The sequence below is a fragment of the Ictalurus punctatus genome, chromosome 20 (genome assembly GCF_001660625.3).
Source record: "Ictalurus punctatus breed USDA103 chromosome 20, Coco_2.0, whole genome shotgun sequence".
Lineage (NCBI taxonomy): Eukaryota > Metazoa > Chordata > Actinopteri > Siluriformes > Ictaluridae > Ictalurus > Ictalurus punctatus.
Window position 1 is genome coordinate 7,687,761 of NC_030435.2, and position 72,089 is coordinate 7,759,849.

The 72,089-nt window shown below is 38.1% G+C and overlaps 4 protein-coding genes across 4 annotated transcripts; 1 reads left to right on the forward strand and 3 right to left on the reverse strand.

The window, feature by feature from the left end:
- Positions 1 to 2,726: 2,726 nt before the first annotated feature.
- Positions 2,727 to 18,255, reverse strand: cdyl (chromodomain protein, Y-like). Its single transcript, XM_017496411.3, has 7 exons — positions 17,980 to 18,255; positions 12,304 to 13,030; positions 10,830 to 11,101; positions 10,371 to 10,543; positions 7,823 to 8,033; positions 4,080 to 4,223; positions 2,727 to 3,685 (listed from the first exon to the last, which is right to left on the reverse strand). Exons 1-7 carry the CDS (start codon positions 18,004 to 18,006, stop codon positions 3,530 to 3,532), a joined length of 1,710 nt encoding a protein of 569 aa, XP_017351900.1. The 5' UTR covers positions 18,007 to 18,255; the 3' UTR covers positions 2,727 to 3,529.
- A 9,684-nt stretch (positions 18,256 to 27,939) lies between these two features.
- rpp40 (ribonuclease P/MRP 40 subunit) lies at positions 27,940 to 37,222 on the reverse strand. Its single transcript, XM_017495009.3, has 8 exons — positions 36,969 to 37,222; positions 35,639 to 35,780; positions 35,479 to 35,544; positions 33,346 to 33,441; positions 33,117 to 33,242; positions 28,737 to 28,929; positions 28,525 to 28,659; positions 27,940 to 28,394 (listed from the first exon to the last, which is right to left on the reverse strand). Exons 1-8 carry the CDS (start codon positions 37,083 to 37,085, stop codon positions 28,196 to 28,198), a joined length of 1,074 nt encoding a protein of 357 aa, XP_017350498.1. The 5' UTR covers positions 37,086 to 37,222; the 3' UTR covers positions 27,940 to 28,195.
- A 7,735-nt stretch (positions 37,223 to 44,957) lies between these two features.
- On the forward strand, positions 44,958 to 51,841 carry fitm1l (fat storage inducing transmembrane protein 1, like). Its single transcript, XM_017496407.3, has 2 exons — positions 44,958 to 45,387; positions 51,077 to 51,841. The coding sequence occupies exons 1-2, from the start codon at positions 45,209 to 45,211 to the stop codon at positions 51,714 to 51,716; spliced, it is 819 nt and encodes a 272-aa protein (XP_017351896.1). The 5' UTR covers positions 44,958 to 45,208; the 3' UTR covers positions 51,717 to 51,841.
- Positions 51,842 to 52,601: 760 nt separating this feature from the next.
- On the reverse strand, positions 52,602 to 55,394 carry mrpl34 (mitochondrial ribosomal protein L34). The gene is made up of 2 exons (XM_017496408.3): positions 55,221 to 55,394; positions 52,602 to 53,538 (listed from the first exon to the last, which is right to left on the reverse strand). Exons 1-2 carry the CDS (start codon positions 55,271 to 55,273, stop codon positions 53,244 to 53,246), a joined length of 348 nt encoding a protein of 115 aa, XP_017351897.1. The 5' UTR covers positions 55,274 to 55,394; the 3' UTR covers positions 52,602 to 53,243.
- Positions 55,395 to 72,089: the final 16,695 nt, after the last annotated feature.

A 72,089-nucleotide genomic window follows, 5' to 3' on the forward strand; every position in this document is an offset into this window, starting at 1 on the left:
AGGACTGATCTCAGAAGAAAGCTTTGGTTGACTGATGTATGTTTTTTGTTATTGTCTTGCTGAAAACTCCAATCATCACAAAGCTTCAATTTACCCACTAAAGGAATCTCATTCTACTTCTAAATAGTCTGATATTTCAAAGAATCCATGAGGCCAATCACACAATCAAAACTGCCAGTTCCTGCAGCAGCATAACATCTGCACAACAGGACTGACCCACCTCTGTGCTTGACCATGGGGATGTTCTTTTTGTCATAAACCCTGCCTTTCTTACACCAGACTTACTTACGTTCTTACACTGATCCATTGGTTCAGACAGTTCCCGTTTAATCTTCCAGAGTTCTACAGGCCTGTGCAAATTCCTTTTTGCATATTCAAGTAGACTTTTTATGTGCTTCTTGATCAAGAGTGGAGTGCGGTGAGGTGTCTGGGAATGAAGTCCTTGCTTTTGTACTGTTCTTGTTAGTGTGTTCATTGATAGTTTTATTCCTGCCTTCATTAGGACTTACTGCAAGGCTTTGGCCAAGGCTTTCTTTTTTCTTTCCTAGGGTGTTCTGTTCAAACGTCAGATTCCTCATGGTCCATGTCCAGGTAGGTTTGCTGCTGTACAACAAGATTTAAACTTATAATACCGTTGCATCTCAAATAATTTGAATATTGTGGAAAAGCTCATTTTTTCCATAATTTAATTCAAAAAGTGGAACTCATTCTAGATTCATTACACAAAGTGTAATTTTTTTTTCTGTTTGATCCCGATGATTACAGCTTACAGCTCATGGAAATCAAAAATCCAGTATCTCAAAATATTAGAATAAAGAATTTATAATACAGAAATGTCAACATGAGAAGACTCTAATCAGCTAATTAACTCAAACACCAGCAAAGGTTTCATGAGTCTTTAATCTCTCAGTCTGGTTCAGTACACACAACCTCAATCACGGGGAAGATGAAAGTAAATTTTGCATTTCATTTGGAAATCAAGGTCCCAGAGTCTGGAGGAAGAGTGGAGAGGAACAGAATCCAAGCTGCTTGAAGTCCAGTGTGAAGTTTCCACAGTCAGTGATGATTTGGGTTGCATGTCATCTGCTGGTGTTGGTCCATTGTGTTTTCTCAAGTCGAGATTCGATGCAGTGTCTACCAGGCGATTTTAGATCACTTCATGTTTCCATCTGCTGACAAGCTTTATGGAGATGCTGATTTCCTTTTCCAGCAGGACTTGGCACCTGCCCACAGTGCCAAAACTACTAGTAACTGGTTTGCTGACTGTGGTATTACTGTGCTTGAGTGGCCGGCGAACTCACCTGACCTGAACTCCATAGAGAATCTATGAGAGACACCAGACCCAACAATACAGATGAGCTGAAGGCCACTATCAAAGCAACCTGGGCTTTTGATACACCTCAGCAGTGCCACAGGCTGATCGCCTCCATGCCATGACGCATTGATGCAGTAATTCATGCAAAATGATTAAAGCCCTGACCAAGTATTGAGTACATAAATTAACATACGTTTCAGAAGATTGACATTTCCGTATTATAAATTCCTTATTCTAATATTTTGAGATACTGGATTTTTGATTTCCATGAGCTGTAAACCATAATCATCCAGATTAAAAAAAAAAAAAAAGGGTTGAAATATTTCACTTTGTGTAACAAAATGAAGTTCCACTTTTTGAATTAAATTATGGGGGGGAAAAAAAAGAGAACTTTTTCATAATATTAAATTTTTTTGCAATGCACTATATATAGATATGATATGATACTGGTGTAATAAAATAACTAATTCTCCTAGCTTCTGTGAAGGCTTTTTTTTTTCTTTGCCATGTTTGCTGCCGAGTTTGAACATGCATGGTGGGATTTACATATGTATCACAGTTGAAACAAATTGATTCATTATAGAGTTTCCAATGGCCTAATTGCATCTTAGCACAATTCTGTAGACTTGCAGACTAGCAAGTTATTCAAAACAGTACTGAAGAGGATTGAAAAATATGACACGACTAGATTAAGAAAATATCCTTTCAATAATCCCTCCAAGATTTTGCGATCACAGAAATTAACACAAAATGAAGCAAGCACTGCAATATTTGGAGGAGCTTGCAATTTTCAAAAATTACCACAGATTTCCTGCAGATTTGGGCCAAGACATTTGACGTCATCACAACACACATTCAGCCAAAGACCTCTTCAATTCACATGTTGAAGTTCAGGTGAAAGGTCTCATTTCATCACCGCAATTTCGCCAATGCAAGTAGTTTTCCACACAAAAAAAAAAAAAAAAAAAAAAAAAGCAAAGCACAAAAGCGCAGCAACTTTCATCACATATTTGGAAAAAAGCCACAGCAAAATCAAGCATTTTTGCCTGCAAAAAAAAAAAAAAAAAAAAAAAAAAAAAAAATCATGTACAGACAGTATTAGGATAGTATATCATAGGTTTTCACTATCAATTTGAATAGGTCAATCAACTAATACACAGGAAATTGTAAAACAGTCTAAGTCTTCAGAAAAGCTTAAATATATAAATTCTTCATCTCAGTGGAGGTTGAATAATTGTGAGTGCAACTGTCCCTATTTTCTGGGCAGAAAATTAGTTGAATTGATCACTGACATGACATGAAATTAAGCGCCACACAAATTAGTGTTAATATCAAATATATTGATGTGGCTTACACTAGACTTCTAAAACGAACACAAAAGTTTTAAACTCAGTAAAAAGATTGGACAAAGTAAAATCAGTGAAGTGTTTTATAGTAGAAAAATCTACAATAAGCTAAACGAATATTACCAGTCATGAGAAATTAAAGTGATTCTTAACATAATACACCACCTGGCGATTCAATTTACAATGAACCAACTGAAAGGGAAAACACACTGAAATTATTATCCAATTATTCAATAAATACTTAATACAGTTCATAAAGCATAAATAACTTTTTTTTAAACTAATTTTATAGTTGAAAGTTTAACACTGTTGGCTACCGGATTGAGATTCTCACATTGCTGGAAACGGGGTGCTGAAACAAGGATAATCGGTGAACATGATGGAATATAAGCACAGAACCTGCTAAAAAATTTTAAATATTTTCTCAAATCCAGCAGGAAGAAAACAAAAGTATTGTTTTCCTAAAGTTTCTTAAAGAAGATGAGTACTAAATGAACAAAAAATGGAGGGGGGGTGGGGGTGGAATCAGCTGCACAGAACCTGAACTGAGAGCCCTGTCTGGATGATTCAGCACATACTGCACATCAGTGTCATCAGAGGAAGTTGCTGTGTATTTATTTAAAAAAAAAAAAAAAAAAAAAACACAACCCCAGAACGAAGTACTCTGCAAAATTTACAGCCGAAATTGAAATCTTTTTCCTTAGAAAGGAAACATATTTCGACAGGTAAATGTATAAACATGGTCAATACTGAGATTTACAACTGCCATCATTTCAAATTCATGACTCCCGTCTTTCCCATCAGGCACTTGTGAACGACGTCCACTGTGTAATGGTGAGTGAATACATTTGTGTGTTCTTTTATTAACTCAGAAGTCATTCATCTTCTGCAGGTATTTCAGTATGGAGTCCATTCCCTGTGGGGAACCCCACACCCTCTTTAGTGCCTCACACTCCCTCTCGTTGGCCTGCTCCAGGGCGGCTCGGTTAACATTCCGCACCAGCGCTTTGGACTCCCGCAGAACCTCCAGAGTTGCCATGGTGGACAGCATCATCATGAAAATGAAGTAAAATAAAATACAAAAGGAAAAAAATATGACTTATGGATGTAGATGTACTGTGAAGGTTTACAAAAATATTCAGCAACTTTTAAAAAAAAGATACAAAGATTAAAATACTAAATACTCTTCTGGTTTAGGAAAAAAGCAGGGCAAAATAAAAATAAGTTTATTTTTCACACACATTATTTAGCAAAATTAAAAACTGAACGGAGAGAATGCGTCTTAATGCCAGTTATGCATGACTAATGGAATGCATTTAAAATGAAATATGAACTTGAGAGCATGCAGAATGTCACTGAAGAAAAAAAAAATTATAGAGAAAAAAAAAAAAAAGAAAAAAAAGAAAGTGATGACTTACAACTGAATTACAAGAGACTAGCTCTCTAATGCGAGCCATGACCTCCTGAGCGAAGGTCCCTGGCCATAGCACCTGGGATACCAGGCCTTTAGCACACGCCTCCTGGGCAGTCAGCTTTCTCCCACTCAGTAACATCTCATTAGCCTGAAAGAGAGAAGCAGTTTGTTTAACCTTAACTGAAAATGTATGATGGGTTTCTAAAGGAAGAAGAAAAAAGCAGAAAGACTGGTACAGGATAAAGTGGTGGCACAAGATTACTTTTTAATAGACTATACTTTTATGTGCAACTGTTTTAAGTGACTGGAAAGTAAAATCAGAATGACTTAATTCTGCTGTTTACCAACAAGGCAAACCATTAATTGGCTGTGTGGGGACTATTTACATCCATTACAAATATTTGTAAATACTGACATGCTACACTGAGTACTACAATTAAACTACAATTAAACAAGAAAGAACAATAGATAAAGTAAAAATGTAAGATAAAATCATTGCATTTATATTCAATAAACTAATTGATTAATTAATTAACCAATCAATCAATCAATTAGACTAACTTGCTTCTAAAATGCACTTAACGGGTAAATCCCATCAAATAAGTTTCTTAAAAGCTTTTATTAAAACAAACTATTATACGTAAAAAGAAATAAGCCCCTGGTGATTTTTAGGTTTCTAGATGTATACTGGGTTTGGAAAAGTATTCAGATCCTTTCTGTTTTTTTTGGAAACATCGTGTTATACTGTAGGTTTCATTTCAAATGGATTAAACTGACATGTTGTCCCCACTCTACACGCAATAAAATAACGAACAAAGCAAAAAAGTTTTTAGACACAAAAAAATAAATAAAGGCATATAAAAATTAAGAGTCTGTAAAAAGCATCTTTCCCAAACAGACTCAACAACATAAACATCTGTCCAAAACATTTACTACATTAAGTTTTTTATTATTATTGTTATTACCATCTCTTTTTACATCCCTGATTGTTCTAATTTTCTATAACTGACAGTATTCAGTCACTGTACTTCATTGTCTTTTCTTTTTTGGATAGCACACATTCTATATTTATTTTAAATATATGAGTATTAATATATCAACAAACGATATATCACAGTAGTATAAATAATGAAATGAGTTTTATTGTTTTAAAATAAATACGATTCTGAATAGTAAGAGAAAAGTAAAGATGCTTTAAATATTAAACTAAAACCATCAGAAGGTGGCTGGAAATAACTGTCTTCATGAATGGGTCATTGACTCACTTTCTCAAACAATTTGTTCAAAATAATAATTTCCAGGACAACACGATTTTTCCAGGACAATTTATGTTTTCTCTCATTTTCCATGTGTTTTCCAGGACTGGAAAATTGGTCATTAATTTTCCAGGATTTCCAGGACGTGTGAGAACCCGGATTCCTTCATCTGCGCAACTGTACGAGGTCTTTGTTGCCTTATTTTGCGCTTCACAACGTGCCACACATTCTGAATCGAAGACAGTTCAGGACTGCAGGCAGGCCATGTTAGCACCCGCACTCTGCTTACACAACCATGCGCTTGAAATCCAGGCAGAATGTGGTTTGGTGATGTCCTGCTCTTTATGGCAGCATATGTTGCTCTAAAATGTGTACATATCTTTCTGCATTAATGGTGCCCTCACAGAAGTGCAAGTTACCCATGCCATGGTCCTTTTCCTCTTTGTCCCGGGGAACACGACGGCTGTTTTGTCCAAAAACTATTTGAAATGTTGACTCGTTAGACAACAAAACATGATTCTACTGTGCTACTGTCCATCTCAGATGAGACCGAGCCCAGAGAAGTCGGCGGTGCTTCTGGACAGTGTTGATGTTTGGGTTCTGCTTTGCATAGTAAAGCCTTAACCTGTATCTGTGCATGCGGCAGAGAATGGTGTTGACTGAAAGGTTTACCAAAATATTCTCGAGCCCATGTCAGGATCTCCATTACAGACTCATGACGGTTTTTAAGACAGTGACGTCTGAGGGATCGGAGATCACATGCATTCAGAAGTGGTTTTCGGCCATGTCCTTTACGCACCGAGATTTGACCGGAATCCTTGAATCTTTTAATTATATTGTGCACTGTAAAAGGTGAAATGCCCAAAACCTATTGATTTGTCTTTGGGGAATGTTGTTCTCAAAGTTGGATTATTCGCTGATGCATCTGTTGGCAGATTGGCGAGCCTCGACCCATCCTTGCTCTTGAAGGACTAGGCCTTTTTGGAGGCTCCTTTTATACTAGGATTAGACAATTGCCTCACCTGCTTCACATCACCTTCTTATTTCAACTTGTCACATCGCTATTAGTCCTAAATTGCTCCTGTCCCAACTTTTTTGGAACATGTTACATGCATCAATTTCAAGATAAACATTAACCTTCAAAAAGACTATACAGTTGATTAGGTAAAACATCAAATACCTTGTCTTTATACGTTTTTTGTTTAAATACAAGTCAAAGTAGATTTACAAAATCACTCCTCTTTGTTTTTATTAGAATTTTCTATACTGTCCCAAGTTTTTCGGAATTGGGGTTGTACTTTAGACACAGCTGATGCTGACTGGGAACAACCAGCATCTTTTGTCCCACTCCATGTTTGATTTCCTTCTTGAAAGAAGTTTTATAATCCTTTCCATTGTTTCAACTGTCAACTCTCTTGTTGGCCATGTTTCCTTTCAAAAGTTCAAGGTTAAGGTCTGTAAGCACTCTCTTTTTACTGCAAACTAATTTGCATTTTTAGACTTGTGCTGATATTTGTTTTAGAAATGCAAATTACAAGGTGATTCAATACTTTTTTCTTCTACTTGAGCTGGAAAACAATATGCCATTCATTTATATAATTTAATTTAATTTGTTTGTTATGGTTCACAAAGCCAGAATGTTCAGCTGTTAAACAAAAGTTGTTTTGTATCATGTCTGTGATTTGCTTATTTGTTACGAAATAAAAAATCCGGGTGAACATCCTTCAAGTGTAGTGATCCCATAATTCTTGCTAGGGATTGTAGCCATAATGGCCTGACTGATGGGAGTATGTCTGAGATAGTTGTCCTTCTGGCAGGTTCTCACATCTCTGTAAAGGACTTCCAAAGCTCCGTTAGAATGGCCATTGGTGTCTTGGTCACTTCCCTGACCAAAACTCTTCTAGCCAAATCTACAGAGTGTTCCTTGGACTTCATGGTTTGGGTGCTGGTCTGACATGCACTGTGGATCCTTATACAGGTGCATCTCAAAAAAATGTGAAAAAATTAATTTCCCCCCAAATTTAATTAAAGGCTCAGGAAACCTTTGCAGGTGTTTTGAGTTAATTTGCTGATTAGAGCTCTTCTCAGGTTGACATTTCTCTATTATAAATTCTTTATTCTAATATTTTGAGATACTGGATTTATATATATATATATATATATATATATATATATATATATATATATATATATATATATATATATATATATATATATATATATATATATATATATTTCTCACTTTACAATTATGGATTATTGTACATACATTAACAGTAAAAAAAAAAACCTTAATTTAACCCATTAAATATAATCACAAAGAAAATGTGCCAAAGTTGAAGGGTCTGGATATGTTCCAAACCAAGTGCAGTTCTTTATACAGCAAGATATTTATATACACATACATCAAGTAAAGTGAAAGGGACAAGAATGAATTAATCAATCTTGCATTAATTATTATTTTTTTTCTTCAAAATGTATGCACACTCACCGATGCAACCCCCATGATGTGAGGAAACGTTACAGAGGAACACGCATCTGGTGTCTGGCCAAAGATGGCGTAAGGGGTTTGAAACCAGGCCTTCTCATTGGCCCAGATAACATCACAAAGGGGCAAGATGGAGGCTCCAATCCCAACAGCAGGTCCATTTACAGCAGCAATAATTGGTTTCTTGAATTGGAGAAATGTGTTCACAAATGCCCTGAGAATAGATCATTAACAATTAAATACTACAACTCAATTCAATTAACTAGTAACAATTCACTTAAGTAGTAATAGCTCTTGAAGACATTTGGGGGGTGATCACATACTTGTCTCAAACCACATTGTTTAGCTAATGACTCTAGGCTCAAAATACTTGTACTTTTGTTCCCTTTTTATAGACAAAGTCTAGACAGAGATTGTGGAAAATGTGTAATGATACTGACATGCGGTTTGGAGGCAACAAATATCCAAAAGTATTCACCTTACATCAGTGCAAAACCAAATAAGCAACAATTAGACCTTGGTTTCTTAAATACATTACAAGTATGTGGACACCTGACCACTGAACATTCTATTCCAAAATCAAGTGTGTTTATATTGAGTTTTCCCCCCTCTTTGCTGTTATAATAACCTCTTCTGGGAAGGCTTTCCACTCCATTTTGGAGCATGGCTATGGGGATTTATTGATTCAGCCACAAGAACACAAGAGGTTAGACAATGATGTCAGGTGAGGAGGCCCGTCACGAGTTACAATTGACCCCAAAGGTATTCAGTGGGGTTGAGGCCTGGGTTCAGTGTAGGACACTTGAGTTCTTCCACACAAACCTTGGCAAACCATGTCTTTATGGACCTCAATTTGTGCACAGGGGCATCATCATGCTGGAACATTTTTGGGCCACTTAGATCCGATGAAGGGATATTTTAATGTCTTCGTATGCTGTAGCTTTCTATACAATTGTGTTTTTTTGTGGCAACAGTTTAGGGAAGAACCACATATGGCTGTGCTGGTCAGCTGTCCACATACATTTGGCCCTATAATGAACATTACAACATTTTTAAATGCATCATGCTGTATTATTTCTTACGGCTGAAGACACTGTTTCCTTGTGAAATGGGTAGCAAAACAATGTTACATTGACAGTGTGCAAGATTTGTTAAAAAGGGAAAAATGGCATTGGGGCAAGGGAAGAAAAAAATAATAAAAATACTCAAACATGATGTTCCTGAGCTGCTGCAAATCCTGTAATAGTAATTCACAGTCAGAGCTGTCGGGTATGAATTAGTGAGAGTTCACGTCAAACACAAGCTCACATACATCCTACATCATCTCTCAACGCAGTTCAGCCAAAGACCTGCCCCCAAATTACTGGTAACAGCTTCACACAGGACCACAAGCATCGAGAGAGAGAGAGAGAGAGAGAGAGAGAGAGAGAGAGAGAGAGAGAGAGAGAGAGAGAGAGAGAGAGAGAGAGACTTTCTACAAGGCTTTGAGCTAGCAGCAAGCCAACTCATCATGACGGAGAGAAATCCTTCCTCTTCTGTCTAGACTATGTACATACCTGTTTCCACAAACATACAGTTAACCTCCTCTAGTGACTATAAGCAGTAGCGGTGGTGGACTATTGGCATAGTGAACTTAAATATCAGTTCTGTTTTCACTCTGTTCACATAATGCTTGAAATGCAGGTACTCCCATTCAGCCATTATTCCCTTGCTCTGCAGTGAATAAGACCAATTTATCAATCTTTGAAATGTATTTTCTAATACCTTAATGAAGACAACTAATCAATCTTTCAAAAAAATATTAAATAATATATTATTTAATTTTTTTTTGCTTGCATGCAGCAGTTACACTTCCGTTTGAACAAGCATTTTAATCTACACCAACTGCATTGAGGCATGTAAAACATGAGCCCTTGTATTGCTCTGCACTTGACCCCACAATCCCTGCACCCCTCTTTAGTCTTAAACCAATTTCTGCATTGCAAATTTCTTCGCCAGGGTGGAGCTAAATCAGGCATTTACGGGCAGTTTTGACGTGATGTGTTTCTGGTGGGAAATTACTGATTCAGTGAATAGCTAACTTTAGTCAACATGTTTCTTTACCTCACATACACCAAACTAGATAGATGGCTAATTTTTGCAGAACACTAAGTGCTGCTAGACTGTTACCTCATTAAATGGAATATTATTAGCAGGCTCATTTAGGTCATGTGTGATCCCTTGTTAGTGCCGCTAATCAATTGCTTTTATAAAAAAAAAAAAAAAAAAGAATGTGCCTGCATATATATATATTACTCAGTCCATACAGGATTTCATGGAGGTTTTTTGTGATTGTTGCAGCCAAAAATGCTACGTTTTTTTTCCCCAAAGTTTGCGATGAAACTTGCACTGTTTTGTTTTTTGTCGTTTTTTTTTTTTAAACAGAAAACTACTTGAATTGGTGAAATCGCAGTTGTACAAAATTGTCTTGTCTTTCGCAGTGATGTTTGTTGGTAAATGAGACCTTTTAGCTGTACTCTGTATTTCTGTTTTATGATAACGTAATTTTTACCTGATGGTTTCTGCCATTTTGATGCTTTCTCTTTTGCGATCATCCGTAAGTCGTCTGATTAAGTAGATGAAGTCCAAGCCAAAACAGAACACATTGCCAACTGCACTCAGTAAGACCAACTTGCTGTCGTCAGCTGACGCTGTTGCCATGGCACTCTGAACCTCCTTCATTACCTGCAGCATTCAGGTGTCAGAGAGCACTTAGCACTTGCTACCAAAACATGTTACAAACTCAATGTAGGCATGTGTGATAGAAATATGATGAAATAACAGCATACTGCATTAAATATGTAAACTATATTATCGTATATGTGACATCTCCAGATTGCCTGAAGGAATGCTAAATTTAAACAAACAGTTATACAATTTAACTTAGAAAATATAATTAAGGTTATACAGACACCCTGATTTGACACTTATGATGCAGTTCTCCAACTGTGTGTAACGTGTTTATACTCACATCAGGATTTAGTGAATTGTTCTCAGACGTCTTGGTAGAAAACAGAATGTGTGTGAAGCCATCCTGTTTCTTCACAACAATGTCTCTATAGCGATAAGCACTCTCCGTCTGACGAACGCTGAAGCGCAGGCGCTTGTCAATGGCAGAGCGTTCCTCAATCCTCCTTTTGCCTATTGCACCTGTTACACCCGAGCCAGCTGCCACTCCTGCTGTGCCATTCTGTACACTGGCTGATCCACTGGCTGATGAGGCCTCCATAAGTGTTGATGCACCTTTGACATAAATGATATTAATGCCAGTCTGTATTAACAGTAGCTCAACACACATTTACTTCGGTTAACATGCATTAGATATGTACATGGAGATGGATGGGGATTGATGGATGGTTAGATGGAAATGGAGATCGAAAGACATATCTGGAGATGGCTGATTGACATGTATAGGAATGGAAATGGATGAATGAGTATTGATGGAGGTTATTAAGCCCCAATGGGAAATATTCCCAGACTTGCCAACCCTGAAGAGGAACAATGCATTGTCCCCCCTAAAAGGAAGTGCATAACAGAACATTTTTACTAGCCCTTCTACATCGCTTGTATTATGTCCTTTACTGAAATGTGAGGTGGTTCCATTTTTCACTGTTGATCTGCTGCTGAAATTGTGATCGTTTAGTCAAAATGTTTCTTTTTCTTCCAGCTGAAATAGCACCTCTTAGTCATGCTACTGAAAATGGTCAAAAATGAATTTTTATATATATTATATTATATTATATTATATATATATATATATAAATATATATATATATATATATATATATATTATATTATATTATATTATATTATATATATATATATATATATATATATATATATATATATATATATATATATATATATATATATATATATATATATATATATATATATATATATATATATATATACACATACACACACACAATATATTTATTCATTTTATTTTTTATTCCACATGAATGAACTTAAAACTTACTTTGAAAGCAAGTCGAGATGAGCATACCAGTCAAAAGATTATTCATGTGAGACAGGGAGAAACGGGTGGGGCTTCCACAAGTATAACATAATGGACAACTCAAGTCTACTGATCTCAGAGTTCAAAACACCGGCACAGCTGTCATGTATTCCAGACAAACATGTCAATTGGCTCATCTGCCAGTTTTGTTGGGGCAAGAAGACGACTGCTGTTTTGGTGTATTATTGTATGATAACTTGTATTAGAGTAGTCTGATGTTAATATGCAGGTTGGCAGATCTGTATTTAGTCATGGCTTCTACATTTGAGATTGAAGAGTTCCCCAGAAAACAAAGCACAGTGGTGAACTTGCACTAGAGTGTTCAATGACTTGGCGAGTTAAATTTATGATGATTTCTATAATAAGCTGAACATCTTAAACACAAATACAGACAAAAACAGCTTTCACATCCAACATAACGTACCTTTACCGTTCAATGTGCGGACAGCAGCAGGTGTGATAGGAACTTGAGGTGGAGGCAGAGCTGCCTGTGTTCTGGGCCGTGTGCCCATGCGTGCCCGCTCCTGTCCAGGCACAAGGACATGTCCTGCAGACTTCTCCTGCACAGCCACTTCAGGGGGGACAGAGTCGGGCTCCTCTCCGCCCTGTTCCAGACTGTGTGCTGCCTCGCTGGGAGACTGTTCAGAGTCAGCTCGACTGTTCATCGGGCTTTTTGGCACTAAGATTTTGATTCCAGACTTCACCAGGTCCATACTACAGCGTAACGTGCTGGCGGTAGGAGTGGATAAAAAAGGCTGATGTTGTGTGTCTGCTTTAGCATCCAGGTCCCTGTTATCCAGTGCATTCTGTGGTGGCTGCAGTTGTTTTGTAACACTGGTGGAAGGCGTGCTCAGAGCAGACGCAGCAGTTGCACTGCTGTTGTGAGGCTGAGGCCTGTTCATCTGCTTGCGTGCATTGTTGATGGAGGTGTAACCCACAGCTGTGCTGGGAGACCTGCGTGTAGAGCGCACACTGGCCATGTCACCGGGCCGCTCACTGTGCTGACGATTAAACTCGTTTATAAACTCCATGCAGCTGATTAGATTAGATTCAGGCTCCCAAGTGTCTCCTTCAAAAGTATAGCCCCTCCAGCGAACCAAATACTCCATTTTACCTTTCTTGTTTTTACGTTTGCCAACAATTCTCTCAACCTACAGAGCATGAAAAAGGGAGGACACAAAGAATATTTTTATTCGTGCATAAATGTATACCTCTTGACAAAACAAGAGAATTATGAGAAGTGCATTTCCAAAAAACAGACATGAGCGTCAATATTTACCCAATTATAAGGTGTGTCTCTCCTCAGAAATGAACACAATACAAATGGTGGGCCAATGTCTTTTAAACACAAACACTAATGAATTTCCTTAGTGACAGTGTTTGAAAACTCATGCATCCCAAAGGTACGTTCTAAAGTACTAACCTGCTGGATTGTTAAGATTCTAGCTTGTCCGCACTTATGACTATTCATACCACTCTACAGAGACATACATGCATCACAGAATAGCTCACATCAGGCATTACTAGGCCATATTTCTGAGGCTTTTTTTCCCTGCTAAAATGTTCTCACCCTAAACAGGTGAACATTATTCGTTTGTACATTATTATTTAAAATCATCAGTAAATTTTATCATTCATTCTTCATTATTCAACTATGCCATAGTCTCTCCAAATTCAACCTTATACCGATTTAGCAGACAGATAGGAACCCTGAGGGATGCTGCTACTCTCTAATTCACTGTTGCCTTGGCTGTGCTACTCCATCTACATATCGAGAATAAAGACTATAATGATAGATGGAAACCACTGAAGTTGCTGGCTAAAAGAGTACCAAGATAAACATTAGGCCTTACTCAAAATACATCAGATACAGAGTGAAACAGTAAACAGCTAGGGTGAAAACGTCTCTCTACAATATGAACAGTAAGGACAGAAATTTATATGCTACTGCTATTCATGTGTGCTAAATAAGCTATTGCTTTTCACAATGAACAAACATGATGGGGCCATATAATAAAGTTTTCACTGAAAGCATTTCTTTAGTGTTTATTCAGTAGAGCAAATGGCTCTTATATTGACACACTTCAAGCTGACTAGTGTTCAAATCCACAATTCTATCAACTATGGAATGACAGATGCTTTAGTTTTTATTTGTACTGACTTGCTCGACTGGTGGTTTACACTTCACCTACACTGTGTGTTCACTGGGAATCTGGAGGAAAAAAAAAAAAAAAAAAGTGTACAATCCTGCAGGATTAAACAAGTCATTATAACGAACGACGGCTGTTTATAGAGCCTCACACTTTCTGTAATATATTTATATTAACACAATATTATGATTGTAGATTTCTGTACATAAAATCTATAGTAAATAAATCTATAGTAACGTGATCATTTTGCTGTGCGTGAAGTAAAAATTAAACATTGGAAAAACTTGCACAGAACAAATATCACCATGTCTCATCAAACCGATTCTGTCTACACAGACACCTCTCCACCATCCAATCAGCATCCGCCTGATGCATAGCACTGAAGAGACAACACATCGTTAGCTCGTGGGAGTGTGAGCTAGCATGTCTGTGTGCCACATTTACCCATGCATCACAATGCATTTTGAGCTGTATTGTTCGTTTAAGCTAGATGGAATTTTTGGCATACGTTATTCATGCTTTACTGTGAACTTATTTTGAAGATGGTACTAATGGTACAAAGGATGTGTCAAAATGTATTGGGTAAGTGGGGGGGGGGGGGGGGGGGGGGGGATGGTCTTGAGCTGCTCGCAGTCAAGTGATAATCCTGCATTAGCAAATTTAAATGCCTGCACCATAGGCCAAGCACAGAAACATCAAACATAATCATACCTGAAAATGCAGCAATCGACTAAAATGTATATAACTCAAGAAAAAGTTAAACCTCCATAACCTGGCATTCGTACTCAAACTCAGGACAGTCTCATCAACCAAGAGTTCAGCAAGTAACTTCAAATCAACATGGCTGCTCAGAACATCAACACTAAACGAAGTAGAACATTTTAACTTTAAATGAGTTATGCTTTATATACACAATTTTTTTGCTTTAGATCAATCAACATACAGACATAGTCGCTTATTACAGTGATTTTCAAAGTGGGGGCCGCCAGGGGGCGCCCGGGGGACCTCAACAATTTGGTGTGAAAAATAAATTCTCACTCTCAGACAACACACACACACACACACACACACACACACACACACACACAATCAATTCCTAATGTAATGTAATGCAAAGAAGTAAGATGTAATTATTAATAAAAAAAAAAAAAAAGAAGGGGGGATATATTCAGAAGTCTGTATTTTTAATGTGTTTTAAAGACATCTTGCAAAAGGGGGGCCTCGGTCAAATGTTAATGCCATTTGGGGGGCCTTGCCCTGGAAAAGTTTGGGAACCATTGGCTTATTAAATCTATAACACTGCCTATACAGATCAGTGTTGAGGAGGTAAATATACTTTAGGTCAAATGCACAATGATTGAATTTGACATAATTCCGAGGTCTGACTTTCCACTTTCGAAACGAATGCAGCACAAGACACGAAAGAAGTCCAGCTACGTAGTGACAGGCAGAAGCCACAGCCAATCAGAAGAGCGGGATAGCATGAGAATGAGAGTGTACCAAAGCAAACGATAGTAAGATTTTAGCTCTTCTCTTGGTGAACAGGAAAGGTATTGAATTGTTCTCTAATTCATTGTAAGAGAGTCAAAGTTAGATGGCAATGGCATCAACCTATTCATCCCTACTGATTTTTACTGTTACACAGTTATAACCAAATTCAGGTTCTTCCGCTTCTGAATATAAGCTTGAGCGAATAGGCTGCCGTTTACAGCAGAAAACAGGAAAGTGCAGGTTTAAACAAATAGTTGCTTAGAAATAAGCTTGACCAAACAGAATTCGATTCGACTTTACCTCAGGCAACAGCAGCCAAATGTGCATTTCTCATTTTCTGCAAAAGCAATGTTTCTCAAGCCTCCGCAACCAGGCCAAGTGCCTGGTAAAACATCGAACTAAAAAACAAAAAAAAGGACCACTAACACAGGTTATGAAAATAAAAATGGAGAGGAAATTTATCCCTACCTGGAGAGATGAATCATGTTCATGGCTCCATACACTTGCTGTAATGTTACCATAAACACTGTAGCTTGCTACATCACTACACAGTGGAAGTTTACTTTTCTGCCGCAGAGAATCGAGTTTATTGCATCTGAACTATTAAGTTCTCATTTGTAATTTTAGACAACATAGAAACAAACTCTGACATGTTACGTTAATGTAACTCTTAGTCAATTTAAAGCAACTTGTTATACAACTACAAAAGTAGCTACTGTAATATTTTTATTCTAAGAAAGTGAGAAGTATTCCTCTCTTACAGCTCATGTTCATTACTCAAGGGGACAAATGCCACTGATATTCACACAAGAGTGAGTCTCACAATTATGCCAAATCCCCAATGACATCCTAGTAACAATCTACAGTCACTAAAGAGAGTGGGTTTTTTGTGTGTGTTTTTTTGGCATTACAGCACCTATGTTGTCCAATATGTGTTCAACAGTAAGTACTGGGGATGCATGAAATTACCCGGATGTGTTCTTGATTTTGAGGCAGCATCGGATGCAGAACTGAGCGCACCAAACCTGCTTGAAGTCCCAGAAGTCATTGCGGCAATACAATAGTGGATGTCAGAAGCCTGACCCATACCTGTAGTTTTCACATCTATTTAACAACAATAATCTAAATAAATCAAAAGTATACATCTAAAAAGAATGATATATATATATATATATATATGATTCTTGAAGTGTCAAATTTATCCCAGAGAAGTATTTTAATTAAACTAAGCAAGCTTCCATCCTGAGGTAATGGTAAATTCATTTGCTTACTTTTTAGTCAATGTGAGGTCGCAGTTGCAAAGGGAGAGCTTACTACATTAAAACATGCTTAATTAACTTTTGGTTAATCAGCCATTTAACAGTAAATCTATTAACCAGCTGAAACAAACATATTACTTAGTGAGCACTGAAGAGATGAGGACCCTGTCCCACTACTAGAAATGTGCTGGGATGGTCCATTGCACAACAGGAAACTAACTATGTGCTCAACAGATTATCACTCAAGATGTACAGTTGTTTTTGTTGTTGTTTTTTAAACATGAGAATTAACTAATTACGTGTAGCCTAATATCACTTTTAGGACACATTTAGTTAGTTGATTTGTTTATTACTTTTTTTAATTTTTTTTTTTTTTTACATACATGATTTTAAAACGTGTTAAATCCAGATGTGTACAAATGATGTGGATTTATTTCTAGTCCTTTTTCTTACATCAAACAGCAGAAGAGTTACTTAGCTAAATGTTGTTGTTTTTTAGTATTTTTAGAAAGCCAGATTCAACCAGTACATAACCAAAAGCGAATCTTGAAAACTTATAAATATTTTGCTTGTTTCCATTCAAAGCCTTTTGTTTTCACAGCCTTAATGAGGACACAATCTAATTTATACATCATACTGTAAGCTATAGAAGTCAAAAACTATATGCATACAAACACTACCTCAAATACATCTCAGTAGACTTAAAAAAAAGTGTACTGGGATATAATTGGCTACGATACTGATATTACATAAAAATGTCCATTAGGAAGCAAAAAGTAGGAGAGCCATCCTGGTCAGAGAGAGAGAGAGAGAGAAAAGAAAACAAAGAGGGACGTACAGAGAAGTATTTTCGGTCACCAGGGAAACCTTCCACGTTAAGTGCTGTAGCTATCTTATTCCAACACATTTTTACTTGAAATTAAAAGCTAAGAGCATGCTTAATGACACATACATCTCAATCATAATACAACAACAGCAACAGCAACAATAATAATAAATAATACAGGTACTCAGGAAGCAACGTGTAGGAGCTACAAAACAACTAGCCACGGCTAGCAAGCCACCCATTTACTACAAGATCTATCGCTTGTTATACAGCTAGCTGCCCAGCTCACTACAACACAGTGCATTAACGGTGATAACGATAAAGACTGGCAGTGCATGAATCGCTACAGTGGCTGTTATTTGATCAGGACTTACTTCATACAGCTCCTCTGTGGCCATCATGGCCTGGTAACTCTCGATGCTGGAGTAATCCGATTGGAAGCCTTTCTCCAGTTCAGCTCTGTTTCTGGCCTTGTTCTTCAACTTTTTCCTTAGGACCGACTTAATACACGGCAACACGTCTTCTCACTAATTACCATACGAAAAGATTTGATCCAGACTAGTAGTGACAAACTTAAAATAGTGTTTCTAAACTTCGGAGGCAATGCTGTACGACAAAACGCTTCGAAGTCAAAGTGAGGCGGTCACGTGATTATGACGTTCCTACGTTTGGTCAACTGGCGTCTTACTTTAAATCAACTTTAATTGGTTTAAATTAATCACTTTCTTTTTGCTTAAACAATAAATACACTATTACATTAAGATTGTCAGTCCTTATATTATAAACTTATTAGGCTACCAAAAAAACGTAGCTTTGTTTTCGTTGTTAGCTCAGCGTGAGCTTGGGTGATCTGGAATTATTTTGGTAAAGTTTTATTTCTCCAAAATTTTCTGTCCTCGTGCCAATATTTAATAATGAGCGATTAAGCATTTTTTTTTGAAAAATATTTTGTTAAATGACATTTTATATATATATATATATATATATATATATATATATATATATATATATATATATATATATATATGTGTGTGTGTGTGTGTATATATATATATATATATATATATATATGTGTGTGTGTATATATATATATATATATATATATATATATATATATATGTGTGTATATATATATATATATATATATATATATATATATATATATATATATATATATATATATATAATTATTATTATTATTACATATGTGTTTTTGAGAATGTGGTCTGAAAGTGAAGTGAAGTAGGCCTATTGTAGTGTAGTCATATTTAGGCCTCGTCAGATGGCATATATATATAGGGCTGTAGAAAATGGGAGCAGTGGCAGAATGGTCATGTCCAACAAACCACACAGAGCTGGGATCACTTCTTGGTTTTACTAGCTATTACAGATGATCTGTAAATATTCTTTTTCAGGTTGCATCCCTATTGCATGCTTTGTCTGCCTCTGCCTCTCCAAAATAAAAATAAAAAATCTCAGAACCCATAAAGCATAAAAATTCAGAAGAATGGTGCCCCCCAAAGATACACACAAACCAGGGATTGCTTTGAGGCTGAAGTAAACTGCTGCCTATGTATAGTATATATTATGAGACAGAGTCAGACAACCACTCAGAGCATGCCAGTACTGGGTATGTGTTATGTGTCCTGATGTTTGACCACAGGAAATTGATGATGTGCTGGGAACAGATAACAGTCATTTCCCCGGTTGAATGGATGAATGGGCGCTGGAGCAAAGAAGTCACCCACAAGGTGCTTATCATCAAGCAAGAGAACTAATAGAGTATACAGCAGAACTTTAAAAAAAAAAATGCTGGACTATTGTAAATATCAATGCATTCAAGGGAGGCATAAAATATAATATCTTTGGATGTCTGGAGCAGCATGCAGAGAACAATAGGTGTTACAACAGCAGGGATGCTTCTGATGAGAAAGTGGAAACCCTATGGCTTGTACATCAATCCTTTAGTAGGAGGTTAGATGGGGGGGGGGGGGGGGGGTCAAAGCTAGTAAGGTATGTAAGGAGGATCTAACAATTAGTGTCATGCTTTTGGAAGAAGGAGATCTTTTGGGGCAGAGTGTCATTGTATCTCAAGATACATGCTATATCAAGTACAACCACACTGCTCTAGCAATCAGACATGAAGAAAGCACCAAATGTTTTTTTCATCTACTCAGATCAGCTGTTGATTAGAGGCAGAGAATTGAAGGTTGAACTGAGGCTTTAATAGTTGCCCACACTATTTATTTGTGTAAGTGGCTCTTAAATATATTGTGTCTGAGCTAGAAGCAAGTTTAAGTAGTTTAAGGAGTTAGATATCCTTCAGGCCACAAGTAATACAGTCCCCTCTGAAACTATTGGAACAGCAAGGCCAATAAATTTGTTTGTGCTATACACCAAATAAATTTGCATTTGAGTTCAAAAGATGGATATGAGACAAGAGTTTAGGATTTCAGCTTTTATTTCCTGGTATTTATCTACATGTGTTAAACGACAAAAAACATAGAACCTTTTGTATCAGACCACCCAATTTTTAGGCAAGCAAAAGTATAGTAACATATATGACTTGAAGTAAGTAAAAGCAAATAACACTTAATATTTGGTTGCATATACCTTGCTTGCAGTAACTGCGTCAAACCTGTGACTCACTGACATCCACAAACTGTTTATTTCTTATTTTTTTTATTCTTTTACAGGCGTTTACTGCAGCCTTTTTCAGTTATTGTTTGTTTCGGGTGGTTTCTCCCTTCACTCTCCAGGAGATGAAATGCATGCTCCATTGGGTTAAGGTTTGGTGATTGACTTGTCCAGTCTAAAATCTCCCACTGTTTCCCCTGATATAGTGCTATGCTGAGTTGGCAGTGTGTTTTGGATCATTATCTTGCTGCATGATAAAGTTCGTCTCAATTAATTTGCATGTATTCCTGTGTAAACTGGCAAACAAAATGTTCTAGTAGACTTCATTCTGTGAATGAATTATGCTGCTACCATCATGAGTTACATCATCAATAAAGATTAGTGAGACTGTTCCACCATGTTTCACAGATGAGGTTATATGTTTTAGATCATGAGCAGATCCTTTCTTTCTCCACACTTTGGCTTTTTCATCACTTTGGTAGAAGTTAATCTTGGTTCCAGAAATTTTGTTGCTCATCTCTGTATTTCTTTGCAAATTCCAATCTGGCTTTCAGATTCTTACTGCTGATGAGTGCTTTGCATCTTGTGGTTTGGCCTCTATATCTCTACTCTCAAAGTCTTCTTCAAACAATGGATTGTGATACATTCACTCTTGCCCTATGGATGTTGTTGGTGATGTCAATAAATGTTATTTTGGGGTCTTTCTTCACAGCTCTCACAATGCTTCTTTCATCAGCTGTTGTTGTTTTCCTTGCCTAACCCATTCAGTGTCACCTGTTTTTTTTATTTATTTATTTTTTTTTCAGGACATTGTTGTATTGGCTATGCCCAATGCCTCTGATTGATTTTCCCTCTTTTCTCAACTTCAAATTGGCTTGCTTTTCTAACATAGACAGCTCTCTGAACAACAAATGCAATATTCACAGGTAAAACTGAAGGCTAAAACCAAGAGTAGATGTTCAGAGCTATTTATTGTTTAAACAATCAATCTAACAGGACACACCTGGGTAACAAGAAACAGCTGTCAGTCACACGTTCCAATATTTGTACTCACTTACAAATTGGGTGGTCTGACATAAAAAAAGTGCTATGTTCTATGTCAATTAACAAATCTGCATGTAAATATTAGGAAATAAAAGCTAAAATTCTAAACTCTCTTCCCATATTCATATTTTGATCTCAAACCCAAATGTCTTCAGTCTACAGCAAAATTATTTGGCCTTGTCATTCCCATAGTTTCACTGGGGACTGTATATGATTTTATGGTGTTTGCCAGCAATTTTTTTCCTTCAGCTGTGTGAGGGAAGTTTTATGGTATGGTATTTGGCTATGGATGTATTTATGGTACCCAACTACAAACATTAATGGCAGTGCCCAGGCAATGGCATGAAATGTAGATTATTTATTTTGAACAGTCCAATGATTCAGAATAAACTCAGACAGTATGTGACTTGAAGCTGTTTCACTATGTGGAAGAAAGCCGTATTCCAGCCTTTTGCTGTTGATTGATTCAATTGTAGCTTGGTATATACATGCCTTTAACTTGAATCCTGATGCATCATTCTTGGATGTTGACATCATGCTTGCCTTAAGTGAGTGTGCTTAAACAGAATGAATGATTTGCGTTCATTTAATGTTCCCAATTAACATTGCCCAAAAAGTACTTTTCATGGTAAAATTATTTTTTATTGGATAAGTCTTGGGGTAAACTCCTTAGAGCATTGGAAGAAGAGAGATTTCAGCACAGTGCAGATGTCCTCTGCTTCCTTTTCTGGCTAACTTACCATATTAATGTGTAGTAAGTCAATATTTCCCCAGTGGTAGCCAAAACTCAAGCCTATCCAACATAGTTTAAAGGTGTTTCTGGGAAGGGCTGTAATTTATTTCACAGTACACGTCCACATTAATAAACTAGCTTTGGAGGTCTTATAGCAATAAATGGTATTCAGAGGTGTAAGTAAAACCTTTTAATCCAGATTTGCTCCTTATGTAGGTAAATCAAGATTCTCACTTCCACGTCCACACTTTCAACAGATTCAGGTAGCTAAATTTCTGAAGTACTTTTGCAAGAAGCAATCTCCCACTTATCATAACATCAAGATGAAAATTTATTTAATTGCAAGGATTCTTCCATGATTCTGGGTGTCCATGATGATATGCCAGCTGGGAATATCATCATGGAAATGTACTGCCCTCTATTGGCCCTGTATTTCTACAGCTCTTTTAAAAATATGACAACATGCACTTTGCATGATAGCATGGTGCTTTTTTGCATTTTCACTACGGTATAACATTTAATTAACAATGGATTAGCAGATTATTTGACCAAGTTTCCATTTACTTTTAAGTGGGTTCAGAAACTATATACAGATGGAATATCAAGATGAACATTTTCTACTAATGTATAGAGTTCTAAAAATTACAGGAGTTCCTGAACTGAAATATGTTCGTCTTTTGCACATATCCCAACCACAGTTAAAGTTATTCCTTCCTTATCCATGCTGAGGTGGTGTGATATAGCCAAAAGTGGATTAATTTCATATAACCACATGGTCTGAAGTGTTATTCCATTTATACCAAAGCAATTCGCCAATGATTGCAATGTTTCATTTATTAATGATAATAAACTCTCTCAAAATTTTTTAAAACTTGTGACTTTACTAAGAAACCAGAAAGTGTAAATTCCTCTATCCTGAAGACTTTCTGGTGCTGGGAAACTCTGAAAAACACTGTGACTGTTACAAAGTGCGAATACTTGAGACTCCTTCTATAAATGTTAAATATACATCTTCCAACAAAAACTGTCACCATGTCAACTATATATGTTTTTCTTTGTTAAGCAAAATGTTTATTTAATATGTTTTTTTTTTAAAATTAGTCTTAGACTATGTGGAACGTCCATCATACAAGTCTCTTTGTATGAGCGGTTACTAGAGAAACAATAACATTTTAGAATGATCTCATTAACTAATATAAACCTATTATTAAAGCCAGAACTACTGTATGAGCCATTAAGGTATACAAAAATAATGCACATCTTCTGATTCAAGAATGTAACCTGGTTATGGCATTTTAAAGTCTAGACATTTAAAGATTTAATTTTAGCATCACAGTGGTAGAGGTGCATGACAGATAGTATCAGATTACAAGATGAATTGATTAGGATTATGTCCGTTTTGCACATGCTTAAAACACCTGATAAAAAGTTACCCAACATGATCCTCGGAGGAAGACAGCAAAGACAAGGTTAAAATGTAAATACAAAGCATTTTCACATTGTCATAATATATATATCCATCCATCTTCTATACCACTTAATCCTTTTCAGGGTCATGGGGAAACCTGGAGCCTATCCCAGGGAGCATCGGGCACAAGGCGGGGTACACCTTGGACAGGGTGCCAATCCATCGCAGGGCACACAAACACATACACACCTTCACACACCCATTCATACACTACGGACACTTTGGACATGCCAATCAGCCTACCATGCATGTCTTTGGATTGGTGGAGGAAACTGGAGTACCCGGAGGAAACCCCTGCAGCACAGGGAGAACATGCAAACTCCACACACACAGGGCCACGACCCTGGAGGTGTGAGGCAAACGTGCTAACCACTAAGCCACCGTGTGCCCCATAATATATACATATATATATATATACATACATATACATATACACACACACACACACACATATATATATATATATATATATATGGTTTCTTAAAGTTGAGGACTCAAAATATATTAATTATAATATATTTTGAGTCGTCAACTTTAAGAAACCATATTAATATTATATTAATATTCCCAACTATTTTGGGAAAGGACACAATTTTTCAGCTTTTTTAAATTATTATTATTTTTTTAACGGTTTGACAGAATTCATCCACTGTAACACCCAAAGGGCTTTTTCCAGACCACTATACATATTGGTAATATTTTACAATAGTATGCCACAAAAACATACAGTGCATAAATACTTTAACTAATGCTTGTACAATAATGTACAGATGAAATTATAAAATGAAGTGTCTATTTTAACAGTCAGCTTAGTCATATATGAATATTGATTAATAATGGAAATCTTGGCATTTTGTTAATTATAACTGTGGATACCTTACTATCACACCTATATGTGGTTCTTCCCTAAAGGCAAAGTTTGAAGCACATAATCATATAGAATGTTTTTGTATTACAATTTCCCTCCACTGTAACTAAGCTTGGTCCATAAAGACATGGTTTGTCTAGGAAGAATGGAAGAACTTGAGTGGCCTTCATAGAGCCCTGACCTCAACCCCACTGAACACCTTTGGAATAAACTCAAAAGAACCTGAGAACTTGAGTTCTTCCAATCAACCTTGTTAAATCATGTCTCCATGGACCATTCTTTGTGCACAGGGGGATTGTTAAGATGGAACAGGGCTGGGCTTCTTCATTCCAGTGAAGGGAAATTGTAAAGTTACAGCATACATAGACATCCTACACAATTGTTTGCTTCCAACTGTGTGGCAACAGTTTGGGGAACCACATATGGGTGTGATGTTCAGGTGACATTTGACATACATAAAGCTTGAATGAGTGGTCACCAGTATCCCACAGCAATATTAGCTGTCCAGCCTGGCCTCCAGCCAAACGTGAGAGAACTGAATTTGTCTTAGGTGTGATCCGCTTGTGGACCTAGCTGACTAGAATTTCTCATTACTCAGTATTTTCATATTTAGTGTGTTAAATATCAGTCTATACTTTTATATTTTTGTCATAACTGTTGCAGCAACAGCAAACAAATGGTATCAACCAATCTTCTATGGCAGTGCTCTATAGAATTGTTTCTGAATAGAATTGATTTTCTCTAATATTACAAAACAAATAACTGTATATGAAATGGAATAAAAAATTATATACTGTGATGCTGGACCTCAAATTGAAGCACTGCCTCACCCAAGCTCTGAACAGCACCATGGACAGCAATACAAACATTAGCACCAGCACACTGACCAGAGGCATGACACCTTGGTAGGCCTTAAGCAGAGGTCATACTCATAAAATAATAGTAACATTTTTTTCCTTTTCTCCACATTAAGCCCACATTTGCTTGAGTAAATTTTAATGACACATTTTCTACATTGCACACAAACGTTGTCAGTTATAAACCAATATCAAATAATTGGCGTCATCACAATGAACTTTGTGTGATTTGTTGATGAGCCAGCTGACAACTGCCGTGGAAGCTTTCACAGTCCCATACGACAAAGAGAACAGAGCAGTGAAGACCCTGAAGACTGTGAAAGTAAGGACATGAAAGTAAGCTTATATTGAATGTGACAAGAGACTGGTGACCAGTGAAACTGATTAAGAAAGATCAAACCTGTGCTGTGTGATAGTGATCAGTTTGGTTCTTACTTCAGGTAGTATTTTCCCTACTTGACCTAGTGCTCTTAAATGCTCCAAGTATTCTGTACTAAACACTTACACAACCCTTCATTCTGGAACTAGGTGAAAACTATGAACGGCTGTGTGTAGGGGAATGCTATTATAGTTCATTCATTTTACCAAGTGATTTAAGAAATCAGACATCTCCAAAACCCTGAACAAGAGTTCTCCAAAAGTCTGAACAAGGAAGACAAATAGTTTCTGCTTTGCAGAACTTAGTGATATTATCCATCACATTTAAAACGTTCCCTGTGCTTCATCCTCTTTCATTCCTTTTTTTTTTTTTTTTTTTTTTTAACTATTTCAGAGGCATGTAGAGTTTATAGAGAATGCAGACAGAAAACCCCATCCTACCTTTATTAAATTTCCCTTCTATCTTGTACTGCTCTGGTTTAATCATGTGGCTTGTCTCTGAGCATGACACACAGCAAGAAGGTGGCATGCCCATCACTGGGTAATATTTGCTTTTTGTTTGCATAATGTTGAAACATGAAACCTTTTCCCAGCTCTCACTGCCTGCTTTGCATTGCTCATACAGTGAGGGAAAAAAGTATTTGATGCCCTGCTGATTGTGTACGTTTGCCCACTGACAAAGAAATGATCATTCTATAATTTTAATGGTAGATTTATTTAAACAGTGAAAGACAGAAGAACAAAAAAAAAAATCCAGAAAAACACATGTCAAAAATGTTATAAATTGATTTGCATTTTAATGAGGGAAATAAGTATTTGACCCCTCTGCAAAACATGACTTAGTACTTGGTGGCAAAACCCTTGTTGGCAATCACAGAGGTCAGATTTTTCTTGTAGTTGGCCACCAGGTTTGCACACATCTCAGGAGGGATTTTGTCCCACTCCTCTTTGCAGATCTTCTCCAAGTCATTAAGGTTTCGAGGCTGACGTTTAGCAACTCGGATCTTCAGCTCCCTCCACAGATTTTCTATGGGATTAAGGTCTGGAGACTGGCTAGGCCACTCCAGGACCTTAATGTGCTTCTTCTTGAGCCACTCCTTTGTTGCCTTGGCCGTGTGTTTTGGGTCATTGTCATGCTAGAATACCCATCCACAACCCATTTTCAATGCCCTGGCTGAGGGAAGAAGGTTCTCACCCAAGATTTGACGGTACATGGCCCCGTCCATCGTCCCTTTGATGCGGTGAAGTTGTCCTGTCCCCTTAGCAGAAAAACACCCCCAAAGCATAATGTTTCCACCTCCATGTTTGACGGTGGGGATGGTGTTCTTGGGGTCATAGGCAGCATTCCTCCTCCTCCAAACACGGCGAGTTGAGTTGATGCCAAAGAGCTCCATTTTGGTCTCATCTGACCACAACACTTTCACCCAGTTGTCCTCTGAATCATTCAGATGTTCATTGGCAAACTTCAGACGGGCATGTATATGTGCTTTCTTGAGCAGGGGGACCTTGTGGGCGCTGCAGGATTTCAGTCCTTCATGGTGTAGTGTGTTACCAATTGTTTTCTTGGTGACTATGGTCCCAGCTGCCTTGAGATCATTGACAAGATCCTCCCGTGTAGTTCTGGTTGATTCTTCACTGTTCTCATGATCACTGCAACTCCACGAGGTGAGATCTTGCATGGAGCCCCAGGCCGAGGGAGATTGACAGTTCTTTTGTGTTTCTTCCATTTACGAATAATTGCACCAACTGTTGTCATCTTCTCACCAAGCTGCTTGGCAATGGTCTTGTAGCCCATTCCAGACTTGTGCAGGTCTACAATCTTGTCCCTGACATCCTTGGAGAGCTCTTTGGTCTTGGCCATGGTGGAGAGTTTGGAATCTGATTGATTGATTGCTTCTGTGGACAGGTGTCTTTTATACAGGTAACAAGCTGAGATTGGGAGCACTCCCTTTAAGAGTGTGCTCCTAATCTCAGCTCGTTACCTGTATAAAAGACACCTGGGAGCCAGAAATCTTTCTGATTGAGAGGGGGTCAAATACTTATTTCCCTCATTAAAATGCAAATCAATTTATAACATTTTTGACATACATTTTTCTGGATTTTCTTGTTGTTATTCTGTCTCTCACTGTTCAAATAAATCTACCATTAAAATTATAGAATGATCATTTCTTTGTCAGTGGGCAAACGTACAAAATCAGCAGGGGATCAAATACTTTTTTCCCCTCACTGTACAATAATCTGAAAGAGAAGGGGGATTATAAATGCTTAATATGCTGCAATGTGAATGGCCTGTAAACCAGTATTGCACTTATACAAATAACATTGTTCAAACCATGAGACAAATAAACCTTTTAGTTTGCAGTATTGCACTGAATTTAATACTTTTCAAAAGAACTTAACATGTTTTTATCATCAATAATGTGTTCTGTTAGCTAGATTTTACTATTATCTTGCTATCTATTATTGTTATAATCAAGATAAAATAGAATACATAATATATAACAAAAATCTCAATTCCATTCATATAAAAAGGTCTCAAGGACATAATTTCAATAGCTCAGAAATGTGAAATAGCAAAATGATAACGTCTGGTTCATCAAGTTCATCAAGGGGGGCAGCCATCATGTGCACCAGTGGCCATGTGCAACCAGTAATCCTGGTTCTTGAAGCAAACAAAATTGTAGAAGTTTTCTCCCCCCTTGAGGAAGCCATGTTCCGTTGTTCCCCAGCACACAGGACTATCCACAAAGCCATGCACAGTGAGGGAGACCCAGTCTGTAAACTTTGGCGCATCAAAATAACTTCTGGATGAAGAGAGAGAAGCATATTGTTTCACGTCATTGTTTTTATTCACTAAAGATAGTTTGTTGCATGATTCTTTTAGATACCAAAAGACACAACAGAGAAATTAACTGCTAAAGCAAGTGAATTTACCTAAGCTCTTGTAATAGTGAAGAGATGTCTTCAGGAGGGATGAGTCCAGTTACTGTGCAAAGCAGTACCTGGCTCACAGAACTGCATGGCTCCGGACATGCATATGTGGATAGGAAACTTGCAGCTGAGTTTTCACTGAAACAACATTAATAACACCATCTGCCCAATGGAAGGCATGCCATATCCAACAAATAATTCCATTGAATACTCACCAACTTATATTTAGGTTCACTGCCCCCAGCCACTCCAGGAAGTGCTCTGGGGTGCATGAAAGTCTCTTTCCCTGAAGATCTGAAGACTGAAGTGATGGGCACAACAGATCTCTCAGATTGTGGGTACTAAGAGTAGGCCTACACTTCTCGTATGTGTATTGAGACAGGAGAACCTTCAGATGTCCATCTCGGTCTGAGAATGAGAATGACACAGATTAGCACACACCAGGAAAACACTGTATTAAACTGCTGGGATTTGAACTCATGACCTAATAACCGGTAGTCCAACGTCTTAACCACCAAGAGACCACGAATCCACTGACTAGCATGTTTTTGAGCAGTGTTAGAAAAACAAAGAACCCTAAAAAACACCCACGCAGACACAGGAAGAATATGTGAAACTTCACACAGATGGCAATTTGAGCTCACATTCGCATGGAGGACCGGGAGCTGTGAAGCTGCAACATTACGTTCTGCACCACATGTAAATATTGAAATAAAATAAAGCCTTTGCATGATCATTGGGAGATCACAAGCTCAAATCATGATGAGAGACAGCCAACTATGGAGAGAGCAAAATTTCCCATGATCTCTGGATAGGGGAAATGGAATTACTCTCTCCCCTGTTAATCAGAGAGTCACTAACCGATCACAGTGTCTGTGAGCTCATGTATACAGGAAAGGGTAGTTGGCACTTTCCTCACAGTTTGTTCGTGAGAAAGCAGGAACAGCAGTTTGAAAAGATGCAATGGTTTGCTTCATGCGTCTCAGAGGAAACACCTGCTAGCTGTTGTGCAATGGGGGAGAACTAGCTAGTGGGAGGGAAATGACAATTACTAAATTTGGGAGAAAAATGGAAGAAAAACAAATAAACAAAATTAAAAAGTCACAAATGTAACAAGGAACAAATAAAAGCATTACTAAAATTCTAAACTAAATTAAATGCAAACTGTAGAAAAGTGTGTTCTATGCTGGGTCTTAAGATGGAGCTTCTACAACTTGCAGGCAGGAAAGAAAACAGGCATTTTGTTTATGTTAGTTACTCTGTGGACATTAAGTAGTCCTGTACAAGACAATCTTAAATAAACATGTACAGAAAGTGATTTATAGCAATTAAAATAATTTAAAATATATACACTTCAATCTCAAGTTCTGAGGAGAACTAAGGGACAAGTAAGCACAAACCAACTTTTACCAAGGCCACAAAAAAGTCAGATGATTAGACATGAAATTCTTATTCCTATATATTTGTGCCAGTAGTTCAACTGTTGCATTTAATACCAGTCAGTCATCTTTTAAACAAATTTCATGTACTACATCATACAATAGGCAACAAAGCAAAACAAAAGCATAAATCTTCTTTCATAAGAGAAGGTCAACAGATTAAATCCTAAAGTGAGTCTGAAAAAAGTCTTAGTGATGTGAATGTGGAATTAAAATAATAATAATAATAATAATAATAAATTTATATCCTAACTGAATGTAGGCAAGATTGTAAATGAAATCTCATCTGGAGGTTGAATGGAAGGTGTAGCAAATTGGTGAATATTTTTATCAAAATCTACGTCAGTTTAACCCGTAGGTCAAAATCTCTATTGTTCTGAGGACATCATTAAATGGATAATTTACAAGATGACATGTTGACAAGATGATACTAATTGAAAAAAAATTAGATGGCTTACTTCACAAAATTGTAACACTTGTTGCTTTAGTAACTGTCTTCATTTCAAAGAAAAGTGTGAACAGAACTGAAAATACCACTAAAAGAGGGTATCGGCAGGTATCAGTAGTTCCAATTTAATACATTTTAATACCATATTAAAAAAAAAAATTGAAGACCTGCATGTCACTTCAATCATACTACATGATACATCAACTGTAATAGATTGTGTTTGTGTATATACATCCATTTCTGGGTTTAAGAAAACAATAGCAGGGTAAAATGAGGTATATGGGAGAGCAGAGCAAATATACTGTTTGTATTACCATTTGCTCCAACAATGAAAGAAAAAAAAAAATCCAGTATTTCCTTTTCATGACTTTCCAAGAGAGGGAAAAAAATAGAGATGGATTATGGCAGTCAGAAGAGAAAAAGATGTCAAATTTACCATCACTCCCTCAGGAGCTGTATTACAAAACCCCCTCACAGCAGTGTTAATGCCAGTGTAATGTAACAAGCAGTGTTAAAATGCACTGAATAATACTTATAATAAAAATACTAAATTTTTATTTGGGGGTACAAATAGTAATAACAATAGTAATATATTTCTGATTTAAATTCACTTATGCGTTAGACCCTGTGGCTTTTATTTTGGCAGAAAACAGGAAGACCTTTTAGTTGGCAACAGTTTTTTAAAATTCACTTCTCATTACCAATCAGGTGAAATGCTGTAAACCTCTGCCTACAAAAATATTTTACGTTAACATAAAACCAAAGTAGATCTGGTGTGTGTTTGTGTCTAAATGCATTTTATAAGCGACTCAAACTTACAGCACAGACAGAAATGAAGGTGTGGAGCGGCGTTTACTGTAAACTGAGCCGCTCTAAAACACTAATGAGCCGCACACAGAGAGTGCAACACAGAGACACGGGTTTACCATGTCAAACAGCAACGAGACAAAATAAAATCTAAATCTTCTTTACTGTGTCGGTTTGGTTGTATTTTTAAGACCTTTGAAACACGAATTCAAGACATTTTAATGCTAATTAAGGCTTTATTTTTACATTAAGGAATGTAAGACATCTTAAGACTTTTTAAGGACCTGCAGACACCCCACTAAAAGGGGAAATATGTACAGTGCATCCGGAAAGTATTCACAGCACTTCACTTTTTTCCACATTTTGTTATGTTACAGCCTTATTAAAAATAAAAATAAAAAATAAAGCACATGTACATAAGTATTCACAGCCTTTACGACGACACTGAAAATTGAGCTCAGGTGCATCCTGTTTCCACTGATCATCCTTGAGATGTTTCTACAATTTGATTGGAGTCCACATGTGGTAAATTCAGATGATTGGACATGAGTTGGAAAGGCACACGCCTGTCTATATAAGGTCCCACAGTTAACAATGCATCTCAGAGCACAAACCAAGCCATGAAGTCCAAGGAATTGTCTGTAGACCTCCGAGACAGGATTGTATCGAGGCAGAGATCTGGTGAAGGGTTCAGAAACACTTCTGCAGCATTGAAGGTCCCAATGAGCACAGTGGTCTCCATCATCTGTAAATGGAAGAAGTTTGGAACAAGCAAGACGCTTCCTAGAGCTGGCCGCCCCCGGCCAAACTGAGCGATCGGGGGAGAAGGGCCTTAGTCAGGGAGGTGAAGAAAAACCTGATGGTCACTCTGACAGAGCTCCTCTGTGTCTCTGTGGAGAGAGGAGAAACTTCCAGAAGAACAACCATCTCTGCAGCACTCCAACAATCAGGCCTGTATGGAAGAGTGGCCAGAAGGAAGCCACTCCTCGGTAAAAGGCACATGACAGCCCCCCTGGTGTTTGCCAAAAGGCATCTGAAGGACTCTCAGACCATGAGAAACAAAAGATTGAACTCTTTGACCTGAATGGCAAGCGTCATGTCTGGAGGAATCCAGGCACCACTCATCACCTGGCCAATACTATCCCTACAGTGAAGCATGGTGGTGGCAGCATCATGCTGTGGGGATGTATTTCAATGGCAAGAACTGGGAGACTAGTCAAGATCGAGGGAAAGATGAATGCAGCAATGGACAGAGACATCCTTGAGGAAAACCTGCTCCTGAGCACTCTGGACCTCAGACTGGGGCGAAGGTTCGTCTTCCAACAGGACAACGACCCTAAGCACACAGCCAAGATAACCGAGATAACAGGACAACTCTCTGAATGTCCTGGAGTGTCCGAGCCAGAGCCCAGACTTGAACCCGATTGAACATCCCTGGAGAGATCTAAAAATGGCTGTGCATCGACGCTCCCCATCCAACCTGATGGAGCTTGAGAAGTCCTGCAAAGAAGAATGGGAGAAACTGCCCAGAAATAAGTGTGCCAAGCTTGTAGCATCATACTCAAAAAGACTTGAGTCTGTAATTGGTGCCAAAGGTTCTTCAACAAAGTACTGAGCAAAGGCTGTGAATACTTATGTACATGTGCTTTTTTTGTTTTTTATTTTTAATAAATTTGCAAAGATTTCAAACAAACTTCTTTCACGTTGTCATTATGGGGTATTGTTTGTAGAATTTTTAGGAAAATAATGAATTTAATCCATTTGGAATAAGGCTGTAACATAACAAAATTTGGAAAAAGTGAAGCGCTGTGAATACTTTCTGGATGCACTGTAGTTATTCATCACAATCAATAACAAATCTCTTAAATGAAAAGAATCATTCAAAGACTTCCAATACAAACCTGAATGGCAATCCGTTAAAAGAAAGTCACTTCTCAGCGGCACTCTTTCTTTTAAACTTAGCAGAACTTGCTGGTATCGCTTTGCACCGGGAGCCAAAGATTTATCAGTGAGGTCCACAGTTACAACTGCAAGTGCAGAAACGTATTACACAAAAATGTATATTAAACTGTTAGATTTAGATTGTTTTGGAGATAGTTTATTTAGTTAGATGCTGATAAAACTTTTCACCATATCTCATGGGCTTTCTGTGATTGTATAGAGATGGTTTTCCCTCCATGCCAAGCTGCTCATATGTGTCCTTATCAAGAGACAATATCAACTTTCCTACGAGGAAAAAAAAAAAGAATCATTACATAGTGCACTCATCCAACACCAAGGGTCAAACTTAATTACATAATCTATTTTGGTAAATCTGGTATTGTCCATATTAGATCATCATTTATGGCCAGGCATGAAGGACAAAATTGTCAAGAATCTTACATATATATTATATATTATACATATATATTATATATTATACATATACATATATATATATATATATATATATATATATATATATATATATATATATATATATATATATATATATATATATATATATATATATATATATATATATATATATATTTCCTATTTGTAACTTTCATGCTTTCAGGATACGTAAAAAATAATTATCTATAACTTTCAATAAATAAAATCAATAACATTTTAATACTTCCATACCAGCTTCATTAACTGCACATAACGTGTTACTATTATGGAAAATGTGTTTGTCACATACATATGTGTATAGCCTTTAAGAAATAATTGCACAAAATTATTTGATGTATGTATGGGTGTAAAATTTCTGTGGGTAAAACAAACAATAATATATTCTAAGTGAAATCCGTTTTGGGATATGTAGATTAAGACAAATTTAGTGAGCTATTGTCAGCATATTGTAATATAAACTTGCCATACAAAATTCTTTGTATTGTTGTAAACTTTCAACAGTTCTGTCATTCTGATCAACAATCTTTCATTCTGACATGAGTAAAGAAAATATGGCTGAGAAAACATGTCTGGAAAACTGACTTCAGGGACCTGTACCATGAAGCTGGTTTAGGTGGCTAGCCAGGTAAGTTTCAGTTTAGTATGTGCCAACCCTGGGTTTTAGGTATCATGAAAGTGGCTCGGCTCGCTCCATGGCTAACCTGCTCTGGGGCAGGGTATGTTCTGGGTAAGAGAACGCAAACCCAACTTGGACCAATCAGCTGTGAACAAAGTGACGCAACTAATTAAATGCCCCAGCACAAACTGTAAGAAGAGCACTTCGCAGAGAAACATTTAATTAAAACAATTTACATTTATATTAAATTAAATTATATGATGGGGCTATAAGTTTTCAATCCGTTTATTTTCATTGTGAGCCTACTTACGCATTTACACAATCAGCAACGTTCCCGAGCTTTGGCAGCCATGACGGTGTTGGTTTTTGTGGTTAGTGTAGTTTTAAATTCCTCATATTTCCACAAAATACTTTCTAGCTTTTCAACTGGAAGTGAAGTATGCACACCTGCTCACACCCCCCACCACCACCAAGTTGAATGCTATTGGTTGTTCGGTTCTGAAGTCACAAGTTTATATGCACGCGCTCGTGGACTGATCATAGCTGAAGGATCAAAGCCTGAGTTGACAGAGTATGTTGATAACCAGCGTCATGGTACCAATAAAGCCTGATTGGTTTGGCTTTGTCAACTCGAAACTAATCCCGTAACCCTGAGTTTGTTCAACTAGCTTCATAGTACAGGCCCCACGTCCGGAATACTTGTTTGGGTTTGGATGGGCCTCATTCATTTTATAGACACTTCATGCACCACCATCCTGAGGGCAAAAATTTGCAGACATGAATGGGAATTGGGTATGGGGTGTGGGGGGTATTATGCTCAAGGCATTTTTTTTAAGCTCAAGTAGTTAAAAAAAAATTCATTCAAATGACAAAATGACCTAGATAACATTTAAGAGATGTAATCTTCATATAAATGTACTAAAATTACATTTACGGCATTCGGCCTTATCCAGAGCGACTTACATTTATTAGATTCATTTATACATCTGAGCAATTGAGGATTAAGGGCCTTGCCCAAGGGCCCAACAGTGGTAGAATGGCAGTGCTGGGGCTTGAACTCCTGACCTTCTGATCAGCAACCAAGAGCCTTTAACCACTGAGCCACCACTGGCCACCCCTCTTATTACCTAATGCACCTTTAAATCACTTTCAAAAATCAATTCCACTCAAGTAAAATATGCAAAATACCAACCTGAATTTTTCAAGGTACTTTTGAGACAATGACTAGACATATGTTTAATCATACTTACTGCTCAAAACAGCAATAATATTGTCTTCATCAAGCCTGGTTTTGTACGAGAGTGCATAAAAACTGCCTGTGAAAATAGAATAAAAAACATTTCAGGACAGACCCAAAATGAAACAAAAACAACTTACACTGTGGTAAAAGAACACAATCTTTAACTTTACCTTTCTTAATTATTTCAAGCATGTCCTCTTCCAGGAATCTGTAAACTGGTAGATCCCGAACAAGGTGATATGAACTGAAATTACTGATAACTTTTGCTATCTCAGCAGGCAATACTCCACATTCAGGTATCAGTAAGGAAATCTGCAAATCAAAAATATTTAAGCTCACAACACATGAAAAATGTACTCAAACAAATCTGGCATTGTTTTCATACATAAAAATACAAAGAGTCAAAGAGCCACATCTAATTAACAGCTGGCACCAAAGAGTTTGGTTGTCTGGGACAAACAGTCTGTTGAAGTGAATCAGTACTGCAGTGATTCCCCAGTAAGGAGTCAGAGATGATTACGTTTTTGATTAAATATTTCTAACTGCGCGTGATGATTTAGGTGCATGGTAGCATTGGCACCTCACAGTTTCAGGATCCCTACTTCAATCCTGACCTCAGGTTACTGTTTGTGTGGTGTTTCAGTGCAAGTTATCCCACCGTGTTTGTGTGGGTTTCCTCCACGTGTTCAAGCCCCCCCCCCCATTTCCCAAAAGCATGTCAGTGGTGCTAATGAGTGTGCAAATGTATGTGAATGGAGTCTTGAACTGGACGGGTATCCAATCCAGGCCGTATTCCTGCATTGCATCCAGTTTTCCTGGGATAAGCTCCAGGTCTTTCGCGACCATGACCAAGATGCAGTGGTTACTAATACTAGGTGATTGAATGAATGATGACGTAACTGTTCTTTACCATTCTTAAAGTTAATTCATATTCTAAATGAATTCATACACAATCACAACTTTACTTATCTCACCATTACAAATACCATTAATACTGTGGCCTACATAAAATCTTTTAAAGAGTAAAGTGGATCGCTCCCTAAAAAGCCATCATCATCATCATCATCAAACACTGGAACTGAGACTAACAAGTTAACTTAAGTTTATACCATTTTTATATACTTCAAAATATTTTAGAAACCTGCAGCAAGTCTGGAATATACTATTAACATACCAATAAAATTAAGCAAATCAATTAAATTAGCATATTCTATACATAGCTAAACTGTAACATCAGACATGTATTTAATGGGTAATTAATGGATATTATTTCCAACAATTTACTCTAATGTCTCAGTGCAAACAGTGCAGTGGTATTAAAACTACTCAGCTCTATTTAGAGATCGTAGGTTTTCTAGAAATATTTCTATTCATTCCTAAGTTTTACACTAAGAATGTCCCCTCCATGCAAAAAACGTTTAATCATGAATTATGTAAACCAAACTGAAAGAACTGTTCAGTGTTGCTAAGCGGCTTTAAAAGCAAAGTGTTCTCGCTCACCTTATAGTTGAAGCTGTGTTTGGACACGTGCGCTTCATGACGTGATGCTTCATTCAAGAAGCTGGATTTTTCACAGACTAATAACCTCCTCGGGCATTTCTCCAAGTCTGGTAGCATTTTAACACAGAAAGAATAAACGTATAATTCGTGTGTTTTATGAAATAAAAAATGAGCTTGGAAAACTACTTCTGTGTCAACATCTCTTTCGTCCCTTTTTCATATCGGTTGACAAACAGGAAAGTACTGCGCCACCGCCACCTACTGCACTGGAGGCGCATTTAAAAACTCTGCATACAGAGCAGCGGTGAGCCCAGAAACTAAACAGTGGGCTTGGGGAAAACAGGGTGGGCAGGCACGGGGTTTGAAAAGAATACTCAGATGCCAGGATGTGCTGAAAAGAATTTAAATAACTGTAGAAAATGCCGAGTGAGTTAAATGTGCCAAATACAGTGGCGTGAAAATGTATTTGATTCCTTCTGTTTTTGTGTATATCTCATACTAAATAGTTTTAGATCTTAAAACGAAATATAACAGAAAACAAAGGCAACCTGACTGAACACACAATAGAGTTTTAATTAATTAATTGATCTTATTGAAGCAAAAAAAGTTATCCAACATCTATCACCGATGTGAAAAGCTAATTTGCTCCCTTAAATTTAAAATCTGATTGTGCTACCTTTAGTAGCAATAACTGCACTCAAATGGGAGATCAGACTTTCACTTGCTTCTAGGACTAGGATTTACTCCTATGCTTTTGATCATTGTCTTGCTGCATAATCTAGTTGCGCTTGAGTTTCAACTTATGGACTGAAGACCGGACATTCTCCATTATGATTTTCTGGTAGAGAGCAGAATCCATTTTTCCCTCGAGTACTGCATGTTACCCAGGCCCTGAAGTAGCAAAGCATCCCCACACCATCACACGGCCACCACCATGCTTGGCCGTAGGTCAAGGTGAACAAACAATATTAGATTGGTTTCCTACCTGTACCTGGTCTCTAAGGTAAGTAAAGTAAAGAGGATGAGCCAGAAGTTCAACCCACTTTTATAGTGCGGAAAGCTCTGCCTCCGGGGCCATGGGCATGATTTTGCTTACATAAGGTCTCGAGGAAAGGCAGAAGGTTATAATCCTATTTAGACCGTAGTGACAGTCAGAGTGAGTGAGGTTGAAACAGATATTGTGTGTTTGTTTTAAACCCTCATGAGCACAAGGAAAAATCTCTATGCTCTGCTCACACGAATACCTTTTCTTTTTGTCAGTAGTGGGCAGGTCCAACTGGTCTGACTTTAACCTCAACTATCATTGGCTAACAAATTTTTCTGGAAATCAGGTCTGATTGGCTGCCTGCCACTGTGGCAAACCATTAGCAAAGTTACCTGTTCTTTCAAGAGAGACACGACTTCATCCACGGACACTGTTCATATGCATATTTTTTTTTCATTTGTTGATAGTTTTCGATTGATATCCTTGCAACATACTACTTTATGTAATATAATATATGTAAATACAGGGTATCTTTACCAGTTGTTTATAGACAGAAAGTGTTCTATCAGTTTGCATTTTTGGGATGATAATTGATAGTGAGCCATGCAGCTGATATCATTATATTGATAATCCTTCCTTCATTAAGACTCTTCATAATTAATTGTGAGCCCCCAGATAATAAATCATTGGCTTAGCAATAGAGGGTCCCAGACGACACAGACTAATAAAGAAAGGGGTAGTGCTCCACTGGAACAACTATTCACTTCGGCACTAAGGCACACCGCCGGGGTATGACTGAGGAGAGAAGTTTTCCCTCCACTGAATGAAGATCCTGTGCCTATGGACTTCCAGCATCAGAAGTATGATTATTGTTCATCACCCATTCTGGTAGCAATTGAACTAGCTTTAGATCAGACTGAAGATCTCCGAAAGGAGGTGAAGTGCCTGAGGAGACAGGTGGAAGAGTTGTCTGTCTGTCAGAGATTTTGTTTGGGGCGATTTGCTGCATCTGACAATGACATAAAACAAAACTATACAAGATGCTATATTATAAAACACATTGTAGCTTTGGTCATCTGATTGCCAAAAAGTAATTTTCTGGTCTTTACATTCATAATACATGTTTATTTAAGTATATCTTTTATTTACATGTCAGTAAAGCCCTACAGTATACTTTAAAAGCAATACGGTCTAAACATAAAATAAGCTACAACTTTGGTTATGCATTAAATTTGGTGGTATACATTACATTATGTGGGGGGAATAGAGAAGTGAAGAAAATAAAATTGAATGCTACTAATATTACTTTCTCTATATAAACAGACATATACATTTCTCTATAAAAACACATTATATAAACAGTATTTAACATTTTATTATTTTAACAGGGTCCGTGCCTGCATGCCATGGATGACTTTTTCCTCTTCATGGTCCATCTCTCAGTTGGTCTAACACAGAGTGATCTGGCCCCAGATTCAATAGCCATCAGTCCAACTTGAATCAAATTATTACAACCTGGGCCAATTTTCTCTACACCATTCTTGGATTGGTGCACATGGATGACTGAGGAGACGGTCAAGGCTCACATGCCAAAGGCGTTCCAGGACTACACAGACACACTCTGCTGAAACCTGGAATGGCAATTATGGTCGGCAAAGGTTTTTGTGGATGACTGTGTGACTGTGTGAATGTCCAAAAAGAACAGTGCTGTCTGTCTGCATTTGCTAAAGCTCATGGACAAGTCAGAAGGCTATTGGAAAAATGTTTTGTGGATTGATGAAAACAAAATAGAAATGTTTGATTTAAATGAGAATGTTTGGAGAATGAAAAACACAACATTCCATCATAAGAACCTTATCCAATCTGTTAAACATGGTGGTGATGGTATCATGGTTTGGGCCTGTTTTGCTGCAAATAGGCCAGGATGCCTTGTCATTATTGAACAATGAATTCTGAAGTATACCAACGAATTCTAAAGGAAAATGTCAAGACATCCGTTCATGAACTGAATCTCAAGAGAAAGTGTGTCATGCAGCAAGTCAAGGACCCTAAGCACACAAGTCATTCTATGAAAGAATCATTAAGGAAGAATAAAGTTAATGTTTTGGAATGGCCAAGTCAAAGTCCTGACCTTAATCCAACAGAAATGTTATGGAAGGACCTGAAGCAAGCAGTTCATATGAGGAAACCCACCAACATCCCAGAATGAAGCTGTTCTGTACTGAGGAATGGGCTAAAATTCCTCCAAGCCAACGTGCAGGACTGATCAGCAGAAGATTTACCAAAAATGTTTAGCTGCAGTTATTCCTGCACAATCTGGTCACACCAGATACTGAAAGCAAAGGTTAACATACTTTTGTCACTCACAGATATGTCATATTGGATCATTTTCCTCAATAAATAAATGACTAAATATGACATTTTTATCTCATTTGTTTAACTGGGTTCTCTTGAAAATCTGTTGATGTTTTACATCATAGTTATGCAGAAATACAGAAAACCCAAAATGGTTTACAATGGTTTCACAAGAAACATTTGGTGTGTCCAAATTTACCAGTCCTCCCCAAAACTACTGGAACAGCAAGGCCAATTAATTTGTTTCTGTGATACATCAAAGACATTTGTGTTTGAGATCAAAACATTGATATGAGTTGCAAGTTTAGGGTTTCAGCTTTTATTTCTATTCTTTACATCTAGATCTGTTAAACATAATAAAAACATAGAACCTTTTGCGTCAGACCGCCCAATTTTTTGGTGAGCAAAGGTATAGGAACAGATAGGAACAGAAGTCTTGAAGTAAATGAAAGTAAATATTTGGTTGCATATCCCTCGCTTGCAATAACTGCATCAAACCTGTGACTCACAGGTGATGGGAATCGGAGTCTCTAGTCCCTTTCTGGTATTTACATGACACTGTACACACAGCTTGTCAGGAAACAAAAAACAGTATAAAAAGTTTTCTTAGTTTGTGTCTGTGCTCCTAGTATTTTTTATTTTTAACTGTGAAAGAATGTAAAATAAAAAGGTACACAACTGTAAACTATAAATCATGAAATTACCCTTTAATTAACAATTAATGTAAATACAAGAACAGTTGACACTTTTTGCATTATTGTTTTGTAAAAAACAACAAAAAAAACAAAACAGTAAATCACTGTATTTTCTACAGATGCATGCTGTTGGAAATATGATTTTTCTTTTCTTGTTTACAATAAATCACAATTATATGGTCAAAATGAATATGAATGTACCTCTATGGGAATAAACCATTCTAGGCCAGACCTCTCCAATTAATTCGATTACATGACTATTTAGATTACAATGACTCTTTAGTGTCTCATGATCCTTCTGGAACAGGATCCGGCACCTCTAAACTATAGCACACCTGTGTTCCAGAACCTTTTTATGTGGATCCGGCACCTCTGGTTGTAAAGTCTCCCACAGCAGTTTTATCAAAACAAATAGTTTTAGTTTTTAATTCACCAAAAGTAAAACAGAACAACAAAAAAAGGGCAATAGAAATGCTCAAATATTGCCAATAATATTGCTCAAATATTGTTAATCAGTAGCCTCTTTCACATATCATAATCATTTCAAGTTCATAGTTCACCTGAATTTGTTGTCACAAAGTGAAGCCTACCATCTACAGGTTGTAGAGTGTGTCATGGCGAAAACAAAGCAGTTATCATTACCAGCAATTTTTAAGAACACAAACAAAATACTAAAAAGACAATAATCCAAGAGAGCGAGCAGCAGCAGGTCACTGATGAAGCAGTTTGGTGACCATTCCCACAACTAGCAGTGATAATGCTAGCCTGATTGTGGAATGTTTTAGAAGCACTTACGAGGTGAAACGTTGTCAACCTGCACATGGCTTTGAAAGTGGGATCGAATGCCCAGAATTAAATACAGTCAAAAGGCCACATACAGTCATTGGGGCTGTTAGGGAGTGCAGGGACACAAATGGACAAAAAGTTCCAGAAGGACTGAGGCAGTTGATGGCTACTGTAAATACCACATCAATCTTGAGTGGAGCGCGAGCAGGGATTCTCCAAAATGAATCTCATTTGTAGCTCGCAGCATGCACCCCTTCTCATCCCCACCATCTCATCTCTCAATCCCAAGCCATTTGTGTGCTCATGGATATGTAAGGAACACAGGGAAGAGGACACTGACATGACAGCTTTCTGGAACATTTTGTGTTAGGTAAGACTATTTCTTTTATTATGTTTTGCAGTTAATGTTTATTGTAAGTACACTTACTGTATGAAACTTAGGTTTGTATTCAAATTTCTTTGGGCAAATGTGTTTTGTAGCTAATTGATGTGACAGCACATAAGCTGATAAAATGTGCAATCCATAAATGTTTCCCTTTGTACTGAGAATACTCACTACTATTAAGTTTGTTATACTATTACGTCACTGTACCAGTGTGATCACTATCAGCATTGAATATCACTGGCTATGTGAGATGCTGGAAGCACTTTTACAAAGTCTGTAAGTTTGAGGACCGTGACCTTTTGCGTGCCACCCGACCTGCCGGATCACTACCCTCTTATTGTTCTGAGGCCTGCAGATTTACAAATTAAACACTGGTCTTGCCTCATTACAAACAAACTGCATCGCAACAAACTTTGTGCAAAAAACAAAATGTGTTGCAGTTGAAAATGGCATAGAGGTGCTGGCCCGAGCTGAAATCTGATGCTTGAAGTGCCCCTGTCCTGTCACTCATCGCTGATCTACATCAGAGCAATCCTCTGGCTGAATCTGTTCGTATAAATTTAACGTGCGTAACTATTCTTTCTACCACAGTGCGTTTTCATTATCATGCACAAATGATATCACATTATCATTTCATTATCCTCACCCACTTAAGCTTCAGTACCTTTCAACATTAACTAACATCTCAAATATGGAAGTATTTTGGAGACAATATTCAAAAGCAATTGCAAACTGTATTTGCATTTCCTATTTGTGGATGCATGAAATGTGACATAATTCAAATGAAAATTCAAATTGTGTATTACCATTTGCATTTTCATTTACGCGAATGTGCAGTGTCTGCACAATTTAAAAACATATATAAATATACACTGTACTGTGCATAAGTTTCAGGCACCCTATTGTTTTTAGTACAAACTTTGTTATAGATTTTTTATTGGATGACTTCTATTTTATCAAGTCAGTACAAAAATCATTTTAGATAACCAAACATTATTTTTCTAGAACAAAATTAAATGTTACAGAAAAATGTTTGCATGTCATTAAAGAAAGCAGCATATTACATAAGAAAACACTTTTCAGACAAAAAACACAATGGAGACTGCTGGATTTTGCTGCAAAAATAAGAAATGTGCAACAGTCAAAGTCTCCAGAAGAACTGTGACTGGATCTGCAAGATGCTCATTAAAACTTACAGCTTATTTCCTTATAAAACTGGACTAATTGTACAGGAGACTACTATTTTTATTTTAATGTCACACCAAATATTGGCTTTGTTTCATTTACTACAGTTTACTGATCTTTATGGTATTTTCTTTTTTAAAATGTAGAAATATATAATTTTATTATTTTGAATTATTTTATTAATTTTGTTACTTACTTTGTCTTAACTTTGTTTTAAGACACTGTTTCATGAGACTATTCTTTTAAAAAATATTCTAAGAACCATTCAAACATAGATTGAAAACATCTGGGAAATAAGTTTTACAAAATGTAAAAAATTGAGTGAATTACCAGAACAAAAACGTAAATATCACTTAAAATTATAGTTCCATACAAGATAAATAATGAATTGTTAACTTAAAACTATGGTCTGTAAATTTAATTAATTGAGTTGACATTACTTAAAACGAGTCAAAGGCTTAGTTCAACTTACCTAAAAAGCTGAGTTTTAAAAAATTAAATCCAGATCAATATTTTTTTTACATTGTGTGACCATAGTGCATATAACCCTGGTTAACAAATTATGAGCTAAATTAGATCTTACAGTTAGCTGATTAATTTGTGCTTAGAATTTCTACTTCAGTGTGTCTACTTTAAGTGCTGATTAATCTAAAAATATGATTTTGTTTCAGTGCCTTTCTATGAATGTATTTGTTTGGAAATTGTTTTCCATCGGTTCCTCTGCAGCTAGTGGGCTGTTAAGATGGCATATTGTTATTTTTACAATCTTACATGTTAGCATTCTTTTACCACTTTCAGAAATTCTGTCATTGTGAATTGTTTCATTAAATTAATTCATATTAATGGATTCAATAATTCATATTAATGGATATAATTAATATCCATTTTAAAGTATACACCCGGTTTAATAATATTAAAACCATTATATTAATATATTGTATATTTGTATATAATATAACAATATTAATGGTTTAGTTGTTGTGGTGGGTTGGTGATTATGCTGAAAATCTGGGAAATGTAACTGTAGTTCAAGGCTTAGTTGGGTCTACTTAATTTAAATATATGGAACCTGTTGACAACATGACATACATGTTGACGTATTTTTGGTCAAATTAAGTAAAACACCTTCAGCTAAAATATAGATCAATTATTTGAAACACCTTTTGATCAAGTTGAAATAACTATTTTAGTATTGTTTGATTTGTTCAAATAATTTACTTGGTATTAACTTAGTTAAAATTTGATATATAGACATGAATTCTTTAAAGAACCATGTTGAGGTTAAATAAAATAATTACCTACTCAGAACATATGATTTAATTCACTTAATTTATTTATTTGGAAATAATTAAAATAAGTAAGTTCAACAACTTTTTTTTTTTTTTTTTGAGTGGATGAAGTGTCATGTAAGCAGATGATGAGGTTGGTTGGGCTTAACTGTTAACAGAAAGTAAGTTTAACAGAAAGTAAGGTCAATAATAACTGACAGAAACAGGCTTTGACACCAACAGCTGAATCTAAGAATAGCCAGAGCAGGAGACATGAGAAGAATTAGGTACAGTACAGTTCCTAAATATAGTAAGATAGAGCGGCTGGTTGAGGGTGGTGGGGGTAGTGGTGCAGAGGTTGGAAGGGAGCCCTCCAGATACACGTATAACATAAAAGACACTAATAAGCTAGGCATGGACACATATTGGAGAGATTAGAGAACAAACTTTAGAAGAAGAAAACAATGTGCTGGATCAATCTCTAGAATATATTTGGACTACACTTGGAAGCAGAAGGGTTTTTTTTTAACAGGACTCTGTGGGTAAGGCTGTTTTGTCTGCCTCAGTTCTCAGTGCTTCAGATGATTCTGAACTCTTTACTTGTGGTCATAACTGACCTGGCGGCTGCGCTTCTGGGCAATATATTGTTTCGCCGCTATTTCCATTTGTTTCTGTCAGCCATGGTTATGTTTGGACCCTTGCTGAGCTTATGGGTATCCCACTATAGTGTTTTTGCTAAGAGGAGCCATTATCTTTACAGGTGAGCTGCACACATGCATACGCCTTAAAACACATACACACACTTATTGTAGGAGGATTTTGCATATGCATGTGTGCTAATATACGAATGTGATTTGTGACACCAGTTAACCAATTCATCAATTCTCAGAAGCAATGTAGTTATAAATGTTACAGTCTAAAATTTTCCAGCTGTGGAACATACAAATACATAAATATATCCTCACATTTTGTTTAGTGTTAACACTGTTCTGCATCACCTACTAATGCACTGTGTGATGTCTTAGAGTAAGCAAAAGCAGTAAATGTAAAAGTCAAGTCAAGGGCACAGAATTTTATTTGAACATAATCCAATACATTAAATACACAATCCCACTAACTAAACTCTCCTACTAATAAATGTTAACAATAATCAGTATTATGGAAAAAAGTATATCACATTCTATAACTGTGAACAATTACACTAAAAACTTATTTTATCAAGAGTATAAGGTTAAAACAACAAAAACAAATTGTGCTGCAGTATAAACACATACAGAGAGCACTGTATATTATGTCCTATAACGAATGTTAGAAATTAATGTTTTATTTACAGAGTGAAATATAACACCAAAGGGTTTAAGTTTTTTTTTTAAATGATATGATTTTAAAATACTGAGCCATAATATTTTGACCCTCAGTAAGGTTGACCAAGATGCAAGTATTCAATTGTATATTTTTATTTCTACAGTACTGTGAAAAAGTATCTGCCCCCATCCTGATTTCCTGTTTTTTGTGTATATCTCATACTAAATTGTTTCAGAAATTAAAACAAAATCTAAGATAAAAACAAAGGCAACCTGAGTAAACACAAAATACAATTTTTAAATTATAATGTTATTTATTGAAGCAAAACAACTATCCAATACCAAGTGGGTCTGCGTGAAAATGTATTTGCCCCCATAGTTACTAATTCATAATGGGGTTCAGCTGGACTAGATGCCACCAGGCCTGATGAAGCATTCAACAGGATGAAGTTGGTTAAAAGGTCTTACCCAGTAACACACTATGCCAAAATTCAAAGACATTCCAGAAAAGATGAGGAAGAAGGTTATTGAAATACATCAGTCCGGGAAGAGTTACAAAGCTATTTCAAAGACTGTGGGACTCCAAAGAACCACAGTGTGAGCCATTATCTCCAAATAAAAAACTCTGCACAGTAGTGAACCTTCCCAGAAGTGGCCAACCTTCCAAAATTTCTCCAAGAGCACAGCAACTACTCATCCAGGAAGTCACAAAAGAACCAAGGACAACATCAAAGGAACTACAGGCCTCTCTTGCATCAATAAAGGTCACTGTTCATGACTCCACTATCAGAAAGACACTGAACAAAAATGGCATCCATGGAAGAGTGGTAAGGTGAAAACCACTGCTAACCCAGGAGAACATTAAAGCTCATATGAATTTTGCCAAAACAAACCTTGATGATCCTCAAACCTTTGGGGAGAATGTTCTGTGGACTGGACTGATGAGTTGAAAGTGGAACTGCTTGGAGGACAGGAGTCCCGTTACATGTGGCATAAACCAAACACAGAATTCCACAAAAAGAACATCAAACGTATGGTTAAGTATGGTAGTGGAATTGTGGTGGTCTGGGGATGCTTTGCTGCTTCGGGGCCTGGTCAACTTGCAATAATTGAAGAAAACATGAATTCTGCTCTCTACCAGAAAATCCTAAAAGGGAATGTCTGGTCTTAAGTCCATAAGCTGAAACTCAAGTGCAACTGGATAATGTATCAAGACAATGATCCAAAGCATACGAGTAAATACCAGTCCTAGAAGTAAGTGAAAGACTGATCTCCAGTTATTGGAAGCGTTTGGTTGCAGTTATTGCTGTTAAAAGTGGCACAACCAGGTTTAAGTTTAAGGGGGCAATTAGTTTTTCACGTGGGTGATAGGTGTTTGTTTTTTTTTTGCTCCTTTTTTTGTTTTAAAAACTACATAAAAAATTGTGTTTACTCAGGTTGCCTTTGTTTTATGCTGTATTTCATTTGAAGATCTAAAACTAAAGCCCCAATTCCAAAAAAGATGGGACACTGTAAAATGTAAAAAAACAAAACAAAAAAAACAGAATGCAATGACTTGCAAATCTCATAAACCCATATGTTTTTCCAATAGAACATAGAAAATATAGCAAATGTTTAAATTGAGGAAATGTACCAATTTAAGGAAAAAATAAGGTAATTTTGAATTTGATGGTCACAACACGTCTCAAAAAAGTTGGGACGGGGCAACAAAAGGCTGGTAAAGTAAGTGTTACTAAAAAGAAGCTGGAAGAACATTTGGCAACAGGTCAGTAACATGACTGGGTATAAAAAGAATGTCTTAGTGAGTCAGAGTCTCAGAAGTATAGATGGGATGGAGTCTGGATAGAAGTGTATGTTGCTCTAAAGGGTAGTTTCTGGCCATTTTGGTGACCTAGGTGAGATTCCTATTAACCACCCCCCCAAGAAAAACCAACAATCTGTCACGATTGTTTGTGTCATAAATATAAAACTCTACAGCATAAATGAACAGATTCTCATCCACATGAAAAACCCATCCCAAAGCCTGTCTGTCTCTAACTGCAATTAGTTACACATTTACAGCACAAGAAAACTATTGAAACTATTCATGTACAATAACTTTTATACTTTTTTCTCTTCAGACTGCAGTTGTTTGGCAGGTATACACTGGTTGTCATAGTAAAAACACTATCTTCAGTATACTCTAAACATTAATTTCTGTTCAACATCTTTCTTATAGCATTTTTTTTTAAATCAATCTTTATGATGCTAATATTCAGCTGTTAAATGTGTTTTAACACATGGGGAATTCTTGCTAGGACAGCGTGTCCTTTGTGAACGTGTTATGCTCATCATGATGGCATGCTAATAGGCGCTAACAGGTGGCAAAACAGGTCTTTTCTGTCCATAGACTACTAGTTGCAAACCTTTATATTTCTCTTTTTTTCCTAATCCTTTTTTTTGTTTTGCGATACTGAGCCCTATCCCTCTTCCTAACAGCGCGCCCTCTATCAGGGATACCAGATAAATAATTGCATGCAATCATAAAGTATTACCTGATTAAATACCTGATAGATTTCCAGATTTCTTGAGTTAATACTGATGTCTGGTGAAAATTTCATGTGAATATCCTCATTAGAAATATATTTTCTGGAAAAAATGTTGATGTGTTCAATACTTATTTCTCCCACTGTATATGTCATTGATGCACTGAGATGTGATAATATATGATAATAATAAAAAAAGAAAATTATGATAGTGTAATTTACAACTTGAAATAAAAGTAATAGTAACATTTTTAATTAATATTTTTGATTTTGTTAGTTCATGGCCCTGGTGATATTGTGTACAATTCCCCAGTTTCAGTAATGTAAAAGACCTGTACTTTTCCTGAATGTTTGTACAACATGGCTTTTACTATTTCTGATCCCAGGACAGAAAGTTTTTCTTAACATTGATTTAAAGCAAAGATGCATTATCCTCATTTGTTTGGTTAATGATAGTGAAACATTTAAAAATGTGAAAAATTAAGTGTTTTGGTATATCTACAGCCCATGATATTTGAGTGGAAGCATTTACATTTTAAATATTGTTAATAGCAAATAAAACCCCTATAATTTTCTTTATGTTACTTAGTGCACTTAGAACTCATTTTATAGTCCTTCTTATAAATATTATAATATAAATATACATTCTTATAAATTCCAAATTTTAATGTGGCAGAACGTTTCTGTAGATTTCTGATTTCATTTTGCTGGCTATGCAGCAGGTCATAATAGTAAAAGGGTTATGTAGAGTTTAGTACTCTACTAAGTACTAAAGATGCTTGGCATGAAGTGATAGCATAATTTTGAAACTGGAGAAGTCGTTATAAGTTGCATTTTCAGCAATTTGAAGCATTCGTTGTGTGTACCTATTTCAATTGTTTTTGTTTGATATGTTCATTGCAAACAGCTGAATGACAATACAACTGATTTGCAATGGGGGTTGAATAATTTTGATTGCAACTATATTTGCATGCGGTGGAATTATTACTGTCCTAATATATATTGTCACGAATTTATATTTATTTGTAAAATATTTAATTAAAATAATTGACATTTATTTTAATGAATTTACATGAAATATGTTAGGGTTATAAGTTTTCAATCTGTTAATTCTCATTGTGAGCATATAAAAGTAAACTTTTACACAATCATTTACACAATCAGCAATGTTCCACCAGCAACAGTGTTGCTTTTTGCTGTTAGTGTAGTATTTAAATTCCTCATATTTCCTCATAATTTTTGCTGTTCAAACAGAAGTATGCTGTTTTTTCCCACATTGAATGCTATTGGTTGTTCGATGCCAATGTCTCGCTTTTACATGCACACGCTTATGGACTAATTATAGGTTAAGGATCAAACCTGAGTTCACAGAGAAAGTAGATAACCAGTGTCAATGTAACAGTAAATCCTGATTGGATTGGTTCAGTTTTGTCAACACGAAACTAATCCTCTAACCATGAGTTTGTTCAAATACCTTCATGGCACAGGGACCAGGTGTTTCTTTCTTTTTTAGGACATTCAGATTGTTGTATTGGTTATGCCCAGTCATATGTTCCAATATTTATGATCACTTGATCACTATTTATGATCACACAAATGGGAGGAATCAAACAAAATGTGCTATGTTCTAAGTTGTTTAACATAGATGTAAATATCAGGAGATGAAAGCTGAAATTCTGATCTACTGTCTCATTCATCTTTTGATCTCAAATCCAGTTGTCTTCAGTGTATAGCAAAAAGAAAAGTATTGCCCTTGCCATTCCAATACTTTCAGAGGGAACTTGTGGCCTGTTTGGGCTATCTCTCCAGCTCCTTCCAGCTCTTTTAAAGTTGCTTCTCTGACTAATGCTCTCCATACCTACTCCCTGACTTTTGGTGGATGGATGGCCACCTCTTGGCAGAACTGCAGTTGTATATATACTCTTCCATTTTTAAAAATAAAGGATGTAATAGTGCATCTATATTGGTTTATCTATATTGAGCATCTATATTGAGTTTCAATGAGGGTGTATCATTTGAGTATATATAAAAATGTGTGTGTATATATATATATATATATATATATATATATATATATATATATATATATAATTTTTGTGTAGGTTCATGACATAGTCCCAGTTGAGTCCATTTAATTTCCAGCTTGTAATGCTACAAAATGTGTAAAAGTTCAAGGGGGTCAATATTTTAGCAAGGCACTGTACATCTGAAATAGACAAATAAGGTACTTAAAAATATTCAGTTTTGTTGCCTGTAATCGTGATCTCTTTTTGTTAGACAGATGTAAACAGATATACTGATGCATCTGTATTAAGTACAGATGTTGCAGTACTGCTATATGGTGGATTTGTTACTGAATGCTGACAGCTAACATTAATGTCTGCAAATGTTGTACTAACACTGTTGCACAGATTTATAACTGACATATTGGTGATCATTTTGAGGAGCAACAAAAAATAAACTGTTGCCAGAATGCTGTACATACATTATTTGTACTGCACACCTTCCATGATGTTTTGTGGTAACATTTTATTGAAAAAATTCTGAGAGATTTTTGGACATTTAAAAATGTGATTTGCTTTGAAATGTCAATGAAATTCTCTTTCTCTGTGTTCAACAGAGTTTTTCTGCGTTCAGGCTGGGGTTGGACCTGTATCTTTGTAGGCTCTTTCGTCTTCCTCCTGTCTTTATCTGTACGGCGCTCCTTAACACTCACACTTCGGCATCTCTCAAGGCTGGCTGTAGCAGGCGGGTTGTGGCTGGGTTTCCGTAAGCTGCTTAGCCTGCTGGAGAATGCCACAGGGAGTTGCTACGAGCCCCTCAGTGGAGCTCATGAGCTTGCTGTAGGGACTAATGGAGAAGGGCAGCCTTTATTGCTGTTACGGGAGGGAGAGACAAAGGCTGTTTGCATCAGCTCTGGCATGGTATGGCGTGGGTATGAGGTCTCTGAGGACATCTTTCTGCTTTCTTTTTGTTGCCTGCTGCTGGCTGAGGAGATGGCTGTGTTTGGGCCCTATCTGAACCTGGGTGGGATGTCTGGAGCACCCCTACGCATTCTGTTCTTATTCTGTGTCCTGTTGCTGAGTCTCTGGTTGTTTCTACTTTTCTGCCTACTCGCTTATTTTCCTCAATTCCCAAATCAGCTCTTGGGAGGAGCTCTGGGTTGCCTGAGCTGGAGGGCAACGTACCAGGGCTGGTACCATATGGGACCAAGCTGGTACTGCCCTGGAAGGCCTGGGGTGGGTCTTCTGACAACATAGGGACATATTAACAAAACTGTTAATAAATACGTAAATAAATGAATAAATATATTAATAGTTTAATTAAATTGGGGTAAATATGTTTGAAGAATAATTTAATAAAGTTTAATTTTCACATTTTTGAACTACCTCTGTTTCAGAGATTTAATTTTAAAAGTAGTATGATCCAGTTACTACAGCCCATTAATTTATTACCTCAACAGTCATTAACAAGTTTTCTTGATTTAACTTTGTCATTCTGGTGACATATTCCCATAAATAAAAATTAAGGCTAAAACAACTGGTTGAGAAATAGATGTGTTAGATATTTGATTAGATTTTTAAAATTATGGTTAATTCCTTCAAAATTATCAACAATCACAGAGATGAAAGAACATACAGTATTCAAATAAAAATCATTAGAATTTATACAGTTAAAGGTCTAGTGGTGATATTTTAGTTTGAAACAAATTGGCTGCTATAAATTAGCACTTTGATACCATATTAATATGCAGCAGATTGTAATAATAGAAAGAGGACAAAGAAAGACTGTTTAATGTTTAACACAACAAGGTGCTCACCAAGATCTGCAATGAGTATGCAGGATTTATTTCTGGCTACTGCTTTGTGTTCTCACAGCTCACTGTTAAAGATATCATTTAAACTCAAAAGCATGAAACCTTGGGGTTAAAAACTGTGATGCAGCTGGACCATAGGAGACTCTTGCCATTTTTTCATAATGCAAAATTTGCATATACAGTCATATGAAAAAATAAGTGCATTAAATAATTTAAGTAATAAACTGACTTTTATGACATATGTGGACAAGTAACCATTTGATCATCTTTCAAACAGTGCCAATTAATAAAGTTGGTAAACTTGAACAAAACCACATGGGAAAATTAGCATTTTCAATCATTTATTCAACAGAAGTATCAATAGATGTGATCATCTTCTGTGGAAAAGTAAGCACACCCTTGGCTTCAGAAGCTAGTATTGCCCCGTTTACCAGAAATAAATTCTCATAGGTGTTTTGCATAATTGTCCAAAAGGCTTGCTGAAATTTTTGTCCACCATTCAATATTCTTTCAGTTACAAGATGTTTGAGGGTTTTCTTGCATGTACTGCCCCTTTCAAATCCCCCCACAACTTCTCAAAGGTATTCAAATCCGGGCTTTGACTAGGCCATTCCATAACCCTCCATTTCTTCTTTTTGAGCCATTCCTTGGTGGATTTGTTAGAGTGGTATAATTTTATACAGTATTTCTCAAGCAGTTTCCATGGCAGATGGAGAGGAAGATAAGGTCATTGAAGCTTCCAGTCAAGAAAAGAAAGAGATGCTTGAAAGACGTGTGCCATTATAAAAAGATGCTTTCATGTAACCTCATAATCCAGAGAGAATTGCTGATGAAGACTCAAAACATTTGAGCATCACAACTCAAAAAAGTTCTTATTTAGCTCTTTATTCAGATCAACTTACAAACAATAAATGGTTGAGTTTTGCAAAACTACACCAATCCTTTTAGTCAGCTCAAATCTCAGTGTGATTCAGTGTGTCAGTGATTTTCTTCCTTTAAGCATTCGACGTAGAATCACCTCGATGCCACCCTGCGTGCTGATCCGTTTAATCCACCCATGAGTCCTCTTTCGCTTGATGTTGTTTGGCTGATACTCGGTGCCTCTTTTCCCAGTGCGGACCTGTTGGTAATGCCACGGTGGTGACTGAAAGACCTCACTTCCCTTTGTCTTAGAGATTAGTGTTCCCTGCTCACCACCCATCCATGATGAGAACAAGGAGCTGACATTCTGCAGTTTACTGCAACTGGAAGCTGCACCATTGCTCCTGAAATTTGTAAATACTCATTAATCGTAATGTAATACGCATGTATAAGCTTGATTACATTTGCTGGAAACCAATCTACGCAAATTTGTGTCCCAGAAAAGCTGCCATTACAGCGCATTTTTAATAATCTTAAAAGATTGCTGAAATCACTCAGTGGAAAACTGTCTTTAGTCTGAACAGCTACCAGTTGCCAAAACACAGGCTGATCTGGTCAAACTGGTAGACCATCTTTGCTAGCTGGAAAGGTACCAGCTTACTTATTACTTGACTTAAAAAAAAAACAAAAAACAAAAAAACTAACATGTCTATAATGTAATGCAACATTATAAACATGTTAGTTTTTTTTTTGTTTTTTTTTTAGTTTTTTAAAAAGTTTTTCTGTGGTAATCCAGAAACTGATTCCATTCTATCAGCTGGCAAAGATACCAGTTTGACTGTGTTTTGTCAGCTGGTTTTACATTGTATGATTTCACTGTGTGAAAATGATTACTTGCCACACTGTATGAGATGATCCAAATAACATCTTGCCTGAATTCAGACTGTGTGATAGCATTTAATCAGTGCGTTCTACACTTGTGCAGAAAAGAGGGTCACAAACAAAAACACTGAGATTGAGGTAATACAGATATTTCATTCTGTACATCAGTGGGTTTCCTTTGTGTTTTGCTATTACCACCATCATATCTGTAGCATCATCCTACTGGTGGCTTTTAGACAAATGTTATAGCACCAGTTACACTGAGGTTTTAATTTAACAAGTTAACTTTGTCATTGACTGTCTTTTGTCGCAATGGCACTAAACTGACCAACAGTCAGCACATTGCATTATGCATTCTAAGACCAAATTCTAACTCACAACCAAATAATTAGTCTTTTTTATGTATATAAAAATATATAGTTATATAAATAATTTGTCTCTGACTGAAAATTGCAGTGTAAAGCCAGCTTATGATGGATTTTTCAGCAGCATTAATCAGTTAATTATACAGTAGGGTATAAATCAGTTAATTATACAAAAGGCACTAAGTCTTAACTCAATTCTTGCATTACTGATTTGTTATATTTGATCTATTCACCAAATATCCACCCCCCACCCCACAATATACCATTTTAAAATCCTTAACTTTCCTATGTTGTTTACCCGCATATGGTTTATGAAGCCATGACACTCATCACCGCTAGGTGGCAGCAACACGCCTTCAACCAACCCGCCTTTAAACCCACGAAGAACAAAACATAAGATTTGCACGGGTTTCCCACAGAAATATAAAATATAAAACAAAATGCAACACGTTTACATACTTTGCGCAACAAACACATTAACATTCTAACACCAGCTGTGTTGAGGATAACATTTATAAATATATATATATATATACATAAATATATACATATTACACCGTTAATGAAGAAAAGGAAACGTTTCGCCCTCAATGACTTTCCATGAACACGACATTGAGTGCAGTTATTAAAACACAAGCAGTCACGGAGGTCTGAAAACCTCTGTCTCGGGGCTAATGTTTATTAATATGCGTTAGTTTTGTGTTGTCACACGTACAGATAATCAAAAGCTAAGTCTACAGTTTAACACTAGATATTAAGATGCGGCAGGCCACATACTACTTTGAACTTGCTGCATGTGAGCATGCATGAATTGTGAGTCACATGAAAACGCTACTTACCGACATAAAATAGTCGTTCCTGGGAAGCGTAAACATGTTCGGAGGATGTTCATTTCGTCCAGCAATATTTATACGGAAAGCAAAACACAGCAAAACACAGCAAAACACAGCCAAACACGCCGCAGGATGGTGTTACTCTGTCCAGGCGATGTGTGAGAGAAACTATCCCTAGTGCAAGTGCTGAATAGCGTGGCGAATTTTCAAAATAAAAGCACGATAGCTCACCATGTGTATACACAAAATTTTTAGCGACTTGGATCTTTGAATCTCTTTCAGTAAAATGAGCGAATCTTTATTCAAGTCATTTCGTTCATCGTTCATTTGAGCTGAAATAATAAAAAATGTTACATTTCAATAGCCAAATTCCCCCAAGACGTCTGCTTACGCAAACTTTAAGCATATTCCGAATAAAGAAAAAAAAGATAATGCAGCCAAGGACAAATTATGAGGAACAGAAATGATTAATTCACCACTCAACAGGTTCTCCTGGTCCGAGTCGTACATTCTTTTGTCACATGACAGCCACATAGGCTGAGGCTCTTGTGGCCTCTTTTCTCATACTGTAAGGATTACAGGATTTTTCTGAAGAGAAGATAAAAGCAAATTCACTGTAAACAAGTGTATTTCTTTATCAACGTGATTTCCCCCCATCATACAGAAGTTTAAAGCATTTACTAACTCGTTTTTACCAGATTAAATGTTATGGAAAAGAACCATCATGACAGAAATTCACATATTTCTAAATTGTAAGTAAATTGTAATTGTTTATAATAATAATAATAATAATAATAATAATAATAATAATAATAATAATAATAAGAAGAAGAAGCTAACATTTGAGACTAGAAACGAAATTGTTTGTAAGGAAGGTTAATTATAAGCTAATTTCTGTATCCACTACAGTATATCTGTGATGAGAGGTGAACTAACAATTTCTATTTCTTGTACAGGGCCTAAGCGGTTTTCCCGTTACAAATGAACGAAAGCATGTAGCGCATGCGCGGCCAACACAAAACGAACGAGTCACTCTCCGAGACAACTCGTTATTGCCGACTCATAAGATTCGTTCAAAATGACAACCCATCACACACACACACACACACACACACACACACACACACACACACACACACACACATTATTATTATTATTATTATTATTATTATTATTATTAAAATTATTTTTAAGAATTATTTGTGAAGTGGATATTCACGCATTATACCTAGTGTTTCATATCTGATTCTTAAACATTTTTGACAGTGAAATGATGAATTAGCTTTGGCATGAGGAAGCAGACCCAGACACACCAATCCCTCATCCCTCAGGCTTGTGTTTGTAGGTGGATGAAATGTACGTTCTGCTGAAGGCGAGAGAAGCTGGTTACAAGCCGGTGAGGATCCTTAATGAAAATGATAATTGCTTATTTGATACACAACAATATTTTGTTAAAAATGTATTATTACATTACAATTTACACAGTTTACACAGGGATAAAAAAAAGTTCAGTCATATGAATTTCTTAAGTGTTAGGGTTACATCAACAAAGCAGACACACTATGTAGTTTTGACAAACACACATGTTGTGTAGACTAAAATCGCTGTGCATTTCTCTTTTAGGAAACCCTAAAGATGCTTTACAACAATAATAAGAGGAAGAAGAAGAAGAGGAAGAACAAGAAGAACAAGAAGAGAAAGAATAACAAATAAACATTGTATTCAACATTGCAAATGGTATAACGTGGCCTGGGTCTTGATTATTGTCATTTAAATTAGAATTTAAAGAGAAATTGTACATTTATTAACTGAAGATTATTAAAGTCTTAAGTATTAACTGAGAAGAATATTAATTATTGATTGTGATTCATATGCATTTCAATTTCTCAATAACTGTGAGGAATGTTTTCCCCAAGACCAAGAATATATTAATGCCACAGAGTCAAAACTTCATTCTAGTAAGGAGATTAAGTTGTAAATGACTTGATATTAACTGCTCTACTCTAGCCAGTCACAATCTCACTGGCATTGCTTGACTCATTTGCTCCCCATGATTGTTGAGTCTTAGTCAGAAAAAGGGGAATATTCTTTAAACCGTGTCTTGACGAATCTGAGAATATCTAGAACAGGAATCTGAGGCTATCATGGGCACAGACTCACAGAAACTGGACAGTTGAAGATTGGAAAAAGGTCAATGTAACAACTCGCAGCAGCAGCCGGCACACACAGACAGAGGCTAGGCTGCTGGTTAAGATAGCTTGTATTTTTTTAGGTGCTGGGAAAGAGGGAGGATGGGAGTGCAGAAGGGACGCTGTTTCCTAGGGCAGCAGGCTGTGAGGGAAGTGTTAGAGAGGAATGTGGTCATGGTTGCTGTGGTCCGGGCAGTGACGTGCGGGTGGGTGAGAGTTGTCATTGCAATCATTGTTGTCTGAAAGACAAAGAAAACACAAATGGATCAGCATCGCCATATGGCCAAAAGCTGCTCGAGCTGCTGAGGTTGTGGCGGTCTTTTATCCTTTCCAGTTTTCTATAAGAGGGCTCCATTCCCATGGCCATGTGTTCTTCTGTGGTCCAATGTAGTCCAATGGTACAGAAACGGCACTGTCCATTCAGCACCCAGGTGGGACGAGTTTCTTGCACCAGAACAAGAAATCCTGCAATGACAGAAACCTCCGGGTTATTCAGACATTACTATCTTTTGCTTTTGCCATACATTGAAGAGGGGCTTGGTCCATGACCAGGGTGAAGTGTCTGCCTGAGAGGTAGTATCACAATACCTCAATGGCCTACTTTATGTCCAGGTATTCTTGTTCCAAGGCGGCATACTGCTATTCTGTTGGGGTCAGCTTTCTACTCACATACAGGACTGGGTGTTCTTCTCCATCGAAAGTATGGGAGAGTACGGCACCCAGGCCCATCTCTGAAGCATTCATGTGCACAGTGAATGAATGATCAACATATGGCTACCTTAGCACCGGCGAGCTTGTGAGCACTTACTTCAGAGTCTGGAATGCCTGCTGTGCTGCCTGGTCCGTGTGTCCCTTTTTAGTTAGGTCTGAGAGTGGGGAGACTAGAGTGGAGAAGTTGGGGACAAACTTTCTGTAATACCCTACCAACCCCAAGAAGGCACGAACCTGTCACTTGGAAGTGGGTCATGGACGACACTTTCATGGGTTTGATACAAGTGATCCTACCACGTCCGTGAGTGGATCATGATGATGTCCAAGTAGACTGCTGTGACCTGCCGATGTGCATGTAGGATGATGTCCATGAGCCTGTGCTGAATGCAGTCTTGGGTTTTGTGTGCGGGGCTAGGGCTACCTGCCAGTAGCCTTTTGTGAGCTCGAACGTCGAGATAAATCAGACTTTCCACAAGTGCTCCACCAGGTTGTCCACCTAGCGACGGGGGTAGCTGTCCAACTCATATACATGGTTTAGTCTCAGGAAGTCATTATAAATCCCGAGGCTTCCATCAGGTTTTAGGACCACCATGATGGGGCTAGACCAGGGGCTGGCAGACTCTTCTATAATGCCTTCCTCTTAAAGAAAGGACCAAAGAAATCATCTTAAAGATAGGAACAGAGAAAAGGCTAATGGAATGAAAACCTATTAACAGCAGACTCATGAAAATCAGAAGGAGAAGAAGGCACATAAACCTTATTATCCTCTAGTGCTATGCCCTCACGAACATCATCAATCAAGAAATCGAGGACACATTTTATGACCAGTTGCAAGCAGAGTTAGAAAGCACACCTAGACATGACATGAAGATCATAATGGCGACTGGAATGCAAACGTCGGAAACAATAACTTGCACCATGAGAGGGTCATGGGGAAGGAAGGCTGTGGCATCATGAATGATAACGGAGCGAGGATGTTGGTTCTGCACCAACTACAACCTTGTCATCGAAGCAAATCTATTTCCACACCGCAACATACACAGGCTGACCTAGTGTTCCCGCAGTGGAAGAGATAAGAACCAGTTCGACCACATCATAATCAGTGTCACCTGGAGGTCTCTTTTGGTTGTCAGAGTAATGAGGTGAGCCGATGTTGGCAGCGACCACACCTTGTCACAGCCATGCTTACATCGAAGCAATGGAGAACCCCAATCGGAAAACATTGGGACACCAACGGATTGATGTGAGCAAACTGCATGAACCCCAGGCCAGGAATACATTGAAAAACAAGCTCCAAGTTCTTGCAGATTTGGATAGCCACAAATAGCTAGACCAAAATGATAACAACACTCAGTGGGAACAGATCCAAAGAATATACACTGAAGCGAGTAAAACATGCTTAGGAATGTAACAACAGAAATGAAAGGAGTGGATCACACTAGACACCTTGAGGCCCATCGAATATAGGAGAAAACTTAAGAAGCAAGTTATGGAGACCGAATCAGAAGAACTGAAGGAAAGATACAAGATGCAGTACAGGGAACCAAATCGAACTGTGACGAAGATGGCAAGAACAGACAAGAGAGCATATACAGAAAATCTTGCTAGCTTGGCAGAAGAGGCTACAAACAGGGGAGATCGGGAAAAAGTTTACAAGATTACAAAGACTATATGTGGCAAGTACAGCAGAAGTGCCAATCATGGATAAACAAGGCAGAATCTTCATAAGAGAAAAAGAACAAGAAGCATGCTCAGCAGAATACTTCAGGGAAGTACTAAACAGACCATCGTCAACAGCTGAAGCCAACATTCATGAAACAGAGAGCAACCTTGATGTAAATGTTGTACAACCAGAGAAAGAGGAACTCATTGCAGTTATTACATCCCCTCAAGAATGACAACCTCAATGCAGAACTCTTCAAAACAGATCTAAGGGTCGCAGAACAAGCACTACAGCCACTTTTTTTTTTTTTTTTTTTTTTTTTTTTTTTGCCATTTGGGAGGAAAAGAACATTCCAGATGACTGGACAAAAAGGTGTCATTATAAAGATTCCAAAGGAAGACGCCCTGAACAACTGTTACAACTGGTGAGCAATCACTCTTCTGTCTATCCCAAGCAAAATAATTATTATCTTGGAAGCAATCGACAAGCTCAGAAAACTCAGAAAAGAACAATACGGACTTGAAAAGAACAGGTGATGGATAAACCAAATATTTTTGCTCTATAAAACATCACTGAGCAATGCACATTTTGAAAAAGTTTTTGACAGCATCCACAGAAGACAGTGTATTCTTTGTGCTTATGGGATCCCACAATAATTGGTCAGCATGATCAAAGGTTTTGATGCCAACTTTACATGCACAGTGGGGACCAGTGACTACAGTTTTTAAGTCAAGACAGGTGTAAGACAAGGGTGTGTGATGTCAGCACTGCTGTTCAACATGGCCATTGACTGGGTGATGAGACAAACAACTTGGGACCAGCCAATAGGCACAAGATGGACAGTGGAACATTGGAAGACCTTGACTATGCAGTTGACCTGGCATTGCTTGACTCACACTCATCAGAACTCAAGGACTTAAACCAGAGCGGTTGGCTCAAAACAGACAGCAGTGGTGGGCTTTTGTTGCTGCCTTTCATGCCAGTGGGCATTTTAGTCAACAGTGGGGGAAATAAGTATTGGATGCGTAAAATGTTTTTTATGTAAATATTTTTCCAATAAGGCTATTTGCGTGAATTTTTCACGAAACATCAGTATTCACTCAAGAAATCTGGAAATATAAAGAATTGACAACATTAAAATCTATTGATAAATAAAGAAAATTATGTTTAATGAAGTGGAATGGCACAGGAAAAATGTATCGAACATGCCAAGAAAAATCAGTTTTCCAAGGCAAGGTAAGACAAGGAACCTGCTGAAATCCATAATTAATTATACCCCCTATCTGGCCAAATTAATATCAGCTGGGTTTGTAAACTGAAGGTCTATAAAAAGGCTTTTCGTTACCAAGGTGTCACACAAGAAAAATCTCATTATGGGTAAAAACAAAGAACTCTCCTAAGACCTTCACAACCTTATTGTTGCGAAACATATTGATGGAATCAGATACAGACATATTTCAAAACTTCTGAATCTTCCAGTAAGCACCATTGGGGCCATTATCCGCAAGTGGAAGCAACATCAGTCCATCATCAACCGGCCACACACAGGAGCTCCTCGCAAGATTTCTTACCAGGGAGTCAGAAGAATAATCAGAAGAGTAGCCCAAGAGCCAATGACCACTTGGAAAGAGCTCCAGAAACACTTGGGGGCAGCAGGTGCCATCGTCACAGAGAAAACAATAGGCAATGCACTCCACTGCTGATGCTCACCCCGCAAGACTCCATTACTAAAGAAAAGGCATGTCAAAGCTCGTTTAAAGTTTGCTACAACTCATTTGGACAAGCCTATAAAATACTGGGAGAGTGTAGTCTGATCAGACAAGAGCAAAATTTAAGTTTTTGGCTGTCATACTACTCACCATGTCTGGAGGAGAAATGGTACTACACATCACCCTAAAAACACTATACCAACAGTGAAGTTTGGAGGTGGAAGCATCATGGTGTGGGGCTGTTGCATGGTACTGGCAGACTTCATATAATTGAAGGAACGATGAATGGAGATTCTTGAGAAGAATCTGCTGCCATCCACCAGGATGATGAATGTCATATCACAGCAAACAGTGACTCCATTTCCCAGGATGCACCACAAACTACAAACATGGCCAAAGAGGACTACACTTCCTCATACACACACATGATTAAAAAACTTTGAATTCATGTTTCAGTTTTGTGCATGTTTTGTGCATATAATTTTGCATGTATTTTTAGATATTTGATTCACGCTTATTATTTTTCGATCCATAACCGCAATACTTTTGACGGGAAATTGATCCCATAGTTTTACATTCATTCTGCTATAACTCAGATACCTGTCAGTGACCGCAGGGGTTTCATGTTTGAAAAATACTATTGTTATGAAATGCTTGTTTCACTTAAATAAGCTCAAAGTCTTACTGACTTTACATAAATTCTATCATGTGTCCTATCATGCAAGACTAAAAATATGCAGTGAAACCTTAGTTCTTTTTAACCTCAGTATCATTTCTACTGTTGTTGCCCCATTATAAAAAACAAACTCATAATTATCCACATTTTCATACTCAACTGTATTAACACAGAAAGAGCAAATTTGACAGTTTGAAGAATCGGTTAATCTAGCATTTCCAAGATTTAAAAAAAAAAAAAAAACAGAAAAAATAGTTACCGATATGACTGTTTTGTGCTTCATCTTGCATCGCTGATCCTGGGAATGCCCGTGCAAAAAAACAATATTCTGAGTATGTTCAGTGACCTGTAATTTTTTTGTAAGGTAGCGTCTTCGCCACACCTCCAGAAACACCCATTTTACGTTGTGGTACTGAACCCCCTGGAGTTTTGGTGTGATGACGTCAAAGTTCACACAAATAACATCAAACTGACGTTTTCCACGAAATTGGAGCCGACAGCTCAAATTATAAATCTTTATAAGATTACCATTGCAGGTCTGGGTAAGGTAAGGAGACTGGTTTGAACACCTGTTTTACATACTTGCTCAATAATTGATTTTTGTTCATTATTAACAAAAAAGTTAGATACTGCAGCTTTAAAATATTTTATTCAAAATTATTGTGAGCTGTTCCTCAGGTAGCCTGCGTGGATTTTCCCCCTGTATTGTAGCTGGTGATGGACAATAGCACCAATGTTTGTCAATTTGGTATAAGTTAGGATTGCTTTACACAATAGGACTGTAAGCCCCATTTTGCTGTCATAGATAAACATTTCACATTATAAAATTTTTTTTAGTCGTGAGTTGATGTTGGTAGTCTTAAGCATTATTTCGACAGGACTAGTTTTCTAAACGTAGTTTGAGTTACAGTTCTTATTACCCGACGTCTGTGATTCCATGTACCGATTCGGACGGGACTAACATATCTGTGTTTATTACAGAGGTGGGAGTGTCCATTTTGTATACGTGCATAAGTACATTTAAATTTAAAAAGTAAAATTTCTTAATTTATTGATTTCATTTTAATTGATTAAAATTAGTTATTAAATAAACTTCACATGATTTTATAGAACTGGCTGCTTATAGCAAACACACTGAAATAAAGACATGATTACTTATATAATTAAAACATAATATAATTGAGTGCAGAAATTAAGGTGAGTAATCACCTGACACTGATAATACAGTGGCCAGTCTTAACAATTTATGTGATTTGGCTGTTCTTGTTTATTTTATTATTTTTTCATTCGCCAGGTAGAAAAAACATGTATATCCATACTGAATTGAACGCAGCAAGCAGAAAAACGCACACATACTGTAAGAGCTTCTATGGTAGTTCACGTTGGCCAAAATATACAAGGAAAAGAGTTGTGAAAAAATATTATCGGCAGTCACAGACATTTGCATTTGGACAGGATTTCTCAGAGGATCACTGGGTTAGCCGAAAAACAGTAGGTAATTTGCTTTGGAATTTTTACAGAGGTTCTGTGAGAAAAACACAGACTTGGCAGATTCGGACAGGATTAAAATCGCAAAGTACATTTGTGATACACAAATCTCTCTAACTTCTCCCTGGAAAAGTAGTCCCGTCTGAATAGTGCGTTAGAACGCATAAAGTGATGTGCTTACAAGTAGCCAATTTAGTGCCATTGTAACCAAAGTCAGTTGACAACGAAGTTCTGGCAGTGTCCATTTAAAAAAAAAAATTTAAATCTCAATGCCACTGCTACAATGATCATTTAAAACCCAGCAATAGGAGGTTGGCCTAGGATTACAAGAAACTCATAGGACAGCTACAAATGGGGTAGTTGGAATGGATAAACGTAAAACAAAACATGCTAATGGACAGAAAAAATATATTTATTATCTAAGCAATGTAAAATATCCTTATCACTCTGAGCAATGCTCTGATTCTTTAATCACAGGTATATCATTAGAGGATTTTCATCATATAATCTGATATGTAGAACGTTATTGCACAATCTGTTATAGAAATCAGCCAAAATTTTATTGAGATTGATTCACACAGTATGATGGGTAATAATCTTAAAACACTGCAGGGAAATCCCAGAAATAACTGCCTTGACAGTCAGAGGCAAAGTTGTTTCTTTAAATTTTCTGACATGGGAAAGTCTCAGTAACAAGTAACAAGGTTTCTCAGTAACAAGACCAGCTGCACTTTTTTTGTGTTCAGACCTGGTTAAATAACTGGAAGAAAGGCAAACTTCAGATATCATATAAATTCTTCAGGGAGTGTCTTAAGCGATATCAGAGCATTGTTAAGGAGGCACAGTCGAAATACATGTCTGATTTTATTACACAAAATGCACAAAGGCCAAAGGTCCTTTTTAATACAATTAATGCCTATCTAAATCCCTCTCTTATTGTTCCATTTGAGATTTCTACTGAACTGTGTGAACAGTTTTTAACTCATTTTACTCATAAAATTGAGGGTATTCAGTCTAATATACCATCTCATAGTTCCTGTCCTCTAGAATCGCCTCAGCGTCAGAGCTCTCTTATGCTTTTTCGACCAGTGTCTCCTTCCCAGCTTTCTGATATTGTTTCTAGTATGAAGTCCTCTTTCTGCTCTTCTGATGTTCTGCCTTTGAGTCCGATTGTGACCGCTATTATTAATAACTCTCTAGTCAATGGGGTGGTGCCTGCCACTTTTAAACATTTAAACATGTACAGCTGCTGTTAAAAAAGCATCATCTTGATCAGCATGTCATGAATAACTACAGACCCATTTCCAAACTATCTTTCATTTCAGTTTCTTTGTACCTGAGTGCTTTTAATATTTTTGATACATTTCAGTCCCATTTCAGGGAACTTGACAGTACTGAATCTGCTTTGTTGAAGGTTACCAGTGATATCTTACTTACTCTTGACTCAGGCTCTTGCTGTATTTTAATGTTGCTTGATTTGAGTTCAGCATTTGACACAGTAGATCATGATATCCTTTTGCAAAGACTTGGTGTTGTAGCTGGGTTTCAGGGACCTCTGCTGGAGTGCTTTGCCTCTTATCTCAAGGAGAGATCTTTTTTCTTTTAATGTAGGGAAGTGTTTCTCATCTTGTGCTCAAATGTCCTATGGTGTTCCCCAGGGTTCCATTTTGGGTCCTCTTCTCTTTTCTCTATATATGCTTCCTTTAGGTCATATTATTGAGAGACACTACTTATTACATTATTTCTATGCCAATGACACTCAGCTTTATCTTCCTGTGAAAAAGCTAAAAAAAAAAAAAAAAAAAAGACAAACAGCTAAAAAACAGTTAAAAAAAAAAAGACTGTTAAAAAATGACAAAGCCAGCTAAAAAACGACAAAACCGAAATAATCAACTTTGGTCCATCAGCTCTGTCCTCTGACATTGTCAGTCACCTCGGTCCCCTCTCTTCTAATGTGTGCAACTGTGTCAAAAACCTGGGTGTCATTTTTAACTCCACACTTTGATAAGCAGATTGATGCTGTGGTAACAAGCAGTTTCTTTCAGTTAAGATCTATTGTTAAAATCAAGATGATGCTCTCCAAGAAGGATCTTGAAACTGTTATTCATGCGTTTATAACATCTAGGTTGGACAATTGTAATTCTCTCAATCTGGGCTTGCCCAGAACAACTACTGATCATTTGCAGTTGGTACAAAAGGCAGCAGCCAGATTACCTGTGCTCACGTCTCTTCACTGGTTACTGGTCAAGTTCTGTATTGATTTAAAAATTTTGCTTTTTGTTTTTAAGGTTTTGCATGGATTGCTCCACAGTATATTTGTGATCTTCTCACCCCATACACTGCTTCAAGACACCTTCGATCATCCAGTCAATTACTGCTCTCAGTTCCTCATTCATGTCTTAAGGCTAAATGTGTCCGGGCTTTCTTCGTGGCTGCCCCTAGGCTTTGGAATAGTCTTCCTCTCCACATCAGATCTTCCTCTTCTATTTTTGTGTTTAAATATTCTTTGAAGACTTGTTTATATTCTTTATGTTTTAATTGAGGGTATATATTTTTCATTGGTCTTATCTTTGGTTTTTGTTTATTCTTAATTTGTTTTTGATTCTGTTTTATATTTCTTGATGTCACAGCTCGGTCTGATCATAACTCCAATTCCCAGGATGCAATACTCACTTCCCAGGCACGCATGCGCTCCCCATCCCCCGGAGTTCTGATCAGACACACCTGGCACCAATCACACACTAGTACTTAGAGAAGACAGCCACCGAGAAGCGGCGCGAAGTATATGCTCAGTAGCTTAGTTTGCTGCGTTACCAAGCCTATCTAGTTCGTTGTTTCTTATAATCCTCGACCCTCACTTCCTGTCTCGACTACGCTTTCTGGATATCCCCATTTGTATTGTTCGGCCGATCGCTTGACCCTTGCTGACTCTACGACTACGCTTCCGGAACTTCCCGATCCTACTCTGTTCACCCGCCTCCCGCTCCTGCTTCCGTACCGTCTCAAGGTTGGTGACAGAATACTTCGCCCATTAATGGAGGCAGCGGGAAATCGTTGGCCGAACGCCATCGAGGGACATGGCCGGATGCTTAGCGAACATGATCAATGTCTCGCCTACCTAACTGAGCAGGTAGCTCAGTTAAATCAAGCTGCGCAGCCTGCTACGGTACCGACCCCACGCTTCCCTCCCACTCCAGCGCCGGAGAAGTATGATGGAGATCTCGCACGCTGCCGGGGTTTTTTACTCCAGTGCTCCCTGTTTTTTTCCACGTACCCAGACATGATGGAGAGTCAGAAGATCATCCACTTCATGGAACTTTTAACCGGGAAAGCTCTCCTCTGGGTTACCGCGGAATGGGAACAGGAAGGGAACCGTATCAGCACGTTTGAGCAGCTGACATCACACTTCCGCACGGTATTCGATCACTCTCCAGACGGCCGGGAGACTGGGGAGGACTTATTGTCCATGGCGCAGGGATCACGGAAAGTGGCGGATTACGCCCTCGAATTTCGCACTGTCGCCACCCGGAGCGGATGGAATCAACCCGCTCTAAAAGCCATGTTTCGCCGGGGATTAAATGCTGATATCTTAACGGAGCTGGCATGCCGCGATGACCTTTTGACCCTCGACTCACTCATCAACGTAGCTATCCGCCTGGATCGTCTACTACGTAGCCGCCGCCCCGGACGCGGTGAGGCGGAAGCACTGACACCTGAGCACTCTAGTGAACCCATGCAGCTGGGACAGACTCGGGTGAACACGCAGGAACGAGAACGACGGCGCCGTGAAAACCGTTGTTTCTACTGCGGTGAGAAGGGCCACTTCGTGCCACAATGCCCTCTCAAACAGGGCTCTACCCGAGGGGAAGCCAAAGCTGCCAGACCACTTCAGGCAGGGGTGAGTTCCGAACCCATTACCCAGCACTCTGTTCAGTCTGCCTTTGTATTGCCCGTTATAGTGGGTTACTCAAGGGTTTCTTGTGTTTTAGAAGCACTGATTGACTCGGGAGCGGCGGGGAATTTCATTAGCCAAGAGACTGTACGCCAATATAATATCCCCGTTCGTCCTCTCTGCACCCCCCGCCGTGTCCAAGCCATTGATGGGGCCCCCATAGGAGATGGCATAATCACCCACTGCACCGAACCTGTTAACCTCCGAACCAGCGCCCTTCATCAGGAGAAGATCATGTTCCATGTCATAGTGACGGCTCGGTACCCAGTGGTTCTCGGTCTCCCTTGGCTCGAACATCACAATCCCCAAATTTCATGGAACCAAAGGGAAATCACGCGCTGGTCAGCTCACTGTATTAATCACTGTCTTCAAGTCCTGGTGATCTCCGTAGCATCCACCTCCATTGAAAGCCCAGATAAGGCAGATAACGTTCAGATCCCCAGTGTTTACCACGACCTCATAGAGGTATTCAGTAGGAAGAAGGCGAGCGGACTACCTCCCCACCGTGATTACGACTGCGCTATTGATTTGCTCCCAGGCACTACACCACCACGAGGGAAGGTCTACCCGTTAACGATCACTGAGCAAAAAGCCATGGAAGAGTACATTCATGAGGCGTTGCACCAAGGGTATATACGGCCATCCACTTCTCCAGCATCCGCGGGATTTTTCTTCGTGGAGAAGAAGGGAGGAGGTTTACGACCGTGCATCGACTACCGAGGACTAAACCAATGTTGCGTCAAGTACCGCTACCCACTCCCTCTAGTACCAGCCGCTCTGGAACAATTACGCACGGCCACCATCTTCACGAAACTGGACTTGCGCAGTGCATACAACCTGGTCCGGATCCGAGAGGGAGATGAATGGAAGACTGGGTTCAGCACAACTTCAGGCCACTACGAGTATCAGGTCATGCCGTATGGGCTGTCTAACGCCCCCTCGGTCTTCCAATGTTTAATTAACGATGTGTTACGTGACATGCTGGGACGCCATGTGATCGCCTACATCGACGACATACTGATATACTCTAACTCCCGGGAAGAACATGTTCACCACGTTCGCCGAGTGCTACAGCGACTGCTCCGTCACCAGCTATATGTGAAAGCCGAGAAGTGTGAATTCCATAAAACCACCATCACGTTTCTGGGCTACGTCATCAGCCCCGAGGGAATCTCCATGGACCAAGAAAAGGTCCAGGCGGTAGTAAGCTGGCCCACACCCACGACCATCAAGGAACTACAGAGGTTTCTGGGGTTTGCAAACTTCTACAGGAGATTTATCAGGAATTTCAGTGCTGTCTCCAACCCCCTCACATCCCTGCTAAAGGGGAGACCCAAACGTCTGGCATGGAATTCAACTGCCCAATCCGCCTTCGACAAGCTCAAGAAGGCCTTCACCACTGCACCCCTCATCAAATATCCAGACCCATCCAGACCGTTTATAGTGGAGGTGGACGCATCAGAAACCGGGGTAGGAGCCATTCTGTCCCAACGATTTGGAGAAAAGCCAAAACTTCACCCGGTGGCCTTCTTCTCACGAAAGCTTTCCCCAGCTGAGAGAAACTACGATGTGGGGAATCGGGAACTCTTGGCAATTAAGTTAGTGCTGGAAGAGTGGAGACACTGGTTAGAGGGGGCTACACATCCATTTGTCATCTTCACAGACCATAAGAACCTGGAGTACCTTCGCACTGCAAAGCGACTCACACCCCGCCAGGCCCGATGGGCCCTATTCTTCACTAGATTTCAATTCACGTTATCCTACAGACCCGGGTCCAAGAACACAAAGGCGGATGCTCTGTCTCGTCTTGATCAGACAGAACGGGTCAACGAGCAGGAGGAGTACATCATTCGTCCTTCATGTGTTATCAGTGCGCTAGAGTGGGAGCTGGACGCGGAACTAGAGCAGATTCCCCAGTCCCAAGTACCTGTAAAGTGTCTTCCTAACAAACTCTTCGTACCCGAAGAGTACCGCCAAGAACTCATCATCTGGGCACACACGGTACTCGGTACGGGACATCCTGGAACACAACGCACACACCATCTCCTGGAAGAGAAATACTGGTGGCCCAATATGATAGGAGACATACACAAGGTGGTGAAGTCCTGTTCGTTATGCGCACAGAGTAAAGCACCTCAGACCCTCCCCACCGGGAGGCTTAAGCCCTTACCTATCCCCGAACGCCCATGGTCACACATATCTGTAGATTTCGTAACAGACCTGCCTAGATCCCAAGGAGATACCACAATTCTAGTCTCAGTGGACCGGTTCTCCAAGTCCGTACGTTTCATTCCCTTACCCGCTCTCCCCACTGCATTCAGGACAGCTGAACTTCTATTCCAGCATGTGTTCAGGTATTACGGCATTCCGGAGGAGATTGTCAGTGACAGGGGCCCGCAGTTTACCTCCAGAGTGTGGTCCAGCTTCGTGATGAAGATGGGAGTGACAGTGAATCTCACCTCCGGTTATCACCCACAAGCCAATGGGCAAGCCGAACGAGTCAATCAGGAACTGGGACGATTCCTCCGTACCTTTTGTGCCAATAACACAGACGATTGGAGCAAGTTCTTGCCATGGGCCGAGTACGCCCAGAACTCACTACGCCATTCGGCTACCAATCTCACCCCCTTCCAGTGCGTGCTCGGTTACCAACCCCCTCTGTTCCCGTGGAACGCAACGCCCACCGCAGCTCCGGCCGTTGACCACTGGTTCCAACGTAGTGAGCGTGTCTGGGCGGACACCCACCGATGCCTGAGTGAGGCCTCAGACATGTACAAACACAAAGCAGATCGCCGCCGCAAGGAACACCCTGATTACCAACCCGGCGATCGGGTGTGGTTGTCCACAAAAGACTGGAGACAAGAGCAGGGCTGTAAAAAACTAGCACCGAGGTACACGGGACCATTCAAGATCCTCAAACGAGTCAATGACGTCACCTACCGTCTGAAACTGCCACGACACAGTCGCATCTCCCCTTCATTCCACGTATCACGTCTCAAACCTGTTGTCAACGGTCCTCTAGCCACTGAAGTACCAGCTGAAACTCCCCCGACCCCTCTGGAGATTGATGGACAACCGGCTTACCGCGTCAGGAACATCCTCAGCTCGAGACACAGGAGGGGCAAGCTGGAGTATTTGGTTGAGTGGGAGGGTTATGGACCTGAGGAACAGTGCTGGGTTCCCAGGCAGGATATACTTGATCCACAGCTTACCAAGGACTTTCACACAACTCATCCTCATCTCCCAGGTCCACGACCCCGGGGGAGGCCAAGAAAGAACTCTGCTCCCGGGGTGAGCCCTTTGGGGGGGGGTTCTGTCACAGCTCGGTCTGATCATAACTCCAATTCCCAGGATGCAATACTCACTTCCCAGGCACGCATGCGCTCCCCATCCCCGGAGTTCTGATCAGACACACCTGGCACCAATCACACACTAGTACTTAGAGAAGACAGCCACGAGAAGCGGCGCGAAGTATACGCTCAGTAGCTTAGTTTGCTGCGTTACCAAGCCTATCTAGTTCGTTGTTTCTTATAATCCTCGACCCTCGCTTCCTGTCTCGACTACGCTTTCTGGATATCCCCATTTGTATTGTTCGCCCGATCGCTTGACCCTTGCTGACTCTACGACTACGCTTCTGGAACTTCCCGATCCTACTCTGTTCACCCGCCTCCCGCTCCTGCTTCCGTACCGTCTCAAGGTTGGTGACGCTTGAACAGCACTTTGGTTTCAACATCAGTTGTTTTAAATGTGCTTTATAAATCAATAAAACTAAATAAAACTTTTTTGTCTTATTAAATTAAAGAGAGAATAATAAGAGGGGCTGGGGAGAGAATGGCTTTATGTGAGGTGGAGGTTTTTGAATTGTTTATTGCAAACAGGTGTCTAATGTGTCTAAGTGCTTAATTTTTCTACATAATCTCCATTTTGTTCAATGCAAGTGTTACAGCACTCAACATGTGTCCAGATTCCTCTAGAATTTTTTTAAAATTCCATTCTAAATTATGCCACACTTTTAAAGATTTTCATTTGACTCACCCTTGTAGTTGCTATAATGCAAGTGGTAACTGGAACTTTAGGTACTATAGGTATTAATACAAGTATATTTCCACTTAGACTTTTATGTGCTTTCGCCAAGCAGCAGACCATCCAGAATACACCTATATTTGTCATATTGAGGGACTCAGTTACAACCCGTGCAGAGCTCAGAAACACCTTCCTAACACTAAAGCAGACCACACAGTTTACCAGCATGAAGCTGGACTCGCTAAGATTGCAAGCCACCATGTGCCAATGTGTGGTGAATACCATCATGCTTAGCCAGGCCACCGCATCAGCTTTGCTGATTGGCTTGCTAAAACTGCAGGCATTCCACAGATGGGACATGTCAGGACCAGTCAATATCCACTTGAAAAAAGATAATTTTTCACAGCCTTCTTTGCTCATATTTACCAACGGTGCTAATATTAGTGGAGGGCACTGTATACCAT

Coding starts and splice junctions, on each gene's coding strand:
- cdyl (XM_017496411.3), bottom strand. CDS start 18,006: ATGATGGCCACAGAGGAGCTGTATGAA. Junction 11,102..12,303: donor CCGCACATTGAACGGTAAAG/GTACGTTATGTT, acceptor TTTATGTCAAAG/GTGCATCAACACTTATGGAG. Junction 4,224..7,822: donor ACATCATGGGGGTTGCATCG/GTGAGTGTGCAT, acceptor TCTCTCTTTCAG/GCTAATGAGATGTTACTGAG.
- rpp40 (XM_017495009.3), bottom strand. CDS start 37,085: ATGCTACCAGACTTGGAGAAATGCCCGAGGAGGTTATTAGTCTGTGAA. Junction 28,930..33,116: donor TTTAACGGATTGCCATTCAG/GTTTGTATTGGA, acceptor TCTCATTCTCAG/ACCGAGATGGACATCTGAAG. Junction 28,660..28,736: donor GTGAACCTAAATATAAGTTG/GTGAGTATTCAA, acceptor ATGTTGTTTCAG/TGAAAACTCAGCTGCAAGTT.
- fitm1l (XM_017496407.3), top strand. CDS start 45,209: ATGATTCTGAACTCTTTACTTGTGGTCATAACTGACCTGGCGGCTGCG. Junction 45,388..51,076: donor AGGAGCCATTATCTTTACAG/GTGAGCTGCACA, acceptor TGTGTTCAACAG/AGTTTTTCTGCGTTCAGGCT.
- mrpl34 (XM_017496408.3), bottom strand. CDS start 55,273: ATGAACATCCTCCGAACATGTTTACGCTTCCCAGGAACGACTATTTTA. Junction 53,539..55,220: donor GGAACGACTATTTTATGTCG/GTAAGTAGCGTT, acceptor TACAAATTTCAG/GAGCAATGGTGCAGCTTCCA.